The sequence below is a fragment of the Natator depressus genome, chromosome 4 (genome assembly GCF_965152275.1).
Source record: "Natator depressus isolate rNatDep1 chromosome 4, rNatDep2.hap1, whole genome shotgun sequence".
Lineage (NCBI taxonomy): Eukaryota > Metazoa > Chordata > Testudines > Cheloniidae > Natator > Natator depressus.
In genome coordinates this window covers 72,641,720-72,713,808 of record NC_134237.1, presented here as the reverse complement: position 1 = coordinate 72,713,808, position 72,089 = coordinate 72,641,720, and the positions used below count along the sequence as shown (strand labels likewise).

Sequence of the window (72,089 nt, the reverse complement as noted above, 5' to 3'; positions counted from 1 at the left end):
AATCTAAAGATAAAAGACGCCATCATGTCCCTTACTTACTTTACAAAATAGTAATATGTAAGCATAAAGCTTTAACTTCCAAATTTATTCCACCTATACTGCAACTCTTCACAGTTCTACTCTACACAATTACGCTGGAATAGTTTTGTAACTGTAACAGATTAAGTCAAATTCTACTTAGGTAAAGTAGTGTAAATCTGGAGTAACACTATTGAAGTCACTAGATTTATCCTATGTTTAAACTAATGCAAACAACAGCAGAATTTGGCTCCATGTCTTCATCTACTCACATGCATGTAGGGATGAAACCTAAATATAAAGCATCTGATAATTCTGCAGATAATTTTCATCTTTTTTTTCCCTTTAGAAGAAAATATTTAAGGTTGGTTTCATTAAGTTATCAGTTTGAGAAGTGGAGTGGGGGAAAGGATCATTTATTTTTAGTCCTCACAGTATTAGACTGACAGCATTGGCCACACAGGAAGAGCATAAGTCTGAGTCATCCTTATTCCTGAGCAGTATGTCGGGCATGGCTGTAACAGGAAATAGATTATCTTTAATCCCATAATTGCTATGACTTTTCTGAATACTTTTTTGGATGACAAATATGAGAGTTTGCGTCAGTAAATGGTGCATGGCATGGGGAAGCAGTTGGATGAACAGAATGGGTGAAACCAGTAGAACTAGCTACTGGAATGAATGTTCAGTACCACAGTAATAGTGACAAAGGCAAGCTGGCAAATTAAATAAGCATTCTGTCAGAAAAGTACAAGAAAACCTAGATGGGGAAAAGACACCCCCACAACTTCGAAATTATTTTGTTGCATACATGTATTTTACCAAACCTAGATTTATAAGGACTATGTTAAGAGAAAGAAGGCAATGGCCCCCAGCCAAAGAGGTGTGAAATGTGCCCCTGGCCTTGTAAAAAAAAAACAAAACATTTTTAAAATATTTTATTAAAGGAGGTCTGAGTTTAATTTCCCACCTCTTGGTATTTCACTGTTGGGGAACCATAATAATAATAATATTACCCACTTTTTTCTGGTTTATATGCCAGTTTGTGCAAATTATGAGCCAATTCGGCCAATACTCAATACCAAATGTAGAGTTTATTACTGTACATTCTACTAAAGGCAGTTACAAACACCGTACTTCAGTGAGTAGTACCATGCAAGTGATGTGCAACCACTTGGGCTCCAATCCTGCAAAGATTTACTCATATTCTTCACTTTATGTACTGTGAATAGTCTGATTGAAGTCAGTGGAGCTACTCTCAGTTCATAAAGCTAAATACGCACAATCTTTGCAGTAATGGGAGCTTACTACCTACTGAGTGTAGTGCTAGCTACTGTGACTAGTCCCATTGAAGTCATGGCAATAAGTACTGCATCCAGTAGTAAATGCTTGAAGAATGGAGCTTAAGTCAGACACTTAGATAGCAAATTTTTGTTTGTTTTAGTTTTAATATAGCTCCTGAACTGTCTAATCCATTTTAAATTGAAGAACTAGTTCAATTTTGCAGTTTGCAACATTCTGGGGCATTAAATTATTATAATAGTACAGTATTTTGCATGTAATCTCATGGTCTGACCAAGACTGGTCTTTCCTCAAACATTGAGAAGTGCTTGACAAAGCTTGATACACATCTGAACAATACATTCTTCACTGTTTTTCATCTCAGTAAGTGATATATATCACAAGCAGCCCTGTAATATGCAGTAACTGTGAAAATGATATACAGTTTCCTCCAAACTCCTAATTAACACACCAAGTCTTACTTAACAGATGTTTAGTTTGCAATGATGATACACAGAAAACAAGACAGATGCAAGAGTTACAACTTGTTCCTCCAGGTCTCATACAAGAACAAGAAGTTCTTGAAGTTCCTCTTTCTCCCTTATTAGCACAACAGTGTAACTGTACTGTATTCAGTTGTAACAATCAATACACTTTAGCACACACATCCAATAAACAAGATGAATTGCATTATTGATCAAGACATGCAGGAGAATAATACAGACACAGGGACTGATTTTAAATTAGAGGGCTAACACCCTCCCAACTCCAAATACCAGGCATTTATTTGGGTATAGTGTGGTATTAAATGGCCTCTATGCTAAATATGTAGGCTTGGCAGAATTCAGTTTTGATATTTTTATAATTTGAATGGATAATATCAATGTTTATTTTTAAGAATCTTTTTCTATTTTTATCAATTCTATCAATCAAAAATTTTCGCAGTTGTGCACAATTCTGGGTTTCAAGCATTTTTTTTTTCAATTTTTATCAATTCAAATTTTCACAGTTACAGGAATTCATGGGGGGGTTCAGATAATTATTTGATGGAAGTAGATATTTAGACTCAAAATGTTAAATCTTTATAACCATTAAAACACAAGTTTTCAATGCTACATATCAAAATATACAACATGAATATCCTTAAATCAAACTCTAATAAGTTCTCAAGCAGCATTTTTCTTACTTTGCCATCTGCAAATTTCTATTCTTATTGGTGGAAACAGTTTTTCATCAGTTTGAGTCTGTGTGGTTGCAATTGGCTTTTACTGACATTTCCCAATAAAAACATAATCCTTCCAAGCTATAAATAAGCAATATTCAGGGTTGGCCCCCTCTAGTTTACCCCCTAAGATTTAGCCCACCTCTCCTGCAAGAGGGAATCAGGGTACATGCACATGAAGGGGAACCTCAGTCTGTGAAGACTTAAAAAGTCTTTAATTCTTCCTCCAGGCTAGTAGGGTTCCACAGTTTTCTACAAGTCTCATGCAACCTTTAGGAGCTGGCCCTTTGAGTTTCACCCACACTGGGCATTATGGCACAATTTCAAACTCTACTTTTAAAACATTTAGATCCTGTCCTAATTCCTTGTTAACCCTAAACTAGGCCTCTATGATGCTGTGAGGAAGGTGAAAAAAACTACCAAACACCTTTCAGAGTAGCAGCCGTGTTAGTCTGTATCTGCAAAAAGAAAAGGAGTACTTGTGGCACCTTAGAGACTAACAAATTTATTTGAGCATAAGCTTTCCTGAGTTGCATCTGATGAAGTGAGCTGTAGATCACGAAAGCTTATGCTTAAATAAATTTGTTAGTCTCTAAGATGCCACAAGTCCTCCTTTTCTTTTCACCAAACACCTTGTCAGTCTTGCCTGGAGGGAAAAATTCCTTCCTGATCCAAAAAACTGGCAATCAGTCAGACCCACAGCATCCTGGAAATACAGTTCAAATTATATCTCCATTCTATACGAGGGGCGGTGGTGCATAAACTTCTGCTGCATATCGTTGTGGGCTTCACATAGAGGAAGGGGAGCGGGGTAGGGCATGAGCAACAATCAATTCTCCCCTCCCTCACCATAACCCAGCCAATGGAGCAGACAGGCAGATAATTCTCTCCTCCTCCCCTAGCCTACTCCTCTCAGGATCCTCTGGGTTCTCTTTCCCAGGCTGATCTGATTAAACATCCACCTCAGGCCCCTGAGATCAGGGTGGTCATTTTCAATTAAAATTGCAAATATCCTATGTGGGGATCTCTATTAAAGTTATTTAGAAAAATGCATTAACCTTTTTACAGCTTTTTTGTATTAAAAACATTATTGGCCTGATTCTCCCAGGTGTTGGGCAACAAACTGGAAATCAATAGCAGCTATGGGTGAGCATGTCTGAAAATCAGGTGAGAGGATTTCATAGAAACATAGAATATCAGGGTTGGAAGGGACCTCAGGAGGTCATCTAGTCCAACCACCTGATCAAAGCAGGACCAATCCCCAACTAAATCATCCCAACCAGGACTTTGTCAAGCTTGACCTTACAAACCTCTAAGGAAGGAGATTCCACCACCTCCCTAGGTAACGCATTCCAGTGTTTCACCACCCTCCTAGTGAAAAAGTTTTTCCTAATATCCAACCTAAACCTCCCGCACTGCAACTTGAGACCATTACTCCTCATTCTGTCATCTGCTACCACTGAACAGTCTAGATCCATCCTCTTTGGAACCCCCTTTCAGGTAGTTGAAAGCAGCTATCAAATCCCCCCCTCATTCTTCTCTTCTGCAGACTAAACAATCCCAGTTCCCTCAGCCTCTCCTCATAAGTCATGTGTTCCAGTCCCCTAATAATTTTTGTTGCCCTCCGCTGGACGTTTTCCAATTTTTCCACATCCTTCTTGTAGTGTGGGGCCCAAAACTGGACACAGTACTCCAGATGAGGCCTCACCAATGTTGCATAGAGGGGAATGATCACGTCCCTCAATCTGCTGGCAATGCCCCTACATATACATCCCAAAATGCCATTGGCCTTCTTGGCAACAACGGCACACTGTTGACTCATATCCAGCTTCTCATCCTCTGTAACCCCTAGGTCCTTTTCTGCAGAACTGCTGCCGAGCCATTCAGTCCCTAGTCTGTAGCGGTGCATGGGATTCTTCCATCCTAAGTGCAGGACTCTGCACTTGTCCTTCTTGAACCTCATCAGATTTCTTTTGGCCCAATCATCTAATTTGTCTAGGTCCCTCTGTATCCTATCCTCCTGCATATCTACCACTCCTCCCAGAGTAGTGTCATCTGCAAACTTGCTGAGGGTACAATCCACACCATCCTCCAGATCATTTCATGTGTTTAAAGCAGCTGCTGCTTAAGTGCACTAATAGTTCGAGTGCTAAAAGTCCACAAGATATGCTTCAGAGTATCAGCTATGTTAGTCGGTATCCGCAAAAAGAAAAGGAGTACTTGTGGCACCTTAGAGACTAACACATTTATTTGAGCATAAGCTTTCGTGAACTACAGCTCACTTCATCGGATGCATTCAGTGGAAAATACAGTGGGGAGATTTTATATACACAGAGAACATGAAACAATGGGTGTTACCATACACACTGTAACAAGAGTGATCAGGTAAGGTGAGCTATTACTAGCAGGAGAGAAAAAAAAACCTTTTGTAGTGATAATCAAGATGGGCCATTTCCAGCAGTTGACAAGAATATGTGAGGAACATTGGGGGAGGGGGGGGAAGGAATAAACATGGGGAAATAGTTTTACTTTATTATTCTTGCAATGACTGTTCACTCCTCGGGTAAATCCTGGCCCAATTAAAGTCAGTGGGAGTTTTGCCATTGATGTCAAAGGGGCGATATCACCGACTGTCTGCCTCTGTCATCCCTTTCCTTTCCTCTCCCACAAATGTCTCCAAGTGACATCACAGCTGATCAAACAATGAGAAGCTGTTGCAAATAAATTGTCTGTTTTCATTACAAAATGTTCAAAAATATTTTTTTGCTTTTCCAGAAAAATATCTAAAACATTCTCAAAAAAGTTATCAACATTCTTCATTTAAACAAAAAAAGGTATTTTGAGATAAATATTTTTTAAAAAATTTTTAAATAAAAAGCACACTATTTACAGAATATGAAAAATATTTTTGCGAACAAGTTTGTTTTTGAAAATAGGCCATTTTCTGATGAAAAAACCTCTTGTTCTGAAAATTTCTATCAGTTCTAATCAGAGTCTAGTTCTATTGTGCTTCTCTTACATTAGGGTTATGCCCAGTTGTAAGTATTTTGCAAGACCAAACACTAGATTGTAAACAGGGTCAGGGACTCCATTTTACTTTTGTAAGGTGCCATGCACATCTGTGGATTTACAAAGGTAATAAATAAGATCCCAAGAATCATCACTGGCATGTTAGTCCAGGCAAAGCGGGTAAATCACAAGGATTTTACCTTCCTGTTTGTTAACAGAAAGCGTTTTCATGTTCCTTTATTTCACTGTACTCCCCTCAATACAGCTTGTATCTTGGCACTTTTGTTACTTTATTTTTTCATTCAGCAGATAATTCTCCTTGTCAGCAGAACAAAGACTTTACATATCAGGGCAAGATAATGTCAGCACATGTCACTCGCTATCATATTTAAACTCACATTATCATATTACATAGAAATCTGGTAGTTAACTTCATAACAATAACAATCTTCACATATATCATTTAGCAAGAGGCATAAATCTGTCATCAGTGAGCAACCAAAAGTAAACCTGCATAATCTATTGTAAAGGATCTAGCCTTAAAGAGCTCCCATACCTTCCCTCTGTAAACATCATAGCCATATTCAATGGTTGTTTTCATAACTTAGTGAATTTTGGCAACAGAAATTCTGTGTGTTTATTTTTTTAAAATGTGCCTGCTACATATCAATAGAGGGTTCAGGCCTGATCCAAAGCTCATTGAACTCAATGGAAAGGTTCCCATTGACTTTGACAGGGACTTTGATTAATAGATTTTAAGGCCAGAAGGGATCATCTAATCTGACTTGTTGAACAACATAGGCCATAGAACTTCACCAAGTACTTTTTTCATCAAACCCATACTCCTAGTTGAGCCAGAGCATATCCATTAGAAAGACATCCAGTCTCGATTTAAACTCTTCACATGGAAGAATTCAGCTTCTATCAGCTACAGCTAATGCTTAAAAATATTCAAAAAATAATCAGAATTTAAGCTATGAAAAAAGATTTCACCACAAACAAGGTAATGGACTCTTACCATTTTGAGGGAAGATTAATTGTACTACTCTCAGAGAAAGGCCCTGATCCTGCAGTCTGATCTATGCAGGTGGACTCGTGCACCCATGAGTCCCAGTGGGGGGCAGACTCCTGCCCAGACAGATCCCACAGCAAGATTGGGTGTTCATGTGCAGGGATGATAAAGGTGAGAGAGTTATGCAAGTTTGCTGAATCCTCTCGCCTTAACCACAGTAGCATTATCAGCAATGCTTGATCATACAGTAATAAACACTTGGAAGGAAACAAAGACTTGGAGCATCCAAGAACAAGAACAAATATTATAAATCCACCCATAGTCGTCAAAGTACCCTCTCTTTTTTTAGTGCCATTTAGAAAGATTATGTGCCAATTTCTAAAATTGATTTATTTATTATTATTATTACATAAATGCTGAAATATGAAAGAATGTGAGAAGTATAAAGGGGCTACTTCCATACACTGGAAATGGGCAAAGGAGGAGCAGACATAAATTAATCAGGTTCCCAAACACTGTCCAATACATATGCATATATTGCAGTTCTAGATTATTATTGTTTATTGTTAAAAGCAGTCAGCTCAAAGAAAGATGCCTTGACAAGAAAACAGACTAAGCCTATTTCTTCACTTCATGCTAGCTGCAGGGCAAACAACTGAGGGGTTACTAACTCATGGTAGCATAACCCATAAGAGCACAACCACGTGTACTATGCCGTCACTCCCTACGTCCGCACTGGCACCATATCAGGGTGTGACAAACAATACAACTATCTGGGAGCGTATCCCAAGATGAATAGTGCCACACCTCACTGCATCACTCCATGCTCACATTTGCAGGGTGTTGTCAGGCAACTTGTCTGTCTGCTCTGAGGATTGTGGGAGGCTGTTTAATGGAAAGAACACTTGAGTAGGTTCCTTGTGTGGGTATATAGCAAATACCATCAAAAGAAGAATTGAAGTGAACTAAAATAACACAAAATAGAAGGATATGATTCAAAGGAAAACAAAAATTAATTATAAAGTATTCTCTTAATGCTCTGTATGGTAAGAAAAGTATGAGGAGAAGAAAATTCTTTTAAAATCTTGCACTTTGCTACATTTACCTACCTTTAAATTTTTGAATGAGTCAGCCTTGAGAACAGGCTAACAAAGGGTCACTGGTTCTCACTAAAAATTCATTTGCACGCACTAATGTAGTGTCGGAGAGGAGGGGAAACATTTTGGATTGGAAAGTTTTAAAGAAGTAAGAGTTTCACTGTTCCAAGGGCATTGTTCTGCTGATCAAACAGCAGAGATGGCTGAAGCTGGAGAAACGCAAGCAGGCAAACTGCAAGCTGGACACTGAACAGAGGTAGATAGATAATCCACTTGGGTGAAAGCACAAATAGATGGCCAGATAGTACACAGGAATGGTGCCTAGAGGGCTTATGGAAAGGGACTGGAGAACAATCACATCTCAGTCATTGTGATTGCCCATCGCTGCACATTTTTAACAGTTACTTTGGGGTAGCAATACACATTAACAGCCACCATGGGCTGCCGATGGCTCAGGGCATGGTGGCTACCTTGCTGTGTCATACAGACACAGGCAAGTGCATGCGGTAATGCAGCGCCTGTTGAGGGAAAAAAAATGCAGTTGAGGCTGAGGTAAGTCTGCAGCGAAGGTAAAGCCTAAGGACTTCTTTTCACTGCAGTGTTAGCTCAAGGTATAACTTGGTGTTTGAGCATGTTGCTAGGGTCCCAGGAGGACAAGACTTGCCAGTGCCACTGACTGTGCTGCCCCATCAGCGGCTTCACTGCTATTCTTACCTGCGCTATTTTTAATATAGCTACATCTAGCTAGCTCAGGTGTGTCTACATGTGCTGCAACCACACTTCCCAACTGCAGTGTGGACAAACCCTTGTTCTCCCTATTGCCAAAACTTAGTTGTGCGCTAAACTCTAAGCACGCGACTAGTGTTTTTCACTAGAGCGGGTTGGAATTGTTGACTAAATGTATTTGTGTCTAAATGTGCTGTTTTTGTCAAAGTGGAAATGTTTCACAGAGACTTACTGGTTTTTATTAAATTTTCAATGAAAGGTTTCAGGTCATTTCCACTGTGTAAGAACAAGACCTAAATCCAAAATCTGCCATTTTTGCTCCAAAACAGATGCTTTCACACAATTCTGTTTCACAAAAACATTCTAAATATTTTAGTTTTGTTCCAGTGTGGAATGAAAACAAATTTTGAAACCTCAAATGTTGCTGTGAAATGGAACTGTTGTCCTCCAGCTGGCCTCTATGTTTAACATCAGTGCGACTAATCATGTGCTTCACTTTAAGCACATACATAAGTGTTTTCAGGATCCTATTCCTGTGTGGTTATGAGTGCCTTTAACAAGACCTGAAGGCAACGGTTAGCTCGGTGTATAGCAGGGGCTACCCAGTAGAGTTTAAGGTATTTCAGTTTTAACATATGAAATCCTAAAGGGACTGGGACCATGCTGAGCGAGAGAGTGGCTCTTTCCTCAAGCAATACTGGAGCAGCTGAGGTGACTGAGATGCAACTCCCTTGGTATAAGCAAGAAGTATCTGCTGGCAAACATCATCTGGGAAAGCCTCTGAGCTTAGTATTCACCTTCCCCTGGCTCATCAAAGCCTGGATTTGTTAGCTTTCTAGACACACTGGCAAAGAAAATGCACCTGACATATATATGGGGAGATGACAGATTGAGGCTGGTTGGGCATGAGTGAGGCATTTATATTGTATTAATATTTCTCGGTGTGTGACTAGTTAGGAGATAAGTACGGTTTATTGTATTTTGTTTTATTTGTAAATGTGCCGTAAGTTTTCATTATTGTTAAAGCACTCAGAACAACTGGAATAGCTGTTATTGACTAGCTATTATTAACTGGAATTAAAAATGAAACAAAGCAGTTAGTCATATACATATTTTCCTCCATTGCAAACATGTGGGGCAGAGTGGAAGGACTGAAATTAGTTGGTAAGTTTAATCCAGTTCCTAGTAGGTAGGTTATAAAGACCAGAAACACCAAATATACACTATCATTACAAAAATGAAACTGTCAGGCAGTCAGCCAGTCTCATAAGACAAATAGTTCCTTAAAAGGATTTTTGTTAAACTTATCATCACCTTTTGTTCCTTACATGCAATTTCCAAGTGTAGTGATTTGGCATTTACCCTGAATCCTGACCATTGTCCTACAAATGATACAGTATATTGGAGACAACTTCTTACTACCAAGAATCCTGAACAGCCTGGTATCCTTTAAGTACTCCTCTTTTGTTACTTCTTCTTTCAGCATGTCTACACTTACAGCAGTGTGCCGAGCACAGACTCCGCATGCTCAGCTATCATAGATATAAATCAGACATGCCAAACCCACGAAAAAAGTGCAGAAATTGGGCTTGTTTTTGGCTTAATTGGCTTGTGAATTGCTTGTTGGCTATTTTTGCTTGTAGCTTTTTGCTTGTTGCTTCTTTTTTTTTTCTTTTTTTTTTTTTGATTGGCTCCCGGCAAGCAGAGGCAAGGGGAAAGCAAGGGCAAGTAGGGGAGAGAGTCAGGGGTGCACAGTAGGTCCACCACAGTCCCAGACCGCCGGGGGGATATAGTCACATAGAGTGTTGGGGTTCTTAGGAATTGGCTTGTTTTGAAATGGGATTAGCTTGATTTTTGGCTTATTGTGAAAGTCGGTGTGCTTATTTACTGCACGAAAGTTGACAACTGTGATATAAATAGCGGTATAGATGGTGAGGCACTGCTTCGGCAAGTAGAGTAGAGCTAGAGTGCCCTACATTGGTGAACCCTAGGGTATGCACGCTCTATGGGCTCCCTACACACCCAAACAGTGCATCCCACATCTACACTGTTATTTTCAACAGCAAAGTGTCCCACTGCCATCCCCCTGCTGGTGCCTTTCCCCGTTGCGTCCCTCCTGCCAGAACCTTTCACTGTCTCAGGTAGCTACACACCACAGTGAGTGCGGATGCAGCCTGACTTTCACTGTGGCGTGTAGCTACATGTTCCCTGCACACCACCACAAATGTAGACAATTTCTTAGAGGTTGAAGGTAGCTTGACCTCTCCCAGTTGGTCTGCATGAAATTCACAAACAAGTGTAATTAGAAATAATAGTCTAGCTTCTCTGTTGCCTTATGTCATTTATACCAGTGCAAAGTGAATACAATGTGGTACACATTGATAAAGGCTCTCCTTACAGGAATATAAAATTTAGGAGTTGTATTTGATAAACAAAAATAAGTGAGTTATCAGATGATTTTAAATGTAGTGCAATAAAAGGATCTGTATAGCAACTGTTGGCATACAGAGTGAGCACAGCTAAGCAAACTGCTAGTAATGAACCAATTCAATAAACTGAGATGAATAATAAACTAAAATGTGTCAGAAGCAACAAAGACTTTTTTTTGTAAACCTTCCAAATCCAAATGGAATATCTTGTTGGATTCATCCTGATCTAATCATTTATCTCGGACTGTGTAGCTGTAAACAACCTGGTATATTAGGGAACATATTTAAATTCTACTATTTTAGATTAATCACATTGTAATACAATGTCAGGATGACTATTAGGTTTAATCTCAAACTATTTTGCAACAGATTCACCATGACCTTAACATGGTCTCATGCATTTTATACCATCATGCCCTAAATGATTCCTAAGTATCAACCTATGTTAGGTATATGTATTTTAAAAAGCTGGTTTACTCAGTTGTCGTAATCCAAATGATGTGCCTGATTAACAAGGGTGCCTGAAGGAGGGGAGAATAAGTGGTTCCCCCCCTCCCTTGGTGTTTGTGGGCAATTTGGCCCCCAACACAAATTAGAATAGCTTCAAAGCTGCTATAACTTTCGTCAGCTGAACCATTCCTTCAGGCATGTTCAACTAGTCCAGAATAGCCACAGTGTTCTACAATCTGATCCATGCCCCCTCTTGACACTGGCATGCTTATAATGCCTAGAAACCAGACACAGATGGAGTAGAGTGGGTACAAACATCTGTCACAGGGCTGGTCCCTGTAAATCAAGTGGATCCAGTGCCCCTGTGCCAGGACAGGTGAGCCCATTTGGCCAATTAAGAGGTCAGAGCAGCTGCTAGGGGCTCTAAAAGATCAGGGAGTGAGCTAATTGAATGATAGAGACCTGGTGAATCAGTCAGAAAGAGCCATCTGGGAAAAAGCTGTGGAAAGTAGAAAGTTCTCTATAGGCCATGGCTGGGAAGAGGAAGAAAGGGGTTAAGAGAATGCATGTTTGGGATGTGGGAGAAGGTGGAAGGCAGGAGAACAGCAAGAGGGGTTTGCTGGCTGGCATCCCCAAGCCCAAGAGTCAGGTCTGGAGAGGGCTGAAGGGCCAGGGCAGCAGCAGACTGCGGTGTCTGCTGGCTATAAGCCTGAGAGTTGGAACCAAGGACCAGAGAGGGCTGAAGACAGGGGAGCAGCAAAGGAGCTTTGCCACTGACATCTCAGGGGAAAACCAGGGGAACTGTGAGAGGGGCAAAAGGAGTGAGGGATTTTCCCTTGTGAGTTTAATCTCTAGCAGAGGCTGAGGCGGGTCCTTCAGGAAAGAGTGGGGTTACACCTAGATGAAAGGGCTAGAGTGACTGTCCTGGCAGAGGGACAGAGGAGGACTGGCAGAGTGTCTGGGACACTGAATGTAGTATGTGTTGCATCAATGGCTGAGAGAATATATAACTTTTTTAAGGATAGTTGCAGCAGTGTAATAAATGGTCTGTTTTGGGATTTAGGTTTGGCACTATCTATGCTATGGTTTTGATAATAAACTGGCCCAAGGAAGGCTATTATTACATCAAGAGAGCCTGAAGTAGAGTCCTTGTGTTGCCTGAGGGGGAACTGAGGCAGGCACGCCTGTCATGTTGTCTTGTTGCAAGAGGGTGCACCAGTCAAGGTGGCTTTATGGGCACCATCTTTATGCCATGAGATATTCACTTGCTCATGGGGAATTCCCAGTTGCTCCACTAGAGCACCTGTCTGCCCCATTTTGCCATTGGACTGGAATGCAAAGTGGACAGAGTGAGGGCCAATGATTGGTCCAGTAGCTTGTACTCTGAACAGTGATTGTTTTAGAGGGGAATTTTTGAGGCATACAGCTCCCCTAGAAACTTTCACCATTTAAAAACAAAATTAGTGTTCAGAATTCAAGGTATTCGGCCATTCTAATAGGTCAGCAGACACAGGCCACATTAACAAAATGACAGTGTCATATTTTCCATTGTCTGACAACTAAAGAAAAAATAAAAATAGAACTTGGAGTGAACACTTTTACTGACTAGTGCTCATTTGTTGGTGAAGACATACAGGATGCTACATGAATAAAGGCAAATAACGCATCTTGCCCTAGATGTGAGGTTATTTTATTTTCTGAGTTAACTTAGATAGTCCTGTTTTCAGCTATATTGTTTCCCAAACATCTGGGAATGGGATGAAAGTTGTTTTATTTTCCTTTGGAAATGTAGAAAAAAAACAATGAGCCACCTGTACCTTTCCCATCATCCAGTGGTCCTTCTGGATTTTGCCTTTATAATTTTCTAAACTATGGTTATCACACACTGTGTTTCCTCTGCCCATTTTTAATGCCTGTCTCTTTGAGCTCTAGAACATGTATTGGCTCTTTTATTCTACATTGTTCTTGGCTCTGTCCACCTTTCATAATTATAGGATTGAAAGTTCAATTGAGTTCAGTAACGAGCAAGTTATCCCATGCCAGATAAATGGAATACAGACAGAAGTTGTCTCAAAGTAGGCTGCTGATAAGCTTGCTTTATTTAATTCAAGATTTTTAAAGGGGTTCATAAACAAAATATGACCATATCGTATCTTCCATGTCTTGTTGACGTAGTTCCTAGGTGAAGTGAACAACAAGCCAAAACAGTTTTCTGCTATTTTCACAGACACAGCTCTTTCGTCTACCCATGGTCTACTTCAAAGGACAACTTCTGCAATTTTACCCATTACTTCCTTTTATGTGGTTTAAAATGTATGATTATCAACCTCTTCCTGAAAATACTTAACCCTCAGTTATCACTAATTGTGTTTCCTAACTAGTCCCATTTGAAAATTCCAGGAATTTCTATGTTGTTTACTTAATGTGCCATACAGTGGGGAAGCAATACCTAAAGTAGGATTTAAAGCTGTGATGTTAGCCTGTTAGCTAACATGCTAACTGGCATGTTTGGAAAAAACTAGTGTAAACTTGAAGTCAGTGGACTTTGCATCAGTCCCCTAATCCTGTTTCCACTGAAGTCAATAGTGAAAGAGAAGAAGGATGGCTGCTGATCCTTAGCCCACCAAATTGCTTAGATCTGCTCTGAGACAGAGTGGTTAAAATGCCAGCTGTTGATCTACATGAGTGCTCCTCTTGTGGATACTACTAAGCAAAATTTAGGGAAAAAAGGCTAGATAGAAATATGATTATCAGGTTTGTTACATAACTGTAAGTAAGAACAATGTAATAAACCTATATATTACAAGATTAAATTACCAGTTCTTTCCCAATCATCACTTTCCTCCCATTTTACTGAGTTCTCTATAATTTGGTAAAGCTTTAGTTTTGCTTAATTAGCCAAATGCTAAAATAACAGAATCAGCATGAATTAATTCATATCCGCCTGAATTTCACATAACTATGTTTCATCTTGAAATGGTTGATTTGTCTTAATTCCTAGGATATTATTTTAAATTTACACATTGTTGTTTTTTTCCCTCTGAATTTTTGGAAATCTTAGTTGGCTGTTGAGATATTCTGTCTTGAACTTTCTGTTCTCCAGATGTTGTTAGTATCGCTGAGCCAGAGGCCAGAAGACATAAGACTGCCAGAAGAAACCTAGAAAAGGAACTCTGTGTTTTAGCCTGGGGGTGGAACTCAAAATGTGTAATGGGGATCCTGAAAACAACGTCTGTGGGACAAAAGTTCCAAAGAAAATGACCCTAGAATAATTGTCAAAAAGGAAACTGAAAGCTCCATCTTAGCTACACTTTTTGTACGCATTAGCTGTCTTTGCTAAAGGCTGTGATTCAACTGCCTTTGGAAACCCCCACAATTTACTTAATGAGAATGGACTTCTGCTATGTAGAAACTGGGATTTAAATTTAATTTAATCTGAAAAACAGAGAAGTAACTGAAGTCCACGTGGCTAGGCCAGAACTCTAGTATGGAATGAATAAACGTGATCAGGACAGGATTATTCCATTTGAACAAGTAGAATCATAGAATATCAGGTTTGGGAGGGACCTCAGGAGATCATCTAGTCCAACCCCATGATCAAAGCAGAACCTAATCCATAACTAAATCATCCCAGCCAAGGCTTTGTCAAGCCTGACCTTACAAACCTCTAAGGAAGGAGATTCGACCACCTCCCTAGGTAACCCATTCCCGTGCTTCACCACCCTCCTAGCGAAAAAGTTTTTCCTAATATTCAACCTAAACCTCCCCCACTGCAACTTGAGACCATTACTCCTTGTTCTGTCATCTGCTACCACTGAGAACAGCCTAGATCCATCCTCTTTGGAACCCCCTTTCAGGTAGTTGAAAGCAGCTATCAAATCCCCCCTCATTCTTCTCTTCTGCAGACTAAATAATCCCAGTACCCTCAGCCTCTCTTCATAAATCATGTGCTCCAGCCCCCTAATCATTTTTGTTGCACTCCGCTGGACGTTTTCCAATTTTTCCACATCCTCCTTGTAGTGTGGGGCCCAAAACTGTACTCCAGATGAGGCTTCACCAATGTAGAATAGAGGGGAATGATCACGTCCCTCTATCTGCTGGCAATGCTTCTACTTATTTATACAGCTCAAAATGCTGTTAGCCTTCTTGTGATGCAGTGCTCTTCCCCCTATTTTCAAATAATTCACTTTGGGTTTTTTTGTTTTGTTTTTTTGACTGATGATACTAGACCAGGCAGGAATATTGAGGAGCCTAATATATATTGCTTATTATTATATTTTAAAGGATTTATAACCAGTTCATTGTATATATAGTTAGTGTATGAAACCATGTCTTCGTGTCACTGATATTTTTATCCTCACTTCCAATTGTATGTTGCATCATTACTTAAACTAGACTGTAAGTCCTTCAGGGCAGGGACTGTCTCTTTCTGTGTGATTGTACTGTCACCTAATCCTTACTGAAGTTTCTGAGTGCTACTGTAATACGAATGATAACAATAATCTTTAGCTGCATTGAATACCTGCAGCTGCTATTAAAATAATTGAAAGTTGCAGTTATTCAGCCTTTGTTGACCTGATGCTGCCCTCATTGAAATTAATTCCCATTTATTTAAATAAGAGTAGGACTGAGTTCTTTGTTAGCAAATACTCACTACCTGTTGACAATCACAGACAGGAATGTCTTCCTTGTTTAAATGGATTTGAGTGATTTTTCAGTTATATAATCAGATCAGATAACTAAAAACACAAGTGAGAAATGCATATTCTTCTCCGGCACTAAACTCCACCCCACCCACAGTTACTTAAAGTAAAGAAATACATAATCTCATTCTGTAAATATTGTTGCCCTTGTGGGAGTCTGTAATGGGTCAATTTGTCTCTGAAATATAAGTTAGTGACAGAGGGCTATGTTCACAAACAGACTTGGGGACCTAACTGCCACTTCTGCGCCTAACTGTTGGAGTTAGGGACCTATTAAGATCCTCAGCTACCACTTAACCCTGGAAAGTGGTGTCAGCCAATAGGTTTGCACAAATAAACCTAAGTCCTGCCATCACTGAGGTGATTGGCATCTAGTCAGTGGTGCAAGTAGATTTTAACTCTTACATGTATGGTACCGATCCCCAGATTCTGCCCCCCGCCCACCACCCATAAAAAATGTTCCATGACTAGAGCCCTGCACGGATACAAATTTATACCCATGGGTGCAGATATCCACAAAAAGAAACTGGTATCTGCTGAACCGCAGGGCTCTCCCAGGAACCAGAGCAGTGAAAGGACCAGAACGTTGGGCTGCCACTCCCAGGAGCCAGCACACCAAACCGGCAGCTTCTCTGGCATAGCTGTACCAGCCTCACCCCCCAGCCCTTTCATGCAGCTGCATCTCCTTCTGGGATCTCTACAGCCCTGCCAGAGGACAGGGTTGGGGGCGTGGCTGGGGGCAGTACATTCATGCCAGAGGAGCTGCCAGTAAGGAGCGCTGGCTCCTGGGAACGGCAGCCCCACATTCTGCTCCTTTCGCCGCTGCGGTTCCCTGAAGAGCCCTGCAGCTCAGCAGATACCGATTTCTATCCACAGATATCCATGGTATAAATTTTATCCATGCATGGCTCTACAATTCATTCGTGAAAATGTGTCTTTCCGTTAATGGCACACCGGCAAAAATGCCTTAATGGTACGGCGTACCTGACTGTACCAGCTTACTTGCACCACTGCATCTAGTCAAGCCCAGTCCCCAGACAGGATTCACAAACTAGACATTCTCCCACCTATCGCCCCAGCAGGGCTCGATCCTGTAGGCATACTTACAACATGTCTAGCCCACACAAAAGACAGCAAATTAGTAATGGTTCATGGCTCTGAATTGTAACTAAAGGAAGATACATCCCTCCAAACCGGAGTTAGGCACAAGCTCCCTGAGAGACATCGCAGAGACTCAGGATATTTCCTCATTTTATTTGTTTTCCTTTCTATACACACATACTAGAAGGGCAAAAAAAAAAAAAGAACTAATAGTTTAGTTGCTGAAAATGCACTTTTGGTTGATCTAAATGTATTTGTAAATTTGTGTCAAGTTCAGAGTGTAGTTTTGATTGAACTGAAAAATCAGAATGTTTCAGTAATGTCATGCCAATTTACAGTCATTCACATGGATGAGGGATGCCAAGGTGCTGATGTGCAATTTGCCATTAGCGGATACAAACTGCTACCCAGGGCTTGTAATAACTTTTGCATTGGTTCATAAAACTGAAATCCCTCCAGAGCTATATTAATAAACACAGAAATGGGTCCAGAAACTTACCCAACTCCAAGGTGACTTCTGCTTCTTCCGTTTCTGATGCCAATTTTGCAGAAGGCCACTCTTCCATGGGTGGGGGAGGGCAACCATAAAGCTCCTCTAAGTATGGCCCCAGGATGTGCTACAGCTGCTCCTGCAGCAAAACCTTTTAGGGGACTGGTTTCATCACCAGAATCACTGGCTCCCATCTATTTCCAGGATAGACTCTGGGGTCACCATCCTGGCTGACCAGGTCATTGTGCACAGCTGTTGGCTCCATGGTAGGTGCAGTACCCAGCACCAGTCAAAGTCCTCGTAAAATAGGCATGTTGATGGCAAATTCCCAGTGATGCAGTTCTAGTCCCTGGTCTTTGCCACTTAATCTACTCACTGCATTGGTTACCAGCCCAGTAAATTTCCAGTGCTACCAGCTTCTTTGCTATTTGCTATCAGGTGTAGTCATTCCCAGTACTCTTACTAAAATCCAATGTTTTACTTGCCTCTCACCAGAGATTCACCAAAAATTGGCTGTGTTCCTGCAACCAGAAAGCAGCACACTTAGGAAAGGACTTCTTTAGGTGAGTGGCCACTGCAAACACAGGAGAAGATTCACTGTGTCTGGGCTGAGTCCAGCATGACTGCGTCCACAATGCAAAATACTAGAGCTTGAACACTGGGTCCCTGCTAGATTCAGACTTCAGACCCTCAACCTCCATGGGGTCCTAGGACACTGAGTCTGAGTTTGAGAGACATGTATATAGACAAAAGGAGGGAAGTTAGGGTTTGAATCTGAGTCTGAGCTTACACTGCAGTGGAGAGATACTCAGAGATTAAGTGATTTGTCTAAGGTCACACAGGAAGTCTGTGGATGAGCTAAGGATAGAACAGGGAATAGATGATTTTTAAAAATCCATGGATTAAGTTAATAATAAAAGTAATAATTTTAAAAATTACCTTTGCCTAGAGAAATACTCTAAAAAGCTAAAACATCAAAGAAATTGTCTTAATTTACCAAACCTGGCTCCCAGCACAAGGAAAACTTTAACACACCTAACTGTGTGTAGCAATGTGTGTGCCTGTTTGAGTGTGTTTATCTTCCTCAGTGCAGCCACTGCCTCAGTCAGGATGTTGGCTGATTCCTTACTCCAACTCACCAGTGAGCCAGATGCTGTGGAGCCATACATTGAGTCTCACTATCCTAAACAGTACTTCTACAATTCCTTCCACCTCACTGAGTTTATGAAAACTTAGTTTCCTCATCTCCCTATCTATGTGTTAATCTTTGGTATTTATATATTTTCTTGACCAATCTTCCAAAGCAAGCCTACATCAGCATTTTTCTGAATGTAACTGCTCAACACACTAATTTGATATAATGGAGCACAAAACATCACTTTTTAAAATTCTGCTTACATCACACAATTTTGTTCCAAAAGCAGTGTTTGCTGATGGAGATGGTATTTTTAAATGAGAAAGACAGTCTTCAAAATGCAGGTTGAAATTGTGAATTTAGCAATGTTGGTGAAATAAAATGGAAACATACATACAGGTTCTTATTGGTTCTGGAGACTGAATCCAGATTTCAGAGTTCTGATTAAAGTAGAATCAGTTATAACTTATTCAGATTTCTCCATCTTATAATGAAATAATAGAACAATGTAAAAAATAAAAATGGAAAGAGAATATGCAATACCCCACATGAGAGAATAAAATGCTTTTATGATAAGACTAAATAGAAATTGCAAACTTTTAAGATTAACTGTCATGAAGAGTACCATGGTATTATAAAACAATAGTCTGAGGCATTATAAAATGTTGCCTTAGGGCTCTTCTCCTTACATCTTACCTGGATAAGCAGAATTGCAAGTGAAGCTTTTGAGAAAGGCAACTATTTCAAGGGCCTCCCTCCAAGAATATTATTTATCTATTAGCTTTTATCCTATAATATACACAAATCTAAATTAAAATAATGTTAAGGTTGCAAAGTAAGCCTGTGCAACTTTAATTTGGTCCCCTTGTGCATATTATGATAGTCTTTAATTATGTGGTCACATGCTACTTTTTCCAACAATCCCTGCACTGACTATAGAATGTGTTGCATTTTCTCAATGGATAGTGTATGGTATTCATTACTGCAGCAGCTGAATGCTTCATAAACATGATAAATATATATTTGCAACACCCGTGAGATAAGGTGGTGTTACTATCCTCATTTTACACATGGGAAATGGAGACCAGTTTGACTGCATCAGCTGCTCCTTGACTTGCCTCAGAATGGACTCATACAATAATAAGCCTGTGTTCATATTTTTAATTTAAATTCAAGACAATAATATTGATGGAAAAAACTTATACATATTAAAAAATTATAGGTCAGGTCCTTAGGGTATAAATTGGCAAAGCTTAGCTGACTTCCATGGAGTTATACTGACAAACAAGCTGAATATCTGACCTAATATCTTTATAGTGAGATAAGGCAACATTTTAATGGTTACATGGAAAATTCATATAATCCAGCGAACCTTGTTATATATCAAGTGATCTATCCTGTTCCCCAGGCCCAGTTTCTGGCAGTCGGAGGTTTAGGGATATCCAAAGCCTGGAGCTGGCTAGTACCCATTGATGGATCCATTAACTTATCCAATTTTTTTTGACATTCACAACATCCTCTTGCAACAAGTTCCACAAGTTGACCGTGCATTGTGTGAAGTACTTCCTTTTGTTTGTTTTAAACCTGCTGCCTATTAATTTTATCCTCTGCTCATTGGTTGTTCTGGACTTTAAGCTCAAATTATGCAGATCTCTGGCTCTTAACTCTAGTGTTTCTCTTGGCTAGAGGAGCCTCTCTTAGACTTTGTGGGTCATTTTCTTACTAATTTTACAGAGTTTATTGTGGCCCTAAATCCACATTTTTTGTGGGGGTCTGAAGGACCTTGGGAAGCTAGTTTTAATGGCACTGTTCAGAATCTTTTTGTATTGCATTACAAAGTCACTATGCCAGCATTGCTATGTCAGTGAGATTTTAATTTTTATAATTTAGGGGTCAAAGATATCACTTCTCCACCTGAGAAAGACCCTTTCAGAAGTCTTTAATTTTATGAAGAAGTGACACCACCTGGTATGTTTTAGAATAATAGAAGTTTGATTTGGAAAAGATCTATTAAGTCATAATCAGTTGTCCTGAGAAGAATGTTGCTATTCTTATATTTATTGGTATCTTATAGTTCAGTTCAATTAATCAAATCAGCTAGAAATCTCAGTCCATTCCTAATGTTCACATCACAAATGTCTCCACTACCACAACTGGCAATTAATTAGTACCTTTTTGATAGTCACAACATCTTACCATTTGTAAGTAAGGCCTGATCTATACACAGATTTTTGTTCCATTGTAATTATTTGAATTAGCAATATAATTTTATTGAAATAGTTGTACCAGTACAATCCCTAATGTGGATACAGTTATACCATTATAAAAGTGTTGGTACCTGTATAGCCTATTCCTCTTCCCATAAGAGAGTTACCCTAGTTAAGTTGTACAACTTGTGTATTTAGACAAGGTCTATAGGGTGAAACATGAAGTATTTCTTCATGGAGCTTAAAGTCTGGGACAACCAATGAGTAGAGGATGGAAGTTTATCTTGTGTTTTAGCGAAAAAAACAGTTGATTTGAGAACTTCATTCAATAATAATGATTTGCAACTTATCAGTCTAAAAATTGTTTATAAGTATTTGGCAATAATCAATTATTTTTGGCTTCTGAATTCATAACATTCTATAATAATCCTTTTTATAACAACTGTTCTCCTGAATCCCAGACATTTTTGGCTACATTTTATTGGGGTATTTGTAACAGAGATGCTAGTGAGTCTTCATTTTATCCTTTGGCAATACAAGGAGTTATATTTCTTTAAGGTATGTAGAACTTAATTGATCTACACTACTACATAAATCTGTGTTTAATTACTTACTAAAATGTACCTATTTCATAATTCTGTACAAATAACTAAGGAAGTAACTGATTAAAAAATACAACTTGAACCAGAAGTGTGCAGCCTATGAGTTGTTATGATGACACTTCAGGTTTCCAACTTATTTACTAATTTCCTCTTAATCTTTAGGGTCTGCACTGATAGCATTATATTAAGTGCCATTCACTTTAGGTCTTTAATCTTTAAACTGGTATTAGATATCTTTTGTTTTTAGTTTATTTATGTAGACACTAGTTTTTGGAAGTTCTCTGCATAATGAACACCTAGTGAACATTCTAGTTCCCAGTATCATTCTATGTTCTCTTTAGCAAGCTTATATATTATAATTGTACAACTAAAGTTCATAAATAACTGCAGGGAAGAAATTTCTGGTGAGCCACAAACTTTTGGTTTGACCAGGCAAAGCTTATAGTCAATATGTTGATGTAATTTGCTTCATCCCCGTGTCTGGTACAGAGGAGAATTAACCCCCCTTTTCCCACCCTTCTTAGCCCTCATACAAGGAGAGAGTGGTGGGGTGCCAGCAATGGGCAGGGATCAGGTTGGGAAGGGGGAGGGCTGATAGCAGCCATCTCAAATACATGGGAATGATTAAGGAAAGGATGATGATCTATATGACTTATTGCCGGGTATTTCACAGGTGAGTTAATAAAGTCACAGCCTAATTATAGCACATCCCTTGCATCTTGTCTTTCTTCTTGCATGTTCAGGACAATGTACCGTTGAGTGGAGAGAGATGAGTGTTTCAGAGAGTGATTATAAGAAACTTTCTCCTCTTTCCCCCACCACCTCTGCCCACACTTTGGACAAAAATTAAAACATGACAATCTGATGTCTGGTGCCTTGCATCCTACTAAAGCTGCAGTGTGGAATCCAAAGCCACAGGAAAATGAAGAGGGGAAAAGGTGATTGGAAGAAGAGGTATTGGGGCAGAGAAAGGTGGGAAGGAAAGAAGATGTATAGTGCTAATGAAAATTTACAAGGGGGTTCGTGTGAAAGCAATAAAGAAAAATTATGTTCCTCATTGTGGATGGTTTCTGTGTCCTGCTTTGCAGAGGGAGGCTGAAAGGCTTAATCTGATAAGAATATCTAAAAACGTTCTTTGAGTATTGCTAATTATAAATATATTTGAATGAAAGGTGCAAATTAACTAGAAAGAATTACGTGCCTCTCGAAACATCCTGCCAAAATGTTTAATTATCAAAACAGTATAGGAATATCTTAATACCTTTCCATACTTGTGATTTTTGATAATAGTTCTTTGTGGTAGTTGCATGTTTAACTGACACATAATATTGGCATGTACAAACGGTGGTGTACATGCCAATAGAGATAAAGGTATGTGTGTGTCTGTATACATCCTTTGTTCATGCCAACTTTACCATTAAACTAAGGAATGTGACTAACTTACACTAACTCATTTCTTTTTGAAAAGTAAATGTTTGAGCTCCTTTCCCACAACAAATAAAATGAGGAATATAAACGCTCATGCTTTAGGGCATAACTGGTGGGGTTCAGGAAAAAGAGTCTGTTACAATTCATAATTGTCCCTAATGGAGTTTTTTTCACGTTTACGGTCTATTGTCAGGATACAGATGGACCACTACCTGACTGGATATGACAACTCCTATGTTCTTTTATTAAAACTGATTGCTGTATTCATAAAAGTTGCCATTTTAAGAGTCCTGGGAAAAAGGAAGTTTTGTGTCTATCTGCTAGAGCTCCAGTAAAAACATTAAATGCTGCAAAAAACCCAGCAGATGATAGCCTGAGTAACCTTTAATGATAAATTGTTTATAAATAGTGTTTCCAACATAAAATGCAGCTTTAGGGCAATATTTTGTCTTTTGTATCATTGCCACATTGTGGTGAAGGAAGACCAAGCTGTAACAAGGGCCCCAGGAATAATTCTAGCTAGCAAGTTCTGCTGCAGCAATTCCACCACCTTTTGCATGAGTGCAGCAAGTACATTCCTTGGTACTCAGTCAGCTCTGCCAGCCAGTGCAATGAGTCACAGTTTTACCACTACATGCACCTTTTGGAGACTAACACCTCCTGTTGTTCTGACCAGACACAGTGTCTCCAGACTCAAATGTATTGTGCCCATACCCTGTGCAAGAATGCGTGTGTGTGGGGAGCTTCCTTACATCATCTCTTCCCTCCCTATACACCCCACAGAGGGGGAAAGTATAGCTCACTGGACTCTGCATTATCATCCATACCACAGTTTAGCATCTTTGGGTTAGTTTACTAAATTACTTTTCAACAGCCTCCACCCACCATGTCCACAGCATTGTGCAGGGAGATGATACTTTGGGACACTGTTATGTAAGAAGTGTGTGTAGTGGAATCTTAAACCACTGCAACTGTCCCAGAAATGGAGGGACTTCAGCCACGGTTCTTACAGAACCCAAAGGCCAGCTTTGGCTGGTTTCTTGGAGTACTGTGAATCATGACCTTTGGGAAAATTAATGAAAACTTTCCAACCTAGAAGATTAATTATTCTAGTTCACATTTTCAAGAACAAGGGTTACAATAACATGACCATTTGGCTATTCAAGCAATGTAGCTGCCTGGATTAGTCTTTCAGGGTTTTTTGTTTGTTTGTTTGTATTTTATGGTAATCAAAAACTTTTTTTCCAGGTAACATGAAAGAAGTGGGGTTAAAGAGGGTACTACATGCATAGCAGAAGGGACACAGCTGTGAATGCAAGGAGGAAACCAAGAAGGCATGGAGGCTTGTGTCACTGGAGTAGTGGGGGACCAAGGAAAAACTGTGACAAGAGTTGTTAGAGATGGAAGCTGGGCTAGTGCCGTGAAAGCAAGAGCAAAAAGATTAAACTTAATACACAGGGCAATAGGGAGCAAAAAGAGGGATTCAAAAAAGGGGCGATGGTGGTTATGGCCCCAGATGACTGACAAAGAAGATTATTTTAGCAACAGCATATTGGATTGGGTTTGACACACACCTCTTATGTCCTACTTCAGAGTGGTGGACCACCTGGTTCTCGATGTGACAGTGGATTGTAGTAAGTGTATAATGACCAACGCAAATTAGTTCTGTCTTTTTGGTCACAGAGACTGATTTTATTTACATTATGGAGATCCAGGACATATTTGTTGTTCCATCAAGTGTATGCAGTGGCATGCAACAGCAATGTTGAAGTGTCTTCTTTGTTTTATCTTTGTCATTGAGCTTGTATGTTACCTGAAAACTCCAAAATAAAGTAAAAGAAAACAAGTGTGTAACTCTAGGCAGCAAAGGCCAAAGTTTAAGCGGTATGTTTCAGATCAAGTGCCAGTTGTGGTATTACTGTACCTTCTTTAATAGGGGCGTTTATTGATTTACAAATGCAATAAAGAATGGGCTGAGTCTTGAAATTCCAAAGTTCAGTGACAGTATGGACTCTGAATGGTATCTCTATTACACAGTGACTTAGAAAGTCAGCAGTTATCACACCACAGTATTTAAATATTTCATCTAAGTTTTATTTCAGATATCATAATTAACTGATGTTTGCAACCCTAGTAATAATCTCTGAAAGAATCTTATTTGTTGTGGGGCTGTCAGAGATGTCAGAACCACTACAGTCTAATTCACTAGACCAGCAACTGAAATTAAAACCAGGAACAGGGATCTGCCAAAAGACATGTTACCATACACCGTTGCCTCAGCCATAAAAATCAGAGGTAAACAGTTCTACCAGTGATCTGAACAATGTCACTGGGGACAAAGAACTGAGAACTCAAGGGGAGGCCAGGAATATTAGGGTCATTTAGTTATGGCTGGCAGTGTGTCCATGTGGTCTAAAGTGCTAGACTCAGTTTAAAGAGGAAAGATTGTCCAGTGCTTAGGGCCTTAGTCTAAGATTTGGGTAGACCTGAGTTCCATTCCCTGCTCTGCCAGACTTCCTGTGTGATGTTGGTCAAGTCACTTAGCCTCTGTGCCTCAGTTCCCCAGCAATAAAATGGAAATAATTGTACTTTCCTATCTCACAGGGTTGTTGAGGAGATAAATATGTTAAAATTGTGGGGTGCTCAGATATTACAGTAATGGGGGTCACCTAAGTACAGTACCTAAAATAGATACGAAACCAAATTCTTATTAAGAAACCATCAGACTATCTTGGTATTTGTGGTACTGCACAGAAGCTGCACTTGCTTCCTTGGGCATGTAATTATAGAAGTACCTCTCCAAACTTCTCCTTAGTAAGTAAACATTTTACTATGTGTGAGTGTGTAATATGGTCCATTTTTCAGAGTTTCCAATCTAAGTATAGAATGAGAGACAAGAAGTGGATACAACACAGAGACAGGAGAGCACAAGGTAACAATGTAACAGTTCTGAACAGCATGATTAGAAATCATCACAGCACATCAGATTCAATTTGTTGTCAAGATTTTTGTAGACATCATGGCAGAGGAAAGTTTAAGGAGGGATATGAAGAAAGATAATGAAGTGGTGCTGAGGCTGTTTACAGTAAGCTCCTTTCATGCATAAGAGACAGCATGGAAGAACATGCAAAGTCTCTTGAAAAATTTGATAAATGAGCAATCAAAATTATTGGCAGAACAGAGACAGAAGTCAGCATCTTGATAGTGTATACAAGATGAAAGGCTGGGGATAAACAATGCCTTAAAATAAAGACAGTCATTTCTGTTCTACATGGTGGGAAAAGCAAAGCCAGTGGAAGGATGCCAAGAGAGGGATGACACGGTTAAAATGATGAGCCAGGAAAATGATCTTTGCAGCAAAGTGGGGCAATATGACATTTTTCAAGGTCAGAGAGGAGGAACTGCAGGAACTGAGACATAAGGTGAAGGTCTGGATGAGTTTTAACTATGTTGATGAAGAAGAAAGGCTGGATCTTGGAGATACAGTGCAGCAAGAAATGACAAGCTATAACCTGGAGCTGTGGGTCTAAAGAGAGATGTCTACATTATGTCACTGAGGCAGGGGGAAGATAGTGGTAATGTCCACCATAACTGAGAAAGGAGGTCTTGGAGGCAGGAGGGGAAATTAGGGGGAAGTTAGGAACTCTGTTTTGGCATATTGAAGTTAAACTGACAGCTGGATACCTACAAGTCAGAAAGAAAGGCAAAGATTTTAGCTTGACAGTAGACAGACCTAGAGTAGAGGAGTAGATCTGTGAGCAGTCACCTTAAAGAAGGTATTTCAACTCATCTTTGTGAATGAGGTCAACTATAAAGACAGAGTGTAAAGGGAGAAGAGGAGGGGACCCAGTATGTAGCCTTATAACCTTCTTGATCATTCATTATTTTTTGAATATTTATTTCCTCTTCATAGCCAAACAATAAGTTTTCTTTATGCTCTTCTTTTTTAAACCAGAGAAGGTTGAGACATCATTTAAAAACACAGAAATCACCCCAACCTTTCCTTCCAATGGATCACAGGACTTTAATAAGGGACTTCTGAGAGCCCCCTCTACCATAACAAATACGGATAACGCAGATCTTGCATTCATGTAAATACCAAAAAGTGTGGGTCTGAACTATTTGTGAGTTTCCCTTTAATGAGACTGACAGAATATTATAAATTACAATTACACTAAAATCCTTATAACCCTAACAGAAATGAGTTATTCTAGTAGGCTGATCTCCTAATTTTAATCAAACATCCCAGCTTGTTAAATAGCTTTCTCACTGTCCTGATATACTCCGTGCCTTAGAACACAACATACATACATTAAAAACACAGTCTAAATTCATTGCTGTATGATCTGATAGTCAAGTGAATAGAACAGAGAGCTCCTTATAGTGTGTGTTGCCAAAATTGAAAGAGGTGAGGCATGGGAGGGGTTCACATGTGTTTGTTTTGCTTTTATTCCCAGCTACCATACTACTATACTGTTTAAAGATTATGCCAACTGTTGGGGGTTTAATGGTTTTCCTGTAATTACATCAGGCAAAGAGAGGGCAGGGATGATTCAAAACCGATACTCAACTGTTATCGAAAATCCTTCTTTACTCGTTTAGGGCCTGATGCCAGGATTGAGGGCGTTCAGTCCCTTGCGGGATTAGCCCTTGCCAGAACCAATGTGCAGTGGTGCTCACATACAATGATTTTTTTTTAAAATATGCAATGAGGTTTTTAAAATATACTATTGGATATACTGAACCAGAATAGTGACTTTTAAAATTAATTTAGGTAAAGACACCCATCATTCTCATTTACGGGACTAGTACTAAGATAATTTAATAGTTTGACTTTTAAAAAAATTACATTTACATTCTAATAGAATATATCTTCTCAAATATTTGGCCAACCAAAATGAGGCCCTACCTTCAACTCAATGGCATTTCCCTGTCTGTAGTGCTATAGCTTCTGTTTATCACCAAAACCGCCACTTGGTCACTCCAGATATGGTGGTGAGACAGAGACCTCAGGGTTTAGTGTGAGGCTTATGTTAGAAAGTAGGGCACCAGAGATCTTCCTCTGCCTGCAGCACCAAGCGGGCACTCCGTGGGCCAGATTTTAATGGAGAACTCTGGGGGCCCTCACTTCACCACTCTGGCCAACTACTACCATGCAGACTCCTCACCCCCACACCAGCAGCATGCTCCCCCAGGTGGGTCCCTTGTCCCCAGTCCAGCCAACACCCTAACTAGAGTCCTCATTCCACCCCACACCCAGATTGATGTTGGATTGAAAATGGGAAAACTGGAGCCTGCTTTTTTGACTTTCACCAAAATCATAGAGTTCTGACCATGGGCAGGAGTGGGGGAGAGGGCCAAGGGGCTCAGCTAGGTGTACAACTCAGCCTACATAAACAACAAAGTACAAGACCCTCTCTCTATATAAGAAATGTATGTGGCATCTACAAAATTATTCTGGTTCTGTATATATCTATATATTTTAAAAGCATAAAATATATTGGATTTAATCCTTAATGTCTGTATACCCAAACCTCCCATTGGCATCAATGGGACTACAGGAATGCAAGAAATTCACTCCTGGTGTAAATTCTTTGATTTACATGGAGTTACACCAAGCACAAATTTGCCTCAATGTTTCCCTCTTCTTACTGAAACTACTTTGGTTGGCTTTGGAGCAATTTATTTATTTAGAGGTATTTTATTTCAGATTTGTTGTTAATTTTATATTTTTAACTCTTCAGACATCTGTGTCTCCTGTGGAGAGGCAGACAGTATTTTATTTATAAAGTCCTTTAATAAAACCTAGCTCCATATTTTGTGATGGATAGATTATGGCAGATTTAATTACACTTTTAAAAAGTATCTTATTATTTACCTTAGTAACCTGATAAGCTGGAACATTTTTAGAAAGCAATGGCAGAGACATGATGACCCTGGGGGAAGTCTGAACACACAGGAGATTCCCCCAGCTGTTACAAAAGGGGGAGGGGGGAACTGATGGGGGCCCAGCAATGCATTTAGGAGTCTGAGGAGAGACTCCACGCTTGTTATTGTTTCGGGATCTGAAACTTGTTCCAATTATTTAGCCTGCTGCTGATACGAATTGGGCCAAGCAAAACGCATAAAACCTGAGCAGTTGCCAACAGCCCTTATCAAAAGTCCCCTAACTTGTTCTCACGCCATTTGTCCGGACGCAAAGGGGAAGAAAAGAGGCAGGACCTGTCCCCAGAGTCTGCAGCTCGGGCTTTTGTTCGTTTGGAGAAAAAAAAAAAAACCAAAAACATACCAGCGAGAGGGGGAAGCTGAGCGTGCAAAGCGCCCCTGCTGGCCCCCGTCAAACCTGGGGCTCCCGGGGACGCTCTGCCCAGGAATGACCTGCGCCATTCCGCAGACACGCACTGGGCGGGCGTCAGCGCTGTCCCAGGAGAAGGGAAAGGAGAGAAGGAGCCGCAGCAGCGACTGCAGAGGAGGAAGAGGAGGGGGAGGGAGGAAGTGAACTTACAGGGCAGGTGACACCGAGTTAGGTTCCCCATCCCCAGTGTGCTTGGCAACTTCCCTCTCGCCTGCTGCCTGCGGAGGCACGGCTGTGAGGGAAGATAAAGGAGACAGGGACTCTATAAATACCAAGTGCGAGCGCGCGCGCCCCAGAGCCCTGCGAGCCCTGGCGAGGGACAGAGACCGGCGCGGCGCTCAGCAAGCAGCAAGCAGCGAGCATGCACGTGAATGGCAAGGTGGCTCTGGTGACTGGCGCGGCGCAGGGCATAGGCAGAGCCTTTGTCCAAGCGCTGCTGGAGGAGGGCGCGAAGGTAAGCGCGTGTGTCCCTGGCGCACGACCCGGGGGCTGCGTACGGGGCGCCGGGGGATACCCCGCCATCCCGGAGCCACTCTCACCTTCTTAGGGGGTCGCTTCCACGGAGGCTGCTGCTGCTTTCTAGGAAGCCAAGAGCTTCTCCCCCAGTTTTCTTGCACACTGTAGGTACCTGCTACATGCCTCCCCACGGCCAGTTTTCCTTCCCGCGGGGCGTGCAGCTGGGGTGTGCAGGTTGGAGCAAGAGGGGCCTTAGACACGTCACCTCCCCGGCTGGCAAAAGGCTGTGTGGTATTTGGCGGGAGGGGTGTCCGCTCGTCCCTCTTGAATTTCCCTTGCCTTACAAATGCTGTGATCATTTCTCTCACGTGCATCGCCCCGACCTCCTCCTGACACAGGTGGCTCTCGTGGATCGGAACCTCGAAGCCGGTGAGGAGAGCAAAGCTGCCCTGGATGAGCAGTTTGAAGCTCAGAGGACTCTTTTCATTCAGTGCGATGTTACAGATCAGGAGCAACTGCAAGGTAAGGAGGGAAATCTGTCAGCATTATACACTATCATAACATGCAACAACCTGAACAAACCTGGGCTACTGAACCTATAACTGTGCAATTAAGGTTTCTGGAGGGCAGCCTATTTCCGATCCCTTACAAGCGTGACTCAAGTAGGATCTGTTTCTCACTCTGCAAATGTGAAATACTACTACCAGTGTGTGCCTTTGGCTTTAGGACTTGGCACATAGTAAAGAAAAGATAAAGACGTCACTGAGTGTTTTGTGATACTTTTGTATGAAAGCCTCTGCATAAGATAAGGGTTATTTAATGAGTAATGTATTAAAAACTTTAAAATCCAGTGTTTAATAAAGTAGAGTATTTACTTAATAAAATATTTAAAGTGTTTAATAAAGCTTCCTGGCGGACTCAAAAATGCATCTTCTCACCATGAAAATGACAAGTTTCTGCTGGGAGTGATCTGCAATACAGATACTTAGCAGTACAATGGAACTAGTCTGAATTTAGGTTGCTATTGTTCAGATCAGAATCTGGCCATAAATGCCAAGGATGAAATGTTGCTCTTTAAGCTAAGAAATAACTTATAATACAGCTTTTTAAATTTTAACTTAAACCATTGCAGATAAAAAGCAATCAACTCCTGTGATTTTTGATTTTGTGCATGTCCTCATTCAGGAATAAACTGCTCTACTGAGCTCTGGATAATAATATTTACTTTTTTATGTAGCATTTCACAACAGACATCTCACAAACATTTCATGATAACCACAACATCCCATGACTGTTTGCAGATTCATTAAGAGATCGTGAGTTAGGTTAAAAAAAACCTTGGGTCACTTATGTGAATGCTCTTTCCATGGAAAAAGATGTCAGACTTGATATAAACACATAGTTTCTTTCTTCTGCCTCATAAATTCTATGATTGCACCTTTGTCACATGATAATCTTCACAGAAGCAATGTGTGATTATTTTAATTCTTTCTTCACAAAACTTCAGCAATTTGCAGCTTGTCCAGAATGAAGCAATCTGATTGTTCACTTGTATAAACAAGCATAACTACACTGCGCCTATCCCCAACTGTTTTATACTGGTTGTCTATAAAGTAGATCAATTAATTTAAATTGGCTCTGTTAGTTTTAAATTCCTTAGTGGCTACCTACTCTGTAAGCTTTTTTACGGACAGTGGTCCTCATACTGCAATTTGTTCAGCGTGGGCAAATCCCTCTGTTGCTTCACTGGAGTTCCGTATGGACATGTGACTGCCCTATGAAACAAGTTGCAGGATCAGGAACACAGTCTGCAGCCACACGGTGCACACTGTTCAGGGTCCCACTATCACATCTGCAGTCAGGTCATGGTCATGCTTTTTGCTGTGCATGGCCCAACAGTGTGGAGCTCTCTCTGCACAGACATTGGTTTTATTTTCTCCCAACCTACTTTTGAAAAATCACCTTAAAACCATTTTTCTCTGCAAAGCAGTTTTGGACTGATCAGCCTTGATCCATATTTATACCCACCTTCCATTCCTTTTCATATCCCCTTTAAGTTGGATCCTCTCATTTATTTTAATGTGCTTATATTTTCAGAGGGTGGTATTTTATATTTTGTACAGTGCCAAGAACACTGGTGAGATGGATGTATATGCAAAATAAATACAATAATTATAAATTACTAATTATCATAATACTAACAAGATTCTTTTGTTTCATATGGATATGTAACAAGGCAGGCCTTCTCCCCACCTCTCAAAGACAGTCTCTCTTCAGCAGTTTTATTGTCCAAACAAACAAAAACAGTTCTTCAACTCACCCTGGCTTTTACTCACAGGAGACTTTAACCCGTTTACCTCTCAGGCTCTCACTGCCTCCTCTCACAGGTGTATCTGTCAGTTTTGCTGTTCCTGGTCCTGTTCCCTGAGCACAGCCACTCAGGGCTTTTCTCTCCGGAGGACCTTTTTCTAAACGGTTCCTTTCAGGTTCTCCCTGTCTCCCCTTAGGGGAGTCTACCAGCCCTAATTCACCAGGTCTCTTCCTTTCCCAAGCCCAGGTACCCTCTTTTAAAGCCTAATCTTGGTCATCTGACCAGACACAAGGTACACTGACCCTGCTTCCTCTTAAAGAGGTAGTGCCACCCTGTGACCGGACCCTAAACAGATGTGATCACTGTGGACTGACAAACCTGTTGCCAGCAGTAGACTACATAAACTAATCAACGTTTTTTTCAACACATCAATATGACCAGTTGAAAAGTATTTGCTTTTTTTTCCTAGTGTGGTCAAGATGATTTGTATAGGCCTAGGAATGATACACACATCATTAAGAATAAGCCAAAAGTTTTTTGTTTTTGTTATTTTAAGACAGAAGACTTTGAATGCTATGTGTCAAGGACAGTGTTATTGAAGAGCTTCTGTAGAGAGCAGGATGAAAAACAAGTGAAGCATAAAGCCAAATTCTGAAATTGAGATCAAATTAAGGGCCTGATCCTGCATCCCCAAAACTGCATTGATTCCCTGAATGACCAGTTCTGCTCCCACTGAAGTCAAAGAATTTCAATTAACTTTGATAGTGCAGGATTGGGCCACTAAGGAAGTAAGGAAAACATGCTTAGAGAATGTTAGGTTCAGAGACTGAAGAACAAAATAGGCAATAAACTTAACACAAAACAGAAAAGACAGGAAACTAAAAATAGAGCCCTTTAAATATCAAAGCATTATAGTGGAGGATAATATCATCATTAACTCTGAAAGGCAAGGGAGATTAGATTAATGCATTCTTTGCTTTTAGCTGTTTTTAACATGATACAATGCTCTTGTGTTTAAAAACAACTATTGTACCATATTCTGACCCCGTCTAAAATTGCTCTGGCAGCCTTAGCCAAATACCTGGTGATTCCCCTAACTAGGGTAATCCTGAGTGACACAAACCTGATGCTGTTGGTGCTATACCCATTCTAGTGTAAGGGTGTGGCCAGAGAAAAGGAGTGCTGTTGTAACAGTGCTGTTGTAATTTTGTAATTTGTTGTAACTTTTCTGTTGGCCACAATGGCCTGGTGTCTCAAGAATACCTTTCAGGGAATCTGACGTGGTCTGGATTTTCATTTCATCAAGTTATTTATTTTCATTCAACATATGTTTGTTATGTAGTATTTGTTTGATGTTTGCCACAGACAAACACTTCAATGGAACAAGTGTTCCATGTGATGAACAATGCTTGGAGGAAATAAAAAGTAAAATGCGCAGAGACACGACTCAAAACTAAAGGAGTACTTGTGGCACCTTAGAGACTAACCAATTTATTTGAGCATGAGCTTTCGTGAGCTACAGCTCACTTCATCGGATGCATACTGTGGAAACTGTTCTTTTGTTCAAAGAAAATGTTAATGACACTTGTTCAGTGTTTTATGATAAAGCCCTTAAGAACTCTAAATTGCTGGGAAATATGCATACATTGCTGTTGAGTCAGATTCTGGCAGTACAGACATCTCTGCACTTTCTTTTTTAAATGTATTTTTGTCTTTGAGTATTTTGCAACCCTGAAAAAAACAGGCACCACAAAAGTGTTGTAAGCTTTTTATTCTGAAAACATTGCCATCTTTAGGGTCCCACAAAAGGTGTCTATAAGCCACTTTGGGAATTCCCTACCTGCACAGGTTGTGCTGAGCATAGAGGTCCCGAGGATCTGGCCCATTAATTTTAATTCTGTCTGATGTATAGAAACTCTGTGGAGGTAATTTGTCAACAATAGAAGGAATGAGATTGAATCTGAGAGGCTATAAATCAGTAACTGTATATATAAGGTGTACATCAATTACTCATAAATAGGTACAATTCATCAAGGAATATGGTGAATTATTGATAGTTTAAAGATTTAAAATATTTATTAATTACATCATTGAGTAAGGATATACTCATTCTTAAAATAATTTGAATTTAAACCCAAACATGAGTTTTTCAGGCTGTGTAAAGTTTTTCTTTAAAAGATACATGGGATCAGATCCTGAATTTCTTGAATACCCAAACTAATGCAAGATCAAGCAATAAAGACTTGATTTCAGAAGATGCTGAGTGAAAAGGTTGTACTATTCTACTTCCATTAACAGTCTTAAATAGAGTTACTGTTAATACTTGTTGAATAGTTAGACAAGTGTTGTATTTGTTAAACATTAACAAAGTATGTGTTTAACATTAACTGTTTTTAAAAAATGATGAATTAACATACTTTGGTAGGGTAACAAATATCGTGCCTTCCATTCCATGTGTAACATTTAAAAATATGGAAAACAAGACAGCTAAGGAATTTTTCCCTTGGATTTTACTGTAGGTGCTTTTAAAAAAACAATTGAACGTTTTGGAAGGCTGGATGTTGTGGTTAATAATGCTGGAGTGAATAATGAAAAGGACTGGGAAAGCACTATACAAATTAATTTGGTAAGCATTATCTGTTTTAAAATGTTCATACTGTATTACCTAAAGGTGAGATTTTCAAAGAGGCCTAAGGGAGTTAGGCACTCAACTCTAATTTAATTTTCCTCTTTGAAAATCCCAGCCTATAGTGCTTGATTATGCCTAAGGTAAAGTTTAGGAGGAAATTATGTGTTGTGGATTTGTGAGAGAGTGTTTTTGGTTCATTGGTTTTTGTTTACACTCAACATGTATGTCCTCCTGGAGAACATCTAAAGAAACAAATTTACCATTTGAAAAGAGTGTTTCAAACAATTTTTATTTAAATCATGTTTAGATGCACCAATGCTCTACAGTTAAGTCTCTTTCATGGATCATCATGTTCCTTCACATTAAAAACCCTATATTACCCGCAACCCACTCATGCACATATATATACACACTCAAACCCCCCTACCTTCCAGTGACATGAGAGCCATTAATGGTCAGTGTATGGCGCGGCCCTACCTATATATACATGAGTCACTACAGATAATTATACTAGCACCTAAGCAAGTACTATAATTGTAACACTAATCTCAAATACTGATATATCTTAACAGTTAAGAATAAAATGAATCATTAATGCTATGGTAACTCATTCATTGTCCTGTATCTGTACATTATTAATGTTAATGATGGAGAAATATTTACTGGTTATGGTCTTTAGTTCCTTTTTTTTCCTCTACTTTTTACACGTTGTACATGCAGAGAAATAGTCTTCCCTTAGATCCACATACCAGATCTTAAATCTAGTCTTTTGCTATTTGTACATAAACATTTCCCCCTGATTGTTCCACATATAGATGGAAAGCAGACTGCTGGAACTGGTAATCAGACAGACAACTCTGAAAAGAGAATAAATTCAAATATTATTGGTAATAACCATGTTTTATAATAACAGTATTGTTAAATTATTTTTATCAGCGTATACTACATTACACTACTATATTCTAGTGACTAACATAATGGCATGCAAGGCCTGATCCCGCAAACTATATGGTACCTGCAGCATACTGAGCTGTGAAAAGTGTGAAAAGTCATGGCTGCTGCCTCCGGTAGACAAGCCTATCCAAGGTAGCAGTTGTCTTGTAGCAGAGAGAAATAAATATTTACAAATAAACTCTGTAGAAGTAAGTTTCTCAAGGAATGGAAAGTTCATGAGCTCTCCGCCTCTCATACTTCACAACTTATTTCTCACATTCTTCACTCCAGTTGAATCTTTGCAGCTTGTAAACATGGCTTCAAATATAGATATGGGGATATAGAGAATAAAAACACTCATGGTGGTTGAGGATCTCTGATCCCTGAAAAGCCATTATTTCAGGCTGAAAGCAACCACAATAAAAGTTATGTTGGTCTACATTACCGACAATCCACTAATGTCATTAATTGTTTATTCTTTGGCTCTCTATATTAGATGTATGGGGAAAATGTGTTATGTGTTTAAACCCTCCGAATGCTAATCAGTCAGAAGGTAACCTGGAATAAAAAGATAGTTAGAAATAGTAGTGAGCCTCTAAAAATTCCAAGTGAACAAACATGTATGAAAATAGGAATATTGTGCATAAAAATTAGAGAATGAATCACTTATAAAGAAGTGATGAATCACTTATAAACAACATAAAATAACTTCTTATTGGCCCATATTTAAAACTGGAATATACACAATAACATTAAGATACACCTACTTTAGTCTCAGCCTTCACTGGAGTCCATTTCTATGTAAATGATTAAGACACATCAACTGTTATTGAGGCTCAGCTGGCATACACATGAGAAATAAGTTGCCCACTATTAAAAGATTTGTTTAATCTAGGGCTGCATATTTCGTTTTCTAAAGGCATACAAATATGCTCCAAGTTCTTCACGTATGAAATATTTTCACCATTCCCCATTTGTTGGAGCACATTCTTTCAGCTTAAGAGCAGCTGTCCAGCTGAAACATGTAAATTCAGTGAGTTTTTGCAAAAGAGGTCTTTCAAACATGCATTCCTGGTTTCTCACATGACATGATGTCACAACTTGTTTGCTAATACATGGAATATCAGGGTTAGAAGGAACCTCAGGAGGTCATCTAGTCCAAACCCCCTACTCAAAGCAGGACCAATACCCAATTGCTCCAGATCCCTAAATGGCCCCTTCAAGGATTGAACTCACAACCAACATGACTACCATTCCAATGCCATCCCAACTTCCCATTGCCAAAGAATGTTGTACATGGGGGTTCACTTCTCAGTCACCATTTCTGGGTGGTTCCATCTTCAAGCCAGATAGCTTGGAGATCTGAACTCCAAAAGAGCTGTCAGTCAGGAAGGACTTACTTTATGCCCTGACCTTTCAAATTCTGACTGTCATTCCAATATTTAGGAAAGACCTACTTCCATGTTAGGATTCAGTGTATCTCTATACATCACTCCCATGAATCCGAATGCCAAACATAGTAATTTGCACCTGCAAACAGGACAGCAACAGGAAGTTTGGAAGAGGGATTAATATAGAGTTTGCATGAGATTACAGCCATGAAAGATATTTTTATGTCAGTCTTCCAATGAAGGATATATATGCAAAAAATAATTTCAATCATCATTTTGTAGGATAATGACTTTTTATACATGAAGATGTTTTAAATTTGATCAAAACACATATAGTACGAAACAAAATCACATGGGCACTCTGTTGGAATTTGACAACTAACTAATAGAGCAAGATAAGAGATCTAAAAGTACAGGGCTAGGTTATGGATTTTATAGCCAGAGGTGCACTGGAAAGGGTGAAGAGTGGCCATGCTAAAGCAGAAGTCGCAGAAGGATGGCTAGCTGGAAATATCTTCTGGGAGCCTGAAGGAGTGCATGCTGCTGGGCAGCTCTAGTGGCTAGTATAGGTGGAGAGCAAGCTCATTGCCCAACCTCACCACCTCCTTTCTTGTCTCATTTCATATGGTCAGTGTTGGCATTGGGACTCTTCAATGGATTGTATCTAACTTCTATATTGGGGAACTAGATGTTGATGGAGGAGACTCCTTGAGCCCTTTTTACTGATATGTTAATATCAAAAACAGACATTTTGGTAGAAGTGTCAGCAGAAGTTATTTTGCATAATTTGAGTATGCTGATTCTGAAACAAATTTGCTGAAGTGATCTTTTAAATCGTTGTGTCTTTCAAAAGAGAAAACGAAAAAGTGTCCTAAATGAAGTATTTCTACAGTTAGTCTTCTAGGCTCAGATTCACAAAGGGACTTAGACATTGCAAAACCTGCCTTTTAGGCACCTAGTCCCCACCCCCCACACCACCGGAATCTACAAAGCCTGAATTAGGTGCCTAGGCTCCCTGTACAATGCATGGGGAGAGAAAGCTGCCTAAGAATGGGATCCACAAAAGCTAGCATGCTAAGTGGGGAGCTGCTTAAGCTAGCCAATGGCAGATGCCAATGAGAGGGATGTGTCCTAAGCCCCGCCCCACTCAGGGAGTTAGGTGCACATGCCCGGGTTGGAGAAAGGTGTGTATTCTCTGGCCAGGATCTACAGCTGGGAACCCTCTGCTGGAGTCAGGCACCTAGGACATTTTTTGCAAAAGTGGTAATGATACACAGGCTGAACTCCACACAAAGCAGTTGTGCAGGGAGGGAGCAAGAAGGAGATGCGTGCTCCTTATAACTTTTGACCCAAGATGCAGGAGACCCTGGTTCAATTCCCTCTTTGCCTGAGGGGAAGGGATTTGAACAGGTGAGTGCCCTAACTATCAGACTAAAGTGTCATTCTCACGCTCTCTGGCTTAATGTATAAATAATTAAAAATGCAAAGTGGAACAGTTTAAACAGGAGAGATAGGGAGACTCACATCAGAAAATCCCATAGTCCAGTGGCCCTCAACTGAGATGTGGGGAAACTCTGGTTCAGTTCTTATCCCCTAATCTGGCAAGGGGGAGAACTGAACCTGTGAGTGCCCTAATCCATGTAACTTCAGATCTAAAGGAGGCTGCCTCCTTTCCCCACTCCCTCCCATTTTGTGTGGAGTTAGGCATACTCTAAGCCTAACTACTGGATCAGGGCCCACATACAATATAGGTGAGGCAACACCTATCTTCACCTGGTTTGAGGATCACACTGGGTCTTAAGCATAAGAAGTGTCTGGCCACCTAGCTGAGTCAGCAGTGCACATGCCCAGAGGCAGAAATTTAGGCCCCTAAAGGGACTTCTAGAATGGAAATTAGGTGCCTACCAAGCAGGAGTTTTATGGATTTCAGTGGTACCTAAATCTAGGGGCCTTAATGACCTTTTTACTTTATGTAGTAAAGTATAGTCAGTATCAATTAAGACTGTGCCCTGCAGAAGCTTTCAAGCCCTTCAGGATGGATGCCACTGAATTCCAATGTGTTCCTGACAAAAACATCAGGGAAAGTAGACTTAAGGACATGGACTGTACTATGGCAAGTTATAGAAAGCTCATACTATAGGTGCAGAATCAATTATGTTTTTTTAAAAAGACAGAAAAAATAGATCAGCATGAAAAACAGACTGACAGCACATCTACAGTTTAAATTACATTCTTGTTCTCCTTGATTCCTACAAGTCTATCCACACTTGTGTTTGCACCAGACTGGTCTGTCTCAGTACAGGCTGAGCTGAGATCCCAGGATAGGGCCCCCAGCTTAAATCTTATTTAATAAACTGTCTTTCTTTTCCATGGCACTGTAATCAAATACCATTTTTAACATACTGAACTATATATATTACTTCATCCACCCCTGTTTCAAGCTCTTATGAATCATGCTAGGAGATTAACCTCCAGGATATTTTGCATTGAGAACTGATGACGGTGTCTCACAAGAAGAAATGAGTGACACCAACAGATTGCTGCAGAGTCAGTATAGACAGACACAAATGGTCCAAGTTTAAAAAACAGGCTGTAATTATGCCATCACACAATTGACTGTGCCTTTATTTGTATGCTAGCAGTTAACTCGGTATATATGGTTGTAGCTGGCCACCTAACTACTGGTCAGTTGTTTCTTCAAGACACACTAATTAAAGCCTTCTTCAAGAAACTGCTGCCCGGATCTGAGATATCACTTCCATGCCTTAACAAGGTACATTACTTTGCACAATATGTCAGAACATAATGTGATCTCCATGGAAGGCTCTTTGCAGTTAAATAGCAAAATTCACTAGTGTAGAGGTAGGCACAGTTCCTGTGGAGTCAAAAAAACAAAGAGGTTTGAGTACAAAACATATGTGATAAGTCATGTGCAGTGTATGAATATGATGTTTCAAATCTTGTTCCTAAAACATAAATAACCAGATACTTTGCCATGCACTTTCACATAATACAGGTTTGCTACCAGGCAATGATCTGAATGTAAGTTCTCTTCCGTAAGCCAGACTTCTAGCGTCAATTATAATAGGTTGAAAGTGAAATTAATAGTTTACAGTTCGATTGCTCCTAGAGGTATATAAAATCATGAGTGGTGTGGAGAAAGTGAATAAGGAAAAGTTATTTACTTGTTCCCATAATATAAGAATAATATAGGGGCCACCAAATGAAATTAATGGGCAGCAGGTTTAAAACAAATAAAAGGAAGTTCTTCTTCACACAGTGCACAGTCAACCTATGGAACTCCTTGCCTGAGAAGTTTCAGAGTAGCAGCCATGTTAGTCTGTATCCGCAAAAAGAAAAGGAGGACTGGTGGCACCTTAGAGACTAACAAATTTATTTGAGCATAAGCTTTCGCGAGCTACAACTCACTTCATTGGATGCATTCAGTGGAAAATACAGTGGGGAGATTTATATACACAGAGAACATGAAACAATGGGTGTTACATACACATTGTAATGAGAGTGATCACTTAAGGTGAGCTATTACCAGCAGGAGAGAAAAAAAAACCTTTTGTGGTGATAATCAAGGTGGGCCATTTCCAGCAGTTGACAAGACCGTCTGAGGAACAGTGGCGGGGGGCGGGGGAATACTCATGGGGAAATAGTTTTACTTTGTGTAATGACCCATCCACTCCCAGTCTTTATTCAAGCCTAAGTTAATTGTATCCAGTTTGCAAATTAATTCCAATTCAGCAGTCTCTTGTTGGAGTCTGTTTTTGAAATCTTTTTGTTTTAATATTGTGACCTTTAGGTCTGAGATTGAGTGACCAGAGAGATTGAAGTGTTCTCCGACTGTTTTTTGAATGTTATAATTCTTGACGTCTGATTTGTGTCTATTTATTCTTTTACGTAGAGACCGTCCAGTTCGGCCAGTGTACATGGCAGAGGGGCATTGCTGGCACATGATGGTATATATCACATTGGTAGATGTGCAGGTGAATGAGCCTCTGATAGTGTGACTGATGTGATTAGGCCCTATGATGGTGTCCCCTGAATAGATATGTGGACACAGTTGGCAACGGGCTTTGTTGCAAGGATAGGTTCCTGGGTTAGTGGTTCTGTTGTGTGGTGTGTGACCCAGTATGGCCATTTTTATGTTCTTATTATGCCTAGATCTAACTAACGTATCACTCTCAAAAGCATTAAACTCATCCACAAAACCATATTTTAAAATGGAAAAGAACTATTTAAAATAAGCAGGATACACTAACTATGATTATTTGTTAAAACTGGAATCATGTACTTTATTTTCTTTCTTTGACATCATTAACAGTTTAAGCAGCCAGCATTTTATTTAACAAAAATCATATTTTTTAATAAAAGCACAAAACAATACTGAGCAAATAGAAACACTGGAACTGCCACACTGGATCAAACCATTGGCTGTCATAGCAAGTACTCAAATGGTAGCCAGCATCCAGTGCTTAACAGGAAGTGGAATAAAACTCTATAATACACTCAGGCAATTGTGGAATGCTGTACATAAGATGAACAGGGATGAGTAAGAGTGTTGACTTATGGTTTGATCAAGAATTTGGAGCTGGGAATCCCTGCTTATCTTTTCAATTTCGATATTCATTTGCTATAAAGAAAAGGAGTACTTGTGGCACCTTAGAGACTAACCAATTTATTTGAGCATAAGCTTTTGTGAGCTACAGCTCACTTCATCGGATGCATCCGATGAAGTGAGCTGTAGCTCATGAAAGCTTATGCTCAAATAAATTGGTTAGTCTCTAAGGTGCCATAAGTACTCCTTTTCTTTTTGTGAATACAGACTAACACGGCTGTTACTCTGAAACCATTCATTTGCTATGTGACTTTGGGCATGACACTTATCTAATTTCTTTCTGTAAGGTGTTTCTAGAGTAAGAAGCCTGATCTAGATGTAGAAAGAGTGGCAGCCAATGAAAAGATTCCCGTGGCAGTGAATTCCATAGATTAACTCTACTTAGTGCAACTGTTTCCCTTTTAATAGTTCTACAAAGACTTTGTACGTTCACTGAAAAAAAAAACACACTAAGGGTTAAATCATTTTCCTCTGAAGTCAACAAAAATAGCTATGCTGATTTCAATTACAGTTGTATTGAGCTTCATTCATCTTGACAGAAAAAATGCTTTGTTTTGGAGTACTGAGTTAGGGAATCTAATAATGATTCAACTCTCTCATCTCTCAACATACATGATATGTGAGTAGGGAATGCCAAATTAAGCTTGCCACTGTACAGTTTTTGGATTTTTATTCAACCTCTAGACACAATGTCAGCTTCCCTTTGAAGACATACACAGTCATAGCCACAAATACATTATGCATGTAAAGCTGTACATTGTCTTGGGCTAGAAAAGACCCATAAAATATCATAAAAAGTGATTACATGGGTTAACCTCAAATTTATGAATCATTCTGGTAGGAAAATGTTTGTTCATTACTTTAAATTATGGATAGTAGACTCTTAATATTTTTATTTACCACGCATATTAAACCTTAATTTGCTTTTCTGACTTGTGAGAACAAGAATTATGAGTTAAACTACTTTATAATAATTAGACAAGAGCATAAACAAATAAGATAAAGAGGCCAGGGCTGTAATAAAATGTTCAGCTGAAATATTTGTCATTAAAAATAAAAACTTAAAATTAATTTATCACCACTTTTAATTTTTAATGTTTTAGAATATATAGTTATCCTTTTCTAAACATTTCTAAACTTGATTAATTAAGAAAAAGTGTGTGTATGTTTGAGAGCAGAAGGGGTCTAAGAGGGGAAGGAAGAAACCTGATGCATTACTCCACTAAAGTTTTGGAAACTAATTTAGTCAGATTTCTTGAATAAAATATATTTAGGAATTCTTGTTCTCATATTTCACTGAGTGTTTTACATATATTTCACTGGCAGCATTAGAAAGCTCAAATATTGCAGTTGTGTAACAATAGTTATTAGAAAGAGGCAAAATTCAAATACATGCATAGAATTTGTTCAGGCATGCAAGAGTCTCATTATTACTGGGCAGAACTTGAGGAAGTCTAGCAGACATCATTAAATCAGTCATTTTTCGTTTTTGTTGGTCTCATTTATATAAACTAATTTATATAAACAAAGGTAAAAATTGTCTGATAATTGAGATTGGTGAAGTTTTCTCCATTTTAAATTGAAGCCTGCCTCGTGTCACAGTCACTCAGGGCTTGATCCTACGAAGAACTTAAATAGCTTAGTCCTGCATATAGAAGAACGGAAGAGTGCTTATCTAACTCCTGATCATATGAGCTACAAAAAAAAAAACAAGCCACTTTGCTCAGCAACTTTGTGGATCTGAAGTTTAAAGAGGTGTAATTGATAGCATTGACAGGACATTTGATTCAGTGTCTAGTTCTGGGGTTTCCCTTAACCTGTTTACACCCTGGTGCAGAATGTATTTAGTAATAAATACAGTCCCTTGAAGTCAACTGGGTTAATATTTTTGAGGAAAATCAAAATTTTACTGGTCATTTAAATGCCTTTAACTCCTCAAGTTACAGGCTACACTGCATCGAATGACATTTATGGGGCAGGAGAGGGAGCTCCCCTCACTTTGGCATTCATATGTTTACTGTCTTATCGGTCAGGGTTTTGCTGTGTGTATTTCAATGAGGCATGTCACAGCTTTGTCCATTCATCAGTCCTGTCAGATTCTATCTACTTAAGATACTTATGTGGCCCCATTACTGTCGTAGCTAAACACCTCACACTCTAACATATTTATCCTAACAACACCCTTGTGAGCTAGGAAAGTGCTATTATTCCCCAGATGGAGAACTGAGGCACAGAGAGACTAAGTGACTTTCTCAATGCCACACATCTAGGGTGGAGCAGGGAACTGAACTCCTGTTTCCCAAGATCCAGGCTACCACCCTAACTACTGGCTCTCTCTTTGGGGGGTATTTTAGACCCACTGCCCAGCTCTGTGGGAGCTGGAATCATGGAGGCCATTTCGAGGCTCAGCTCTGCCATTGTTGCTGGCCCTGCTGTTGCTTCCTTCCCAAAGCCTCAGCTCTACTCAAAAATCCCAACTTCACACAGATAGCATGAGGTACTCCACCACCTCCTCAGCTACACACACATTCATCCTATAAACTCTATGCTCTGAGGTCTTCTGACTGGAAATGAGGATGAGATGTTCTACTAGCACACACCCTAGCTGCTAAGATCTCTCCCACTTCCTGTTAAGTCTTCCAGTTCCCCAGGAGATTCAAGCATGCAGGAAAAACAGGAGACTACGCAGGTCAGCCATTCCCTAGTTACTGCTAAAGATTATGAGTTTAGAATGCCACCCATGGCCCAGCATTCAAACCAATGCATAAATAAAAACTCCAGTGGGATCACTTCAGCTGCAATCTCTCTCCCCTCTTCTGAAAGCTAGAATAGCGTCAAGTGTTTGGAACCTTTATTTATAAAAAATACTTTTAAGAACTACATATCATACTGGGGATTGTGTAAGGAATATTGAATTAATACTCTCATCAATTCAAATATCCTAGCCAAATGCAAGACAAAGATTATCTTACAGACCTAGTTGAGCTCCTTAGTGTACAGTCACCAGTCTGTTGTAACAGGACCCAACCACACTTTCAGGTGCTTACCTCCTGTCTAGCACCTCTCCTTGTGATGTGGGACTCCACAGCACAAACTGCCTTAGGTCCTGAAACCAGTGCTGAACCCACCCGAGCTTCCCCAGTCACTTATGTGTACTCCCACAGATTCCATTGCACTGGATTATAGTTTAACTCTTTGAGGACTATGTGCCAGATAAAGTAAGGAACGGTCTTTGCACAGGGGGTTCTAAGAGACAATAAGTTTTACTTTCAAAGCATACAAGAATTACAGATCTTTAGAAAAAAAAGCCTATATAATCTTTCCATGCTCACCCTTCATCTGTCAGACAAGTAGGCCACTCCTGGCTTCTGCTTCCAGCAGTCCTTCAGTTTTTGGTCTATGATCAGCTAGTAAAAGTAAGAGTAAGAGAAAGAAATTGGAGAGATCCTGTCCTTAAATATGTTTCCAATCCTTTGTCATGCAACTCCCAGACCAGCTTCAAAGCTGCAGTCAGGTGGTTAAAGTCCCACCTTCCCCCGGATACAAAGTGGGAAACCAAATCTTTTATCCAATCAATTGTTCTGACAACCACCATTGATAACTCGTGTTAGTTGCTTCAAGAAGGTGCGAGGCATGCAATAAGTTGCCTTATTCTGTCCTGGACATCTCCAGCTAGTCACATCTACACACTCAAAATGCAAGTTACAATCTTCAATCTTGTTAGTTTCTAAGGTGCCATAAGTACTCCTCAATATTCAAAATGGTGATTACATCAAAGGAAAGTCACAATTTCATATCCTTGTACTTGACTGATGAAATGAACCCTTTTTTTTTTTTTTTTTTAGAATGATGTTCTCTGAAAAAAATTAAATTGCACAGGCAAAGATTTAGGTCCTTTCTGGAATCAAGCCAACAGCCTACTAGTTAATAAGAGAGAAATCACCCTTGCAATTCAGTAGCTCACTAGTACTCTCCCATACTAAGTCAGTGCTCCAGATAGGATCAGGCCCATGAAGAGAAAACTATTTCTATTAAAGAGATTAGAATTGCCCCCACTGAAATCAATTGCAGCAGATCAGACCATATGTATAAAAAGAAATCTGCAAGCTCTGAAAATAATCATATCTGTGACTCACATGCCATTGTGGATCATGGAAGAACACATTAGAAAAAGGTATGCAGATTTACCTCAGTAATTGTACATTAAGCATGTGATCTTACTGGTTTATGGACTCTCAGTTTATGCTAACAGTGACTAATGTTGAGGCAAATGCTGCACTGAGAGGCAAATTGTTTATAGTGTAATGAGAAACTGTTTAAACCCAGCTTCCTAGAATGTAGTATTAAAGCCCAAACCCTGACGGGATCAACCCTTCCCCCAAACACACCCCACCCTGGAGAACAGCAACATGCTGTTTTACCCCCTGCAGTGCAAATCTTACCAGCAGCATTTAGTTTCAAGCCTCATAGGTACCTCATATATTATTCATTTATTTTATGTATAGCTCATGAAGTATGATGTTAATCAAGCAACAAAGAAAATATGAAAGTCAAACAACCAAGGTTCAAATTCCACCTGTTCAGTAACTTGCTTTATGAACTTGCCCAAATCAATTGTTTTCTATTAACATAGAGTAAATTGTTTTTAACACCTATATAAAAAGTGTCAGGAGAGGTAAGGAGATAAAGGGGTCTACAAGTTTTCCCAAACACACCAGTTGCCTTTTCATCTTTGTACCAATGTAATAGTCATCTCCAATCTTACAGGAATGCAGGAAATCATTTTTCAGCAGGAAATACTAGCTTTTCTAGGTAAGAAGATGTGGTGTTTTACTGCTACAAGAAGCTAGCGCAATAAGATGGAATCCCTGGATTATTAGAAATACCTCATATATTGAGTTAACAGTAAACATTTGTCAAATGTAATGGCTGATAATGAGGTTTGAAGTAGTCAGTGAACATGGACACATTTTTGCACGGGTGCTTATAGATCATGCTAGGAAGTTCATAACGATGTAGAAATAGCATGTGAATTTGAATTAAAGGTGATAAGTATGTCAACATATCTAAGTGTTACATAACGTAGAATAGGCATGTTGCTAAAGCCAGGAGAAATATGTTAGGCTTTGCTTAGATACAGCATGTCACCATATTTTCTGTTTAGAGTAATATAGCTGAAACTATAAAGCCACTGTGGGGGAAGAAGATTACAAGAGGAGGCTAAAAGTTTGTAACTTTTGTTTTTGAGCTTGTCATTTACACATAAAAGACCAGTCAGCATGTTAACTAGGGTCATTAGTCATAATATATGGTAGGGATTTGAGTTCTCCAACAGCTACATTGAGGTGTTTTGCCTCAGTGTCCAATTATTTACTTTGCAAAATAATGGCATGCTGTCAGGGATTTACTTTTGTCTTTATTAGCATTTGGTGCTTTGGCATGCATGAACTACTGTCATCCAATTCTGTAATTGGGATTGCAGAAGTAAACTAATATTACATTAAGACAAGTTTCTACACTCATGATTATAACTTTGCTGGACAGTAGCATGGTAAATACACTTTTTATTGGCAGCTGTCGGAGTGCAACTGCTTTTATTGGTAGTATACTCAGACCTGTAACAGTGTAATGATGAGTGTCCTCATTATTTATTATAAATCAATGTGTATATTTAAGTAAGAAAACTATCATCAACAGTATGGAGATGGTGGGTTTTGTTGGCAAGCAGTGAGGTTACTTTCAGAGCTGCTACCAATAGTGGGTTTTGGTAGCTAGGGGACAAGTGCTGGTGTTTCAGCTTTGTTAATTTTCACTTTACCTGCATTTAGTAACTGTTCAGTTTCTAATTTGAACAGTTTGCTGTTCTTTGTTCTTGAAATTTTTATGGAGAACATCCAACTGCTGAATATAATGGTAAATGGATTATTTATCACAAGTCACTTCTTCAAAGGCAACATGCTTTATGTTTTGACATGATTTCTGCTGCATGTAGTGGATTAGCAGATATACATTAAAACAATGCGGGGCGGGGGAAACAGATTTTTAGTAACTTCTTATTTTCAAATACAAAAAAAGAAAATACAGATGAATGCACTGATTTAAGAATGATCAGTGATTAAGAGTAAGGGTCAACATTTCTTTCTCAAAGTATGTAATAAGAATTACCAAACCAGAAGGCACTTCTCTCCTCACATGTTCCTGTTAGTCCTACATCAGTGCACTGAAGGCCATATTACAGAAAAATATTTATACTTGGCTGGCTTGGAGGTAGTTTCAGAGATTTCCTTTTGCCTTATTATCCAAAACTGGAAGCAAGGGTGTACAGAAACATGACGGTTGTTCTTTGGCTGTTTGGCTTTCCATCAGCCATATTTTATAGTAGCTTGAAGTAATATCTGGGAGACTTTCCTCCAGAACACTCCAGCCGAAGTGTTTCTGGCTGATTCCAAAAGTGGGAGTTCAAAGTTGCATTTCATAAGGGATAAAATATGAGGGGAGCATTAAACTGTAGAGTGACATACCAGCAGTAGTAGAGAGTACAACACAAAGGAGAAACAAATACTATCTCTATTTAAAGCATATGCTTTTCTGCAAGGAGCTTCTTTTTCTGGCCTGCTTACAGGGTATGTCTTCATTGCAGCGTTAACTTGAGTAATCAGCACCTGGGTGTGAGCCCCTAGGTTGGCTTATCCCAGGTGTGAGCAGCCACAATGCAAAGCTGCATCCACTCTGGTGCTGCACTCACTTGTGTGCATCACTAGGACTTGTGAGGGCAGTATCCCATGGTTCTTCGTATTACAGTTAGCTGAGACACTCTATGATTCTTTCCCAGTGAATTGTGGTCATTCTGGTCACATGCAGGGAATTGTGGGAAGGCACTGGAGGACCATCAGCACTCGAGTGGCTTAGCCTTTGTTCATATTTCAAAATGAGTGGGCTACCAACCCAAATGTGGGGAGCATTCTGGCTTTAGCTTCTACCCCCAAACGGGGCATCTAGCTCAGGTGTAAAGCTCTATTACACACGGGGGAGGAGTTGTTTGTGGATGTGAGCCAGGTTAGTGACAACACTCAAGACAGAGCCCAAGTTAACTCTGCAGTGAAGACAAACCCTCACATTTAGGATCAGGATTCTCCTCAGTTTAGTATAAAGGCAAGAGTCACTTCCAAAGACTTGCTGGTTTGCTTCAGCCAAGAGAAATATTAATAGCATTAATTTAGTCTAGGAAGATTTGCAATCCTGTGATGTTGATAAAGCAGTCAACTATCTAGGTTCTCCCTGCCATGTGGTTGGGACTTGGTCTGGGAATCATCTGGCTCTATTACTTCCTTGAAGTAGGGAAGGAAGCGATGGGGGGGAGGAAGAGCACTTCCTCAAAAAGTTCCAAGCTATTTCCCTTTCCTATTCATTTATTTCATTTAATTATCCCAGGTGGGATTCTTCCTTTCCACCCTGCAGGCTGAGCAGCTTCTCTAGGACAGGATAGGTCCTCTATCTGATTCCCTATGGGTAGGACCCTACCAAATTCATGGCTGTGAAAAAAGCGTCACAGACTGTGAAATCTGGTCTCCCCCCTGAAATTTGTATAGTATAAGGTAAAAGTGCACAAAAGACCAGGGGAGTGAAAGAACCCCCAGTTTGAGAAATGCTAGGCTCCCCCGTGAAATCTGGTCTTTTGTGTACTTTTACCCTATACTATACAGATTTCATGGGGGAGACTTCTGCAGTGCAGAAGTAAAGGTGGCAATACCGCAACCCCCCTACAATAATCTTGCAACCCCCCCACAGCCCCATTTTGGGTCAGGACCTCTACAGGACTCCTAAGCTGGATGCATTTCATCACAAATGTCTGAGAAGAATACTGGGAGTAACATATAGAGATATATGAAAACAAATGAAGTCAGAAAAATTAGTGGACAAGGCACCCTCTCACAAATAATCTACAAAAGAAGACAGCAGTGGCTGGGATATGTGCTGAAAATGGAAAAAGAACACTTACCAAATACCGCCCTTGAATGGAAGCCAGAAAACGCAAGAAGAAAGAGGAAGACCACGAATAACATGGAATGAACAGTTCTGAACTACAGCAAGCACCTCAACATGAAATGGGAAGATTTGGAGAGAAGGGCAGTTGACAGGCAAGGATGTAAATGTGGGTAGCCCAATGTGCAGCAAAGCATGGGGCGGACTAAGGTCTAAGAGCTCCTACAGTTACAACACCATAAAATTTCAGATTTAAATAATTGAAAACATAGGATTTTAAAAATCATAAATGTCATGACCATAAAATGGACCATGAATTTAGTAGGGACCTACCTATGGGGCTTAGTGTGGGCTCTGTGCAACCTATAACATATATAGAACATTCTTCATCACCAGTCTCAACTAATGGATCTATTAACAGTTCAGCTGCTTTCACCTTATATATTATAGCTACTGTTTATCACCAGAATAATTATACCTTAGGGCAGCACCATCAGGCATAAATGCACATAGCTTTAATAATTCCTTTGATGGTTATATAGTACAATTAACATTAAACAGCCCTACACAATACATTTATTAACAGACATATCTCTGAAGACATGTATCAAATACTGTTCCTTTAAGGAGTATAAGAGAGAGTACATAAGCCTTGCTCCTATAAGGCACCCTCAATTCCAATTGACAGCAGTAGGAGTTGAAGTTACTAAACACATCATAAGATTGGGCCCAGATAGAAAAGTGCATGAGCATAATGGTCCTGTGAACAGAAAGTAGAATGAGGAGGTCAGCAATTTTCACAAATATTAGGGAAGATATTTATAAAATGTATTAGCATTTGCAAACCTAAAGATTGACAAGTGTGCAGTTTACAACTCGTCTAGGGTCAAAATCAAAGGTTACCGACTTTTATGGGTAGTGGGTGCTGTGGCCTGAAAAGGCTTTCAATTTACTTCCAACATCTCAGCTGACACTTTGGCAATGCCCAGTCTCTTACGTATTGCGCAGGGAAATCAGTTTCCCATATTGCTATCTGTTGCTATCAGGTTGCTGTCAGGTTTAGACCTATTGTATAACTGGGCATTGTATATTGTCTTTAGGACACACTGACGATAGTAGGGGCTGGTGTCCACTACAGGCAGATCGATGCTGCTGCAATCGAAGCAGTCGGGATCGATTTAGCGGGTCTAGTGAAGACCCACTGAATCAATGGCAGAGCACTCTCTGGTTGACCCCAGTATTCCAGCTCTCCAAGAGTAGTTAGGGAAGTCAATTGGAGAGCATCTCCTGTCAACTCAGCACCATGAAGACACCGGGGTAAGTGGACCGAAGCTACAGTCGACTCCAGCTATGTTATTCACGTAGCTGGAGTAGTGTAACTTAGGTCGACTTACCCCCATAGTGAAGACAAGCCCTAGATCTGTTAGTTTCCACATACATATTCATTTAAAATAAAAATAAGTCCAAACCAAAGCCTTGGATCAGAACTTTTAGGTTGAAAATCCAAATCTAAACTTTCCCTACATTTGGGAGCATTTAGATTTGGTATCTATATTCATCCCATTATTAAGATATAGTTGAGCTATGGAACTTTCATCTAAACCTGGTTTAGATCATTTTTAATTTTAAAAAAGAAAAGGAGTACTTGTGGCACCTTAGAGGCTAACAAATTTATTTGAGCATAAGCTTTTGTGAGCTACAGCTCACTTCATCGGATGCATGCAGTGGAAAATACAATGAGGAGATTTTATATACACAGATAACATGAAACAATGGGTATTACCATACACCTGTAACGAGAGTGATCAGGTAAAGTGAGCTATTACCAGCAGGAAGGGGAAAAAAAACAAAAAATCTTTTGCAGTGATAATGAAGATGGGCCATTTCCAGCAGTTGACAAGAATGTGTGAGGAAAAGTGTGGGGGGGAAATAAACATGGGGAAATAGTTTTACTTTGTGTAATGACACATCCACTCCTAGTCTTTATTCAAGCCTAATTTAATGGTGTCCAGTTTGCAAATTAATTCCAATTTTGCTCCAAGAGACTGCTGAATTGGAATTAATTTGCAAACTGGACACCATTAAATTAGGCTTGAATAAAGACTGGGAGTGGATGTGTCATTACACAAAGTAAAACTATTTCCCCATGTTTATTTTTCCCCTGTACTGTTCCTCACACATTCTTGTACTCCTTTTCTTTTTGCGGATACAGACTAACAGGGCTGCTACTCTGAAACCTTTTAATTTTAAGTATACTGTAACACCAGGTGCAGTGGCGTGTGCCTGTAATCCCAGCTACTTGGGACGCTGAGGCTGGTGGATTGCTTGAGCTTAGGGGTTCTGGGCCGTGGCGCACTTTGCTGATCGGGTGTCCAGTGCCATTGACAGCCTGGCCAGCGGGTGGCTGAAGAACTGGCTAGAACAACACAAACAACATGTTGTGATCGGCTCTCTCTCTGTGAGGGCTGATGGACCAATCAACCAAGGTGACACATGCAGTAGATTTAATCAAAGCCCTGTCCTTGAAACTTGTGGCAATATTCATCTGCAGACTTTTTGTGTATTTTGAGATTAAAATCAACAATATGTCAATATTTCCTACAGATTCCAATTTTTCCATCAGTAAAAGAAATTAGAAACACAAGGATGTATATTACCATTGTGCATTGGGCTAAACCTTGCTGTAGTAACTGTCGCTTTTCATTCTGGATGAATGTAAAGATGACAGAAAGAGACAGCCTGGACAAATATGGAGTGTGGCCCGGAGAAAAAGCCTAGAACTTTTGGGTGTGGTGCTGACTAAAGAGGCTTGGGCCTGTAAGCAAAGAAAATATTTCCTCTTTGGTTCCTCCTGTGTTTAGGGAAAACAGGCTTGGTACATATTTTGTAAATAAACAAGATTGCATCTGTCAAGATTCCTTCCCCACTCTGAACTCTAGGGTATAGATGTGGGGACCTGCATGAAAACCTCCTAAGCTTACTTTTACCAGCTTAGGTTAAAACTTCCCCAAGGTACAACCTATTTTACCTTTTGCCCTTGGACTTTCGCTGCCACCACCAAACGTCTAACAGGGATATAATTTGGAAAGAGCCCGTTTGGAAACTTCTTTCCCCCCCAAATCCTCCCAAATCTTACACCCCCCTTCCTGGGGAAGGTTTGATAAAAATCCTCACCAATTTGCATAAGTGAACACAGACCCAAACCCTTGGATCTTAAGAACAATGAAAAAAGCATTCAGATTCTTAAAAGAAGAATTTTAATAGAAGAAAAAGTAAAAAGAATCACCTCTGTAAAATCAGGGTGGTAAATACCCTACAGGGTACTCAGATTCAAAACAGAGAGAATCCCTCTAGGCAAAACCTTAAGTTACAAAAAGACACAAAAACAGGAATCTACATTCCATTCAGCACAGCTTATTTTCTCAGCCATTTAAAGGAATCAGAATCTAACGCATATCTAACTAGATTACTTACTAAGTTCTAAGACTCCATTCCTGTTCTGTCCCCGGCAAAAGCATCACACAGACAGAGAGAGCTTTTGTTTCTCCCCCCGTCCAGCTTTTGAAAGTATCTTGTCTCCTCATTGGTCATTTTTGGTCAGGTGCCAGCGAGATTATCCTAGCGTCTTAACCCTTTACAGGTGAAAGGGTTTTTCCTCTGGCCAGGAGGGATTTTAAAGGTTTTTACCCTTCCCTTTATATTTATGACAGCATCAAAGAAAACATCAGACTATCATCAATTTCTCCTCCTAACTGGAACAACCCTCAACCCCAAATTTAGCTAACTGCTCATTTTGAAAGGGATGATAATAATTTAACATCAGTCACATACAATGTAGACATATGATCCCATCAATATTGAAGAAAAATGAAATATCTGTGTTCTGTTTAAAAAAAAATAAAGCAAACTTTCTCATAGTTGTCCATTGTCCCTACTTACTTACCAGTAATATACTCCCTGGAATTTCTTGTTATGAGCGACGGGGAAAAATATCTATTATTTTATACTTGAGTGCCTCACATGCTCCTGGGCACTGTAAAAAGTACGTATGATAGAATACAAGACTTGATCGTGCAATCTTCTCACATGGCAAAACTCCTATTAAAGTGAACCAGAGTTTTTCCTGTATAAGTACAGCAAGATCTGGATCATGGTTTCTACATGAAATTTTATAGTGTGCAGCTAACTATATCTACTGCATTTACTATTAAAATAGTTTATAGATGAAAAATAAAAACATATAAAAAGACCTCACCTTTAAAATCCTTCCAGTTTGGTATTTGCAATTTAGATAACGTTACTGAACTAGTACAAAGTAGTTAATGTTCTCATATTTTAAGAGGTTGGGTTTTTTCCAATTTAACTGGCCACTCCTTACAACAGGGCTTTAGTCATAGGCTGACTGGTTTTGACTTTATATTTCTATTATTTTGGGAGCTTTCCATCCTCCCCATTTACAGATAATTGTGCAAACCTTCCCGGCTCAGAACTCTCAATGAATTCACTAGGAGTACATGTGTAGAGGGCTTGCAGGACTGGCTGCTTCATCATTTGAACTTCTTAATTTAAAGTCGGGTCCTGTAAAGAGTGCTAGACACGAATAATATTTATAAAACATCTCATTTAAAAAGTGAAATAATCTTCCTGGCTATAAGGCATCCTTTTTGTTTGACTAACTAAATAGAATTGGAAATATGAAAAATCACCTGAGTTAGGGTTCAATTTTAGGAAAAATTGAAGGTCAAAGGGAGATCTAGGCAAAAAGCAGCATTTTTATTATATTTAATTAAAAGGAAATAGTTTTAAAACTTATCACTAAAGCAGTAATGGTGAAATTCTGCACAGGCATGGGCAGTTCTTCAACTGGGACCTTATCCTGGAACTCTTGTATAAGATTAAGTAAGTTCTGACTGCAAGAGGAGTGCAGTAGTGGATCTCAGTAAGACAAAATTAGGCAAGGCCTGAGTATCAGTTTTCCTTCCCTCCAGTCCCTCTGGAAAAAGCAAACACTCTCCCATGTAGCCTGTAACTAGCCCATATAAAACATTATACCATCACCATCCTTTTGTTTATATATTTGTATGTTTTACCTTATAGATCTTCTTTGGGTCTCCCAGTATGCCTTGTTATTTGATCCTTGTATAGTCTTTTGGGACTGATCTTGCTCCTATCGAAGCCAATGGTAAAACTTCCATTGACTTTAATGGAAGAGAATGAGGACTTTAAACTCTAAATTCTTCGGGACAGGGACTATGTCACTGAGCCAAATCCTGGAAGGTGCTAAATATATGAAACTCCTATTGGTTCCCTGAGAGTTACAGGGTTCAGCACCTCTCGAGGATTCAATCAGTTACTTGTATATTCTTCAGTGCAAAATACACCATCTGTGCATAATAAATAATAGTAATGAATCCCAAGTCCAAAGAAAAGTTTAATTTATTGATCACTTTCATTTGGAAGTGAAACACTTGTATAGCATATCAATAATTAAGCAAACAGTATTTGTTTCAGGCTGTTATTGTTACGTCAACTGCAGCAGTACTTCTTTAATGCTACCTGCTGTGGGTTATCTATGTTATATCTTGAAATTATAAATAAAAGCCTCACCGTTCAAGAAGAAGAAGAAGAAAAAAGGACAAATTTAGAATTTATTTCCCCTTTATATTTCATAAATCAGACTTCTGTGATCAGAGGAACATACATTGGCCTGGAATACATGAGAAAAGGAAATGGAGGGGTAATTATTAATATCTCATCTCTGGCAGGTAAGAAAATCTTATTTCTAAATCCTTGCCGGTACTTTTTAAAATAAGTTAATTCATATTTATTCCTTATTCTTTTCTTTCTTTTTTCATGATCTTTTTGTTGTTTCTTCATACCTGTACATCATCTACTTGTCTTGCAGTGACCTCCAAAATGTATAGAGAAGGGCTACTATTTTTCCCAGCCCAGTTGGGCTATGTAATTGTACACTCAGTAATTTCCTGCACAATTAGTCTCAGGTCCCACAATTATGAGTATGGTATAAATATCTAATTTTTTAATCTTCCTTCCAAGGTCACCAAATATTGTAGATTAAGTGAACATCAGCTAGGCTTAATTCATTATCCTTCACTAATATTTTATCTTGGAAAGCCAAAAATAGCATTTGAAGCGTACTGTATGTATGAAAGGACAGTCTTCAATATTTATAGACCCAAAGAGGAAACATTTACATTCTGAGTTTATTTTTTAAACTGTTTAATTTTTGTAGCATAAATAGATCAACAGGAATTAAATTTAGAGGGCAGGAAAGTACCAGAAAATCCTCTATAGTGGGCCAAAAATCCATGAGCAAAAGCAGCTGTCTCTCTCCTTCCTATAACCCTTTGGAAGCCCCATTGTGTGAACATTATGTTGTACTAACTCTGTTGATACTAGAGAGAGTAGCTGGACAAGAAGTGGTCCTCCTGGCATCATCCCTTAGCAGACATGTAGGGAATAGTTGCAGGAATTAATAGCGACCCTGTCAGCATTGATTCTAGCCCAGTCCCTCTTCATATTTTCAAACCATGTGTGGAGAACCTGAGGGTAAGAAAATAATCTTGTCTTTTATATATAGATTGTAAACTCTTTTGGACAGGGACCATCTTTTTGTTGTGAATGTACAGCATCTAGTACAATGGGGTCCTGGTCCGTAGCAAGGGGTCCTAGGAGCTACTGCAATACAAATAATTAAATGAGGAGGGACTGAATATAGAGTAGAGGAGGAGGCGGCACTGAGTGAGTATAGGGATTATTGTGGATTGGATGCCCAGAGTTCCCCTGCATATCAGGACATCTGCAAGCTGAGAAAACGAAGTCACCCCAATTATATTATGCATTGGAGCTATTTGAGTTTAAACTCAGTTTTATACACACACACACGAGTTTTTCCATTAAATGTCTTCATTTAGCCCTAACTCAGCATTGATAATACAGCCTGATCCAATGCCTATTGAAGTCAATGAGATTTTTTCCATCAACTGCAACAAGTGTTGGATCAGGCCGAAACTATCAACTGCTTTGTAACAGAAGAGACTATCAGCCCTAGTGAAAGATTAAACAGTTTCACACAGCATATAAACATATAAAAAGAGGGAAACTGTAGAGTACTGCATTATGGGGCCTGAGTCAGCAGTACTGATATGAGTCTTGCCTCCAGGCTTGCAGGACCTGAACTTTTCCTAGTGCATTACAGCATGATTTGATTTTTAAGATCTAGTAACCCAGCCCTCTCTGGTTTTGATAAGCTTTTACAAATGTCTTTTTAATTAATCAATTAAAGTTTTATTTATTTACTTGAACATGTTTTTTAAATGTGATCATCATGCTCTAAAGGTTATGACTATCTCTTTAAAAAACAAAGTGTACTTTGCTTTCTTTACTTTTACATAGCGTGAGTTTAGCAATTGTTTCCAAGGTCATCAGAAAAAGCAGATTATAAAAAGTTGACACAGGCTTTATTTTATTCCTGTTTGTGTATTGTGATTATACTCTCTTTTGCTATCTAAGTCTCTAGTCCTGCAGTGACTGCACACATAAAACTCCCCATTGAGTAGCTGTTTAACACTCACTAGAGTGAGTTACCTTTTTTCAGCAGACTTAGCTTCTGTTGACCATTAACAAACACGTTTCTCTATCACTTCTGGTTTTCAATTTTCTGTAAGTATGTTTTCATCAGACAGGCTCTGTGCATAGCAAACATCTTTGTCTCGCATTGCGTGCAAGAAGAATAGTTGTTTAATGCTTATATAACACTCTATGTTCAAAGTCCGGTACACACACTAACTGATTAGGCTTCAGTTCTGTTGGAATTTTGCCACTGATTTTAATTAGAGAAGGTTCAAGCCCTAGAGCTCAGTCCTGCAAGGTGAAGTCAATGGTACTACTCACCTTCTTTACGAGTAAGTGCTTTGCTGGATTGGGGCTAGAGTACCCAGATTCTTACAGGATCAAGTCCTTGTTCCTTACCACACCTCTGCGAGGTAGGTATAAGTCAGGAAATAGAGGCAGCAAAAGACTGATTTGCCTAAGGCCACACAGCAAGTTTTTGGCACAAGAGGGATTAGAACTGAAAAGTACCTGACTACTAACCAAAAAAAATCCAACCCTCCGCTTATCTCTGTAGAGCATGGCTATAAAACTTCTGATAACTTTCAAAGGATTTATGCATTCATATAAAAAGAGGAAGTTATACCACTAAGTCTCTCAGACAATGGGAGTTTTGTGTGTGTAGCTGCGGAACTGGTCCCATAGAAGAGAGCTTGCCACAGGTCTCTAAATGAATGCATTATCATAAATATCACTTGACATTTAAGGAGAGTAAGACATGTTAACCCCTCTTGTAGAATACTGTTAGAATATAGTTTTGAGGGTTGTGATTTCTGTATAAATTGGTTTTATGCCCACCCAGAGAAAATGCATACAATGTTAAATGTAACTGCTAAGGTTGAAAACAAAAATTGAAGAGGATGGTTGGGTTGGCTGGGTTTCTGTTGTTGGCTGGGTTTTTGTTGTTTGGTAATTTTGGCAGATTTTATGCTTTCAGGAAGCTATGGTATAAACTAGGGCCTTTGAGCCAACTGGATTCGGAAAAGAAAAAGCAAAATATATGTACAGAGGACTTAAAAGTAGGTACAATAGTTAGTGTAAGAACATACTGACTTGTTAGAGTCATAGAATATAACGTTAGAAGGGACCACTAGATCATCCAGTCTAACCTCCTGTATATCACAAGGCACCAACACCACCCAGCAGCACCTACATGCTAAACCCAACAACCAAAATGAGACCAACGTATTAAAGCATACAGGAGACTAGACTATTATGTGCCACAGGCAGTGAATAGGAGAAATCAAGGTGCACCCGTGCCCGAGGCTCTTGCAATAGCAGGGAAATGATTAAGTGAGGTATATGCAGATGATCCCTGCAAGTGACCCACACTCCAGGGTGCAGGGTCCACAAATTGCCAATATAATGCTTTTTCCATAGGATGTTTCTCCAGAAGACAATGCATTGGGTATTTCAGAAAGCACACTAATTTAGGCCCCGATCCTGCAAACGTTTACATATGCTGAACTTTGCTATTATAAAGTGATTTCAATGGAACATTCATGGAAGTAAAGTTAAACACATATGTGCGTGGTTGCAGGATTTGGATTTTAGGGTCAATACCTTAAAAAGAATTGTGATACTCTCAGACAAGAAAAGAAAAAAAGGGTTGTGCTGACCATAAATCAGGGAGTAGCTCTGGGAAACAGAAGGGACTTTGATTTTGCTGCTTGTAAAATGTCCTAAAAGGAATGCAGCAAGTGACTTCTGCAAAGCAGAACCCCTACAATAAAGTCTACATAGGGAGAGTGAACTGTATTCAAACCAGAGCCTCTGGTGAACCCTCTCTCTCATCATTCAGCCCATAGCACAGCTACAGGTCCATCAACTCTTTAATTTGTTTCCTTTGTTAGACCTTTGTTGGTCCAAAAGAGATTTTGACCTTCAGATCATACTGCAAGGTCATTCTGTTTTTCAGCTTTTTGTCTGAGGAGGAGGAGGGCCATTCAGTTTTGTTTTGAGGCTTGGAAATTCTACTTTTTAAGTTGGCATTATAACAATTATTCACTTTTTAAAAATAATTGTTATACATGTTCCTATAGGCTTTGATAAGCATCTTCTATAAAATAGACACAAACCAACATGGCAAAAAGTCTGTTATACTGGAAAAATAATTTTATCTCAGGATAGCTAGCAATGCAGCCACGGGGAAAAAGGGGGATGAAAGACCAACTACATGCTAATAAATAGTATTTAAAAAGAGATGCTTGTTCAAATCCTAGTGGGTAATCCCTGTCCATTGGGGAAATATACCTAGGAGGAAATGCTTAATTGTGTGTTCACCAAACCTGTTCAATAGTCTGAAAGAAAGTGTAATATCAACAAATGCAACTCTGACATACAGCCTTCATCACCAATGCTAATTTCCCAATTTGTGGATCATGAAATTTAATTAAAACTATTGACCATCACAAATGAACAAACAGATTTAGTTAGAAGTCTCACTTCACGTCTAAAATGGTAACGAGTGATCTGGACACCTTAACAACAAAGTGACTAGAGTATAAACCAAGAGGAGCTGCCTTTTTGTCAGCTTGCCAAGAAATCAGGAAGAGAGAAAATGAAAGGAAAAATTGCTCTGACTTGTAGGGTTAGTGAAACTGTCTTTTGATATCTAAGTGAGGTGTTGTACTATCTTCCACTTCATTCTCAGCTAGTTATGCTTTTTAAATTTATTTTCTGATTTTTATCTATTCTCTCTCTCTCTCTCTCTCTCAAATAAACGGTAGCTTGCTTAAATAACCTCTAAGCCCTTCTTCTGGATTCCTAATGCATCCTGTCTTCTACCTGCCTTTTCAATTGTAAATTCATTAGGATTGTCTTTATATTTATGTTATTTACAGCACGTTGTGGTATTAAACAAACAACAGCTTAGGTGTGATGGATAATATTGATAACTAGTGCTAACTCCACATTGCAGGAAGTAAGAAATGTTCTACTCTTGGAGGACAAACCCAAATAGGAGTAAATTCATTGATAGCTCTCCAGAGTCATAAAAAAGCATGGTTTAGAAAGGCCTATGGCTCCTGCCTACAGAGATGTCACAGATGGAGGTTCAGAAACAGAGCAATCGCTCTCTCTTTAGAGGTGCCAGGGTACAGTGACCCATTGTAACAACTTTCAAAAGCATCCAAAGGCTGGATCTTTGAATCTGAGATGGGAAGTTGCACCACCATTAAAAGTCACCACCATTCATTGTAACACACTATTCATCCCCCCAAGGTGAACAGTGCTAATAAAAATGCTGTTTTAACTGGATCAGTGTAACATTTAAATAAAGAAATAAAGATATCTTAAACACTGAAATATTGTTTTTCATGTCAGTGTTATAATTATAATGCTGTGCCTTAACAGAAAATTATTTCATTTGGGTGAAATTGACTCCAGAGCAGAGAGCCCACACCACCCCCTATGCACCACTTAATCTCTATTCAAATCCCACATTAAGGACTTGAGTCGTACATAGATCCTTGCATGTGTCCTCTCCACCCTTTGTTGGTGATATTACTTACAAAAAACAAAAGGGAAAAAACAGATTTTTTTTAAATTGGGGTGATTTCCATTAGTCAGAGCTAAACAACAAACATTAGTATCCAAGTTTTATGACATCTCCTTTCAGGAATGTATTTGAGTTTTATATCTCTAATTTAGGACAGGCTGTGCTTTGCTGCTTAAAGTTATATAATTTCCAGCTGGAGTTTGCAGTCCCTTTGCATTATAAATTTAGTCATTATGGCTGCTAGCACCCTTGTGACTGAAATTCCTGTAATATAGTGGAAGTTGCTAGTATAAGTCCATAGATTCATGGTCTGTCTGTCATCTCTTGATTATCCTACTGCCAATGTAAACTCAATTGGGCAAAAACTGAACTCCTAATCTTTCTTCCCAAGCCCTCTTCCACTTCCTTCCTTCTCTATTGCAACTGATAATACCACACCCACCCCACTCCCATCACACAGAGAGACAACCTAGGCATCATCGTCATTTTGCTTCTCTTCTTTTCCAAATATAGCCAAATCATGTTGGTTCTTTTCCCCCCACAATCTCTGAAAAATCCAACTCTTCCTCTCCTTACAACTAAACCGTTTGTCCATGCCTTGGCTATTACATCCCGTCACTCTTTGGCTTCCCTAAAACACCTCTTGCTCCATGCCCACATACACAGAATGCCACAATGAAAATCATCTATCTAGTCTGTTGCCCAGAACATCATTCCCTTTCTGAATCTGTCCACTGATGTATTATTTTACCAGAGAGGCCAGCTGAGAATGGGGCCCATTTGTACTAAGCATAATACAAATGGATGCCTTCTACATCTTATTTAATCTTGTCTTCCTTCTAAGGTGCTTCAGAACTCTGCCCTGTCTGCTTCTCTGCTCTCATTTCTTCCTACTCCCCATCTTGAGCCCTTTACTCCACTGTTCCTTGTCTTTTCTCACTCTCATCTTCATGCCTTCTTCACTTAGATATCTTATGTGTTTCCCAGTGCCACTCCTTCGATCATTAACTCAGAGGTGTGGTGCCTAGAATAGAACACAGTACTCCAGTTGAGCCTTATCAGTGTGGAATAGAGTGGAAGAATTACTTCTCATGTCTTGCTTGCAATACTGCTGTTAATACATCCCAAAATGATGTTCACTTTTTTTGCAATGGTATTACATTGTTGACTCATATTTAGTTTGTGATCCACTATAACCCCCATATCCTGTGCTGCAGTACTCCTTCCTAGGCAGTCAGTTCCCATTTTGTATTTGTGTAAGTGATCATTCCTGCCGAGGTGTAGTACTTTGCATTTGTCCTCATTGAATTTCATCCTGTTTATTTCAGACCATTTTTCCGGTTTGTCAGGATCATTTTAAATTCTAATCCTGTCCTCCAAAGCATTTGCAAACCCCCCTCCCCAGCTTGATATCATCCAAAAACTTTATAAGTGCCCTCTCAAAACCATTATTCAAATAATTTATGAAGCTATTGAATAGAACCAGACCCAGGCCAGATCCCTGCAGTACCCCACTCGACATGCCCTTCCAGCTAGACTGTGAACAATACTCTTCTCTTCCTATGCTTCCATTCCTGTCTCCTTACTCTCTCTTGCCTTTTTGTTCTTTTCTGGAGGGTTTGTTGTTTTTTTTTGGCTGGTCTTTTACTCCCTGTCCTTTTCCCAGTTTGACCTCATAATTACAGCTAGAATTAAGACATTTTACTAGTAATGACTGCTACATTTGATTGTGCATTTGTTATAATCTCAACAAGTGTTGATTATTAATGTGTATATTCAACTCTTTTCATTTTTCAAGGACTCATGCCCGCTGCACACCAACCAGTGTACTGTGCTACAAAGCATGGAATAATTGGATTCACACGGTCTATAGCTGTGAGTATATGGAGCCAAAAACACTATCAGCAGTTCCTTGAGAACATGCTTACTTTCTCAAGTTCCCTCTCTATAGCGATGCAAGTCAAACCAGTGCCTACAGAAGTACTGTGTGGGGTTTGGTTTTGTTTTAACAAAAGCTTTTAAGGTGGTAGCTGGAGACTCCTTCATTTCACAGGGGTGTCCAAGGAGGTAACAATGGAGTTGTATGTGGGGTTTGTGATCAATACAAGGTTTGGGCAATCTTCTCCTTAGTGTATGGGCAATGAGGGTGATATAGAGAGAGGATAAAGACAATCAATCAAATAGACAACCTCGGACAAATCATTTCAGTTTCTCCATCTGTAAATTAGGGATGATATTTATGTAATAAGTGGGTGCTGCAATACAAATTAGTAAATGTGGGGGAATGATTTGAATATGAAAAGTGCTCCCCATTATTAAGGCTGATTCAGGTATTCTGATTACTTAACATTGGTGTGGTAGTAACAATGAAAGGCTCCAATTCAGGATGGGGCCTATGCTGGGTGTTGTACAAACATATAGGAAGAAGCAGTCCCTGTCACAAGAAACTTCTTGTCTAATTTATGGAAAGATACCAGTAGAGGGAAAGGGCTTGAAGGAAGTATGAAGATAACAAGATCATGTATTTTCATGGACCAGTTATGTGCACAATTTGAGGATAGCCTCTTCACATGAGATTTCTAGTCAAATTTCCAGCCCAAAGAAGCTGAGATATATTTGGATAAGCATCCAGACTTTTAAAATGTTTTCCCAAACCTCCGAATCTTCTAAGGTTAACTAATCCAGATCAGTTTGGGAATAGGAATCATATATCACACCTTGGCCATAGTCTGCACATGACTGTATATAATTTACATTTTTTGCATGATTTAAAAACTATATTATAATATCATTCCAACAACAAAGAAACTGGGTAAAATGAGAGCATGCACCACCTCCTAATGAACACAAGAAACTAAAACACTGGAGAAACACAATAGGACTTAAAATACTTACCAGATAATGGAGAAGAAGGTGCAGCCTGACACAGGCGGGTGAAAATTAGAACTTTTAGGACTCTAGTTCATTCTGCCAGATTTAGGAGGCCAGCTCCTAAAGAGGATTCTGGATAAGGCTCCAATAAAAATGGTAAACCTCAGATTAAACAATTTAGTGGTGAACAGGCAGTCAAAAAGAAAGTCATTCCAGGGCAAGGGACGGAATCCCAATTTTCTGTGGTGAGGGAGGTGAATAGAAAATATTCAAAAGTTTAGGGCTGGAATTTGGTGTGGTTTGAGATAGTCATGTTATTTTGTTTTCTTATGAAAATTTTTTATATATTAGAAAAAAACAAGGTTTGCTGGGGTTATTTTTAGGATGTCAGATGCTTCTTCTGTGTAAGGTAATATCAATATACCAACCATAATGCTGATGGTTGTAGCTGACATTGCTGATGAGAAAAACTAAAAAAAAACAACCCCGTTTTAAGGAAAGAAAATGTTCAGATTTCTGTCAGAATAATCCTCAGCAAAATATGGGGTGTATGCAAGGTCTTGACTTGCTAAAGAATATATTGTTCAAACTTTTCCTGAAATATTCAAGCACCAATACCACCACCATTTCTTTAGCTAGTAATGATACCAAGGCTACAGAAAGCTAGGGGTACATGGTGAATTTTTGCTTGTAGCCTGAGGTAGTCTGGTCGAGAAGCTATTAGCATAATTGTTCACCTGACTTTATAGATTAAGGAATAAAATCTAGAATGTAATCAAGACTCGTATGCATTGATGTGAGTGACACTCCTTTTTATGGCCTTCATCCTCTTCATGTCGATCTCTCCCAACCACGTACCAAATTAATTTCTGCTTTGAGCACCAATTTTGTGTAAAACAGAAATTATATAAAATAATCAGACACACACACACACACACAAACACACCCCTATCATAAAAGGCCATAAATAAGACCAGGATCAATACCCAGTCTGCGACCCTCACAGCCCTCTTATGCTATTTGCCAACATCAACCATTGATAAATAAAGGGCTAATATGCTACTGTTAGTTTTGCTGATTGTGTCAAGCAACATGTTTATTAGTCTTTGTAAAGGTTCACAAAATGCAGAAAATGAACACAATGTGTCTGACGCTTTTGTAGATGGCGGCTCAAATGGGAAATTATGGCGTGCGACTAAATACAATTTGTCCAGGTTTTGTTAACACACCAATTCTTCAGTCTATTGATAAAGAAGAGAATATGGGACAATATTATGAATACAAGGATGAGATCAAAGACATGATGAAGTTCTATGGTGTTATGGAGTAAGTGAAGCTACCCATAATATTCTTTTGTCTTCTATAGCTGAAGGGAAAGTAAGTAGTAGTACCACAGGCAACTGATCCACAGAAGGCAGTGTAACCAATGTCTGTACTGTATTTCTGCACAAACTACACGAGAGAGAGGCAAAAGAGAAGGCAACTGAACCATTTTATTTTTGTTGTCTCTTTTCAACCCAAGCAGCTAATCAAATGTCAGGGCCCTGGGGATGTTCCAGTTGGAAGTAGAAATTGATTGAGTCTTTCTTTGAGTCTTTATTTTCTTTGATGAAATCTTATTTATTTACAAAGAATGTACAAAGTCCTGTGTCTTTGAACACAAAAGGAATCAAATAGCAGGAAACAGCTTCTTTTCCTCACAGCAGCAGGAGCACTCTTCTCAGCCTGCACCTCTAACTCAAAAATCTCTTCCCAGGTCTCTTCCAGGGTCAAACACCATGCTTTCATCTGCTCCTTCAGGCTGTCTGTCACTCTGAGTCTGCCAGTTTTCTGCCTTCTCAATTGCTATGTGCGCTTCCTTCCCACCTAATCACAGCCAGACCCCTCAAGCCCACTCAGTCCAAACTCCTGGGAGGATTCACCATCCTCTTTTGCCTTAGGTGGGGCAAAGGTTGTGGTTAACTCATCCTGACAGTTTAACTGAATGATAAGTTCACACCCAGTCTCAGAGATGATTGTGATTCATGCAGTCACTAGTACCTCAAAGCATAACACCATGTTGGTTTGCCCCTGCTTTTTCAGATGTCACTTGCTTTCACTGAGTAGCACTGAAGTTTTACAGTCACTATTGCAAATTACAGAGGGCAAAATTCTCCTCTAATTTGCACTGCTCTCCGGTTAATGTCAGTGGAAACAAATACAGAATACATAACAGAGGAGATCTGCAGTGTAGTGAAGAGAAGCATTTTCCTATAGTATTTATCACACTCAGGGAACTTTGATAGTAAACTAAGTGGCAACCAAACATCTGAAGTATTTACCAATGACTAGACCTAGAAGGGCTCATTTGCAAAGTTGCAGTTGTATATTTTTTGCATGTCCAAATTATGATGATTCCAAATCCTTCCAGAAATGCTCTTGCTACTTCTGTTATAGTTCCAAAAGACTTGGAAGTAGATCTATGCAAATTGTAGATGATTCATTGTGCAAGTGTTTATGCAAACCTTTATTTATACTTAGTTTAGTACATACTTTTTCCACAATCTCCAGTGCATTATGCTATCAGACTAAGATAACCAAGAAGGTATTCTGTGCCATGTCTGATTTTCAAAATGGAAAAACATTTATTTTTCTGTAGCCCGTCGCTAATTGCCAAAGGACTGTTAATGATTATTGAAGATGATGCTTTAAATGGAGAGGTTATGAAGATTACAGCATCCAAGGGGATTCATTTTCAAGAATATAGTGCACTTCCTTTTCAATCAGGAAGGATATAAATATTATTCTGTTATCTTGTCTCTAAATTAATGTAAAAATGTCTTTTAAACAATTTTTTGAAAAAAGACAAATGTTGTTTGTGTCCAAAGAGTTACATGATTTGAACTCTTTAATGAAATAATGTACAGTTGTGTAGTAATATGATTTCTTACTCTGATTTTAAAAGCTGCTGTTAATATTCTTTATTTGGTAGAATAAGCATATTGCTCAAAAGATATTCAATGATGCAGTAATAAGGGTCAGATTCTGCCCATTGGTAATTATATGCTTGTGGCAGGCTGTTCCACTCCTGACCTAGTCTAGCACTGCAGGCACTTCTTGCTTCAGTTGCCCTTCTGTCAGGACTCTTAGGAACATCACACAGCTCAAAAGGGGATAAGACAAAATTCCCTTACTGGGATTCTACTTTATTAAATACAAATAAACTTGAAATAGAAAATCTCCCTTTGGCTTCAGAAGTCACACAGCCCTCCTCCTTGGGGCTTTTTCCTCTCAGTCCTGGCCTCTCTGGCCTGTAGTCTCTCCTGCTGGGTTCAGGGTTGCACAGCCCTCCTCCTTGGGGCCTGTGTTTCTCTGGGAGCTTCTCCCTTCTCCACAAGACACCTTCTTTCTTTGTGAGCACCATTGTGCAATTGAGCCCTGGTGACCTTTATAGGGCCCAAGCGCTGGTTATTCAATTAACTGCCTAGACAGGCAGTTACATATTGATGTAAAAACAGTTACCAAAAATATATTCTCACTTTGACTTCCAATTCTTTTAAAACTTAAAAGAATCGATGAATGAACAGTAAATGGCTAAATATTTGGCAGCAAGAGGTGACTACAGGACATCTGATGAGAATAATGGTGCACTGCTGGCTCACATGGTTACTCCAGAATGCCAAAAGAACAGTACTTGCACATCTTCCAGACATTTTGCACCTTCACAGCTTTTGATGTTGCCACCTTTACTTGGGCAAAATGGCCCTTAACTTCACTGTAAGTTTGGACAAATTGAGAGCATGATTGGACCTTTTTTATATATTTATCTAATTTGTGTAATAAATTGTAGATGAAGATAATACTGTTAACTCTGATGAGAACAATTCATTAAGATACTGTGTGACTATGGAACAGATGGTTTTAGGCATACTGGACAAATTTACGAATAGTGTTAACTAGCACCACTCCATTCTCTTTAATGAGTTGTGCCAGTTTACAAATTGGGCTCACAATCCTCAAATTTGATTGTACTTTGCTATTAGCTGGTAGCCAGAGATGTCTTGTAGGTCAATTTACAATAGTTTGTGGTTCTTTTATGGGACCAAGTAGACAGAATAGCCTATGTCTATTTTCCATGTGTAAAAATGTGTTGCATCTTTTTTCTGTGCTGCCTGTAGAAATATTACCATAGTACTAGCACCTTCCCATCTCCTTTTGGTTATACAGTAACACAAGTCATGCCAGACATAAAAAACATAGTTATAGGATAGTGCAAAGTTAAAGTGTGAGTATCAGTGAAAAAATATAAACTATTTTAAAATGAAAAGTGACCTATTGCAAATAATCACCAAAGTCTGTACTTTCTATGGAATAATTGGGGGAAGGAAGAGGAAATCACTCAGTAATTAGGGAGGAAAAGATCTTTGTTTTTGAAAGGGTTTCTGAGCACATCTGCTTCTTTATTGCACTCAAAGACTAAAAACGAAGTATAACCAATAAAAATTCCAATCACTTATTTACAAATTAGAAAAATGGATTTTAAAGACTAGGAGCAACTACAGGGATCTGTTAAATGAACTTGTCTTTTTGATATAGCATTGTCCTGTATTTGTTTTGCCCGTAATTATATTTTGTGAGTTTGGAACTTTCTAAAAAAAATGTACTTTTAAATGAAATAAAAATAATTTAAAGTTGTATTCGAGTATTTTTTCTTTATAAAAAGAGTTTTGAAAGAAGAGCTAAGAATGAAGGAATGAAGAGCTGAGAAAAGGGGGGAGAAAAAGATCAAGCATGTCCCCACTTCCTCTCCTCTCTTTTCTTCCTTTTCCCTTCTGGCTATGTCAAAACTGGCAATTCAGCATTTTTGAAGCCTATTTCAAATTCTTAATTGTGCCCCCACCAGTAACATCAGCATCTTCCAGACACCTTTACAGGAGCCCTAAAATAGCCTCTGACCTCTATATATGTAGCATAAAAATCCAAGAACTAATATCCCAATGCAGTGATTTAAATTCCTGGATAAATTTCACTTCTACCAGAGAGTATTTTAAACGTTGCCTATAAGATATTAGGAGACTTGGTTTTTACCAGCACTTGCCTCGGTAAGGCAAAAACTGCTGTAAAACTTAAAATAGTCAACATGCGTCATTAGGTAGATAGGCAACCCTAATATCCTTTGCTCCTTTTCTTGTCTAGAAATATTTCATTTTAAGTAGTTTATAAACAAAGCAAATTATATTAATAACCATATGTTCATAGAATCATAGAATATCAGGGTTGGAAGGGACCTCAGGAGGTCATCTAGTCCAACCCCCTGCTCAAAGCAGGACCAATCCCCAATTTTTGCCCAGATCCCTAAATGGCCCCCTCAAGGATTGAACTTACAACCCTGGGTTTAGCAGGCCAATGCTCAAACCACTGAGCTATCCCTCCCCCCCATCTATGTTCAACCTATCTAACTAGTAGCAACCACAGGAATTTAGACAAGTGGCCAGATTTTGAAAAGAATGCAGCTATTAGCAGCTACCATTGAAAACATAGTTAGTTCAAAAAATACTTGGAACGCTACATAGTTTCATATTATATATTTCTGACATAATCACCTTGATTACTATGCTCACCTCTGGTAACTACATTTCAAAAAAGAAATATTGAAAAGATTGGGATGGTTTAGTCTGGAGAAGCGACCAATAAAGGGGGATATGATTGAGGACTGTAAATAATAAATGAGATTGACCTATTCTATCAGGCACTCCTGTTTACCTTTTATATAAAACAAGACCAAGGTGAAACTGAAAGGCAACAAATTTAAAGCTAATTAAAACTGATGTGTTACAGTGCATAAGCCAGTGGAACTCACTGCCACAAGATAGTTTTGAGGCCACGACTTTAGTAAGGTTGTCTAATATTTTGTTCATTTATACAGATAATATCCTCAATTAGACTCATAGATATTAAGATCAGAAGGGACCATTATGATCATCTAGTCTGACCTCCTGCACAATGCAGGCCACAGAATCTCACCCACCCACTCCTTCAATAAACCTCTCACCTATGTCTGAGCTATTGAAGTCCTCAAATCATGGTTTAAAGACTTCAAGGTGCAGAGAATCCTCCAGCAAGTGACCCGTGCCCCATGATACAGAGGAAGGCGAAAAAACCCCAAGGACGCTTCCAATCTGCCCTGGAGGAAAATTCCTTCCCAACCCCAAATATGGCGATCAGCTAAACCCTGAGCATGTGGGCAAGATTCACCAGCCAGATACCCAGGAAAGAATTCTCTGTAGTAACTCAGATCCCACCCCATCTAACATCCCATCACAGGCCATTGGGCCTATTTACCATGAATAGTTAAAGATCAATTAATTGCCAAAATCATGTTATCCCATCATACCGTCTCCTCCATAAACTTATCGAGTTTAATCTCGAAGCCAGATAGGTCTTTTGCCCCCACTGCTTCCCTTGGAAGGCTTCACTCCTCTGATGGTTAGAAACCTTCATCTAATTTCAAGTCTAAACTTCCTGATGGCCAGTTTATATCCATTTGTTCTTGTGTCCACATTGGTACTGAGCTTAAATAATTCCTCTCCCTCTCCAATATTTATCCCTCTGATATATTTAGAGAGAGCAATCATATCTCCCCTCAGCCTTCTTTTGGTTAGGCTAAACAAGCCAAGCTCCTTGAGTCTCCTTTCATAAGACATTCCTCGGATCATCCTAGTAGCCCTTCTCTGTACCTGTTGCAGTTTGAATTCATCCTTGTTAAACATGGGAGACCAGAACTGCACACAGTATTTCAGGTGAGGTCTCACCAGTGCCTTGTATAGTGGTACTAACACCTCCTTATCTCTACTGGAAATACCTCGCCTGCATCCCAAGACTGCATTAGCTTTTTTCACGGCCATATCCCATTGGCGGCTCATAGTCATCCTGTGGTCAACCAATACTCCAAGGTCCTTCTCCTCCTCCCTTACTTCTAATTGATGCGTCCCCAGCTTGTAACTAAAATTCTTGTTATTAATCCCTAAATGCATGACCTTACACTTCTCACTATTAAATTTCATCCTATTACTATTACTACAGTTTACAAGGTCATCCAGATCCTCCTGTATGATATCCCAGTCCTTCTCTAAATTGGCAGTAACCTCCCAGCTTTGTATCATCCGCAAACTTTATTATCACACTCCCACTTTTTGTGCCAAGGTCAGTAATAAAAAGATTAACTAAGATTGGTCCCAAAACCAATCCCTGAGGAACTCCACTGGTAACCTCCCTCCAGCCTGACAGTTCACCTTTCAGTATGACCCGCTGTAGTCTCCCCTTTAACCAATTCCTTATCCACCTTTCAATTTTCATATTGATCCCCATCTTTTCCAATTTAACTAATAATTCCCCAAGTGGCACCGTATCAAACGCCTTACTGAAATCTAGGTAAATTAGATCCACTGCATTTCCTTTGTCTAAAAAATCTGTTACTTTTTCAAAGAAGGAGATCAGGTTGGTTTAGCATGATCTACCTTTTGTAAAACCATGTTGTATTTTGTCCCATTTACCATTGACCTCAATGTCCTTAACTACTTTCTCCTTCAAAATTTTTTCCAAGACCTTGCATACTACAGATGTCAAACTAACAGGCCTGTAGTTACCCAGATCACTTTTTTCCCTTTCTTAAAAATAGGAACTATGTTAGCAATTCTCCAGTCATACGGTACAACCCCTGAGTTTACAGATTCATTAAAAATTCTTGCTAAGGGGCTTGCAATTTCATGTGCCAATTCCTTTAATATTCTTGGATGAAGATTATCTGGGCCCCCTGATTTAGTCAGGGGTCATTAAGCAGTTCGAGTTTCGCTTCTATCTCAGATATGGTAATATCTACCTCCATATCCTCATTTCCATTTGTCATGCTACCATTATCCCTAAGATCCTCATTAGCCTCATTAAAGACTGAGGCAAAGTATTTGTTTAGATATTGGGCCATGCCTAGATTATCCTTAACCTCCACACCATCCTCAGTGTTTAGTGGTCCCACTGCTTCTTTCGGAGGCAGAGCTAAATGTATAACCCCTCATGTTTCAGGATTTAAGCCAACCTAATCTTAATTGGCCTGTAGTTATGCATTATAACTATAAGCAGTTTATTCTAGAATTGTTTATAATGAGATTTATTGCACTTTTCTCTGAAGCAGCCAGAACTGGTCACCACCAAAGACAAAATGTTGAGTTAGGTGACCACTAGACTGATCTGCTAGGATGTTTCTAACGTGCCTATCTTTAACTAATTAATTTATTAAACAGTTACTGTTTTCCAACTCAGCTCAGGAGTAACTCATTTGTTTCAGCTGATCAGTATAATACACCAAACTTTTGATATGTGTCTGTTAATAGACAATATACATTGATACCAATTCAACAGATGTCAAAATCTCAATTTCCCACACAGCATATAATGACGCTATTAGAACATGCCCCTTAAAGAAAAAAGAAGTTAGATGGGTTGTATAAATGTCAGTG

General features: G+C 39.3%; 1 protein-coding gene across 1 annotated transcript; it reads left to right on the top strand.

The window, feature by feature from the left end:
* Window positions 1-29,128: 29,128 nt before the first annotated feature.
* Window positions 29,129-67,866, top strand: HPGD (15-hydroxyprostaglandin dehydrogenase). The gene is made up of 7 exons (XM_074951173.1): window positions 29,129-29,719; window positions 30,120-30,243; window positions 34,552-34,658; window positions 55,273-55,360; window positions 62,525-62,601; window positions 64,760-64,923; window positions 66,236-67,866. Exons 1-7 carry the CDS (start codon window positions 29,627-29,629, stop codon window positions 66,372-66,374), a joined length of 792 nt encoding a protein of 263 aa, XP_074807274.1. The 5' UTR covers window positions 29,129-29,626; the 3' UTR covers window positions 66,375-67,866.
* The last annotated feature ends 4,223 nt before the right edge of the window (window positions 67,867-72,089 follow it).

Bases quoted from the DNA above. Each gene is read 5' to 3' on its own strand.
- HPGD (XM_074951173.1), top strand. From the start codon at position 29,627: ATGCACGTGAATGGCAAGGTGGCTCTGGTGACTGGCGCGGCGCAGGGC. The intron at 30,244-34,551 runs GTAAGGAGGGAA...ATTTTACTGTAG, and splicing joins AGATCAGGAGCAACTGCAAG to GTGCTTTTAAAAAAACAATT. The intron at 64,924-66,235 runs GTAAGTGAAGCT...ATTTTTCTGTAG, and splicing joins AAGTTCTATGGTGTTATGGA to CCCGTCGCTAATTGCCAAAG.